We start from the raw sequence: 72,089 nt of genomic DNA, 5'->3' as shown, positions 1-72,089 counted from the left end.
ACGATGAAAATAAATTCCCTTTTGATTCTAAAATAGTGTGGGTTAAGGAATTGAACAAAATATTTATCACTACCTAGTTTTTTTAATTTTAAAAAAATTAATAGAATTAATGATTTTGAGTTAAGAAGAAGTAAAAAAGCTAGAGTAGAAAAATATTTTAGTCCTGATTTTTATGTGTTTAATGTTGAATATGACTCACTCACTTTGAAGGAAATATTATCTTCACATTATTTTATTTTATGGAAAGAGGTTATAAATGATGAAATGATACCATCGATTTCTAATAAAACATGGAAGTTAGATTATTTACCACCTGTTGTAAAACATTAGTTGCAAATGGGTCTTACGAAAAAGTTGAAATTGGATGGATCTATTAATAAATATAAGGCTAGACTAGTTGAAAATGTTTTAAACAACTACAAGACCTAGAATTACTTTTTACTTTTTCACCAATGACAAAAATACATCCATAAGACTTTTAATTGCTACGACTGAATTTTTTAATTTGCAAATTCATCAAATGGATGTAAAAACTATTTTTTTTAAATGGATACCTAAATGAGAAAATTTATATGAAACAACTCGAGTCTTTTGTTGAAGCATGCCAAGAAAGTAAAGTGTATAAACTTACTAAATTCCTATATGGCTTGAAACAGGCACCTAAGCAATGCTAAGAAATTTTTTATTCTTGCATGATTGAAAATGGTTTTAAAACAAATGAATGTGATAAGTGCATATAACATAAGTTTTGAAATAATTCACATGTGATCATTTGCCTATATGTTGATGATTTATTGATCTTTTACTCTAACATGAAAGTTATTGATGAAGATAAATATATTTTTAAAAGTCATTTTGATATGAAAGATCATGGTGAGGAAAATTTTATTCTTTTGAATAAAATAACAAGAACATGTGAGGAAATTTTTCTTGACCAGTTACATTCTGTTGAGAAATTTTTGAAAAATATAAATTTCATGATTCCAAGCATTTTGTAACTCCTTTTGATTCAAGTGTTCACTTATTCCTTAGTGAAAGTGAAAAATGTAATGAATAAAAAGGAATACGCTAGCATAATCGAAAAATTTGAGATATGTGATTGATTGCAGTAGGCTTGATATTTCATATGCCGTAGGAGTACTTGGTAGGTTGACAAGCAAGTCAGGTAATGAACATTGACATGCTATAACAAGAGTTATGAAATATTTATTTAGAACAAAATATTGTGGTTTGTTCTATAAAAAATATCATATTGTACTTGAAGGCTTTTCTGATGCAGATTGGTACACTTTATCAGGTGCTCCATGTTCTACAGCAGGTTATATCCTTATTTTGGGTGTTGGTGTTATTTGTTGGAGATCAAAAAAGTAAACTAATTGCTCACTATACCTTGGAGGCTGAACTAACTGTTTTAGCTTCAGCTAGTGAGGAAGCGAATAGATTAAGAGATTTGTTGTTTCATATACCTTATTATGAAAAATCAATTCCTCTTATTTTAATTCATTGTGATAGCACCGCTTCCATTGGTAGAGCTCAAAACCGTAATAATTGTGAAAAATGCACTATTATTTCATTCTCTCCCTATGATGTGAGTGCATTGTTTTCTCTAGTAATTTGTGAAGGTTGAGTTGATAAAAATCTTAATGAATATTTGTAGACCGTATGGCTGAAGTGTTAAACTTACAGGAACACTCTCGACAGATTTCACCTTTGTGAGTGTGGAAGTAGGTTTTTTCCGAGGAGAATTAGGTTTAAATTCAAAAGCACTCGTGAAACAGGGATAGCACAAGGCCATAGCATGATGTCTTTAAAGCTCATGCCAATATTTTGATTATAATGTGTGAGCAGTGATATTTTATTTTCCTTAAGCAGCCATAGTTCAAGTATGAGACTACTATGCCTCTAGAGTACTAAAAGTTATTGTTTCACTAAATAAAGGTTCAATGCAGAGCACACTTTCATTGTGTATAGTAGTCTTTCAATGCAGAGCACACTTTCATTATGCATAGTAATCTTCCATCATATGATATACTCGCTTGACAAATATTAAAATGAGTGGTGGAGTTGTAAGTCAGTATTTTAATATTAATATTTTATATGTTAGTATTTTAATATTAATATTTTAATATTAATATTTTATAGTGTGGCCCTTGTTGTAAGTAATCTGTTGGTTGACGTCTCATATATGTTACAAAAGTAAGGTGAAATTTACAGTTGTTTGCAGCCTCATAATTGCTTCATTACTAAATTTCATTACTCCATTTGGAGTAAGTGAATATGTTACAAATTCTTGTGTAGCATCTAATGACAAGCCATTTGTAGCTTTGTGCCACATTATCTCACTCTTTATTCTTTATTCTTTATTCTTCATTATTTTTTGTAACCTATGTAACCTCTAGGTTATTTATTTTTACTATTTACCACCCCATTGTCATCCTATTTATTCTTAGGAAGATATCTTCAACTATAAATAATGATGGTCTTCATTTTGTTTAGGAACACAAGAAAAAATATCGAATGCATAAAGTTTGTCAAAAAAAAGAGAGTTCTTAATAGTTGAAGGGAGGTGTTTTTTTTTGTAGAGCTTTGGGCTCAACTCTTGTCCAGAGTTTGTTGATTTACACTTTGTGATTAGGTTGTTGTATCTTGGAGGGGACAAGTCAAGAGGACTACTGGTGGACCGGCTAAAAACATATGTTGCACTGGGCTTGAATCTTATTAAAGAGAGCGAGATATTCGCGCCTTAGCGGCCTGAAGAGATTTTTGTTTGATATTCGCGCCTCAGCAGCCTGAAGAGATTTTTGTTTCTTCATTTTATTTTTCAATTGTAATCTTGTAACTCTGTTATATTTTAATTTTCTCCTACATACACGCAAGTGTACGTGTTTACATGAGTAATAATGTGACTCTTGCAAGCCAAATTATCGAACCTAAAGGACTTTTTACTAGCAAATATCTAATTTATCTTTAAATTTTGATCATGTGCAAGTGTGCAGAAAACAAATGCAAATAATAACTAAGACAATTAAATAACAATTCAAAATAGGTTTTGATTGGTACTTAAAGAAGATACCAAGGCTATGACTGTCATACAAATTCAAGTAGAGTGTTATCAACCATAGTTTCTTCTTGGTTGTAAAGTTCCTAACTTACCAAGTTAATTATATAATTATAGTCCATCAAACCTATACCATTTACCAAAATTGGAAACATAAATGTATAATTGACCGGAGATAGCTTTAATTAACAATGCAGCATTATGTTATTCTCCTGTTTTCTTAGTCAAGTGGGACAAACTAGGTATATTCCTATTCTAGATGTAAATTGCCCTTCGATTAATATAGAATAATCTCGCCCCTTATGTTTCGCTATCTCTGCATCCCTCTCCAAAGTTGAAGAAAAGACAAGGTGTGGTGATCAAACATTAAAAGAAAGAAAATAAGAACATAACAATAGACGTAATGATAACCTAACTCCATCTAAAGTTTCATAGCGCTAAAATAATTTGTAGTTGTATAAGTAACCTGCCTATGATTCAATAAAGGATTTACGTGTTCATTGTGAAAAACTAAAGAATCTATCAATCTATTAAATCCTTTCATCCCAATTAAGTGAATATCACCCTGAGTCCTTTGACAACACTTGGATGCCAAATTAAATTATTCGTTCATCAAAAGTCAAGCTATCCTCTATCGAACTAAAGTTATTAGATGGTGGCTAGTTGCATCAAATCCCTTTGACACAACTCAAGGTATCCCCTAGACTTAACATGTCGTATAAGACCCCATAAAAGCCACTTAGCATTCATCGTACAAGATAATAGAATATAACATATCTAAAAGACAATTTTAACACATAAAAGTTTTATATAGGAAAACGAAAGTCTAAACATCGTCTCAAAGACATGTAGTACATAAGATTGATTAGGGTGTAGCTTGTACATCCCATTCCAAAACTAAAAGTAAAGACAAAAAAGGAAAATCAAGCTCGATTCTCGGAATACGAGGACTCACCAATCTCCAATATTCAATGTAAAATCCCTAGCCACAGAAGTGTGAATTTGTAAGGTCGGACCCTATATATAGGTAAAATGTAGGCAAGAGTATGTGTTAATACAAAAACTACACTAAGTATGATATTCATCCATAAAACATTTGAAAACAGGCTCAAAAGGGATATTTTTTATGGTATGCAATGACCAAGTTAAAAAATGACATAAAAGGGCTAGAATACACAAGTCATAAAACATGGTCAATGCAATAGACATCATCTTAAAGCACATGTGAGATACTTCTTGAAGACATGACACTCTTGGAGTGCAACAAACATACTTGACTTCTCGGGGGTCTTGTACAAGCTCTTCAGTATCGTTCATCGCATATGAAACATATGAAAAGTAGTGCGGAATTAAAAATTTTCACAAACATTCTATATGTCTTTAAAATATCTTACATATAAAACTCATAGGAAATACTAAGTCTCATTTAATCAAATCTTAGACACAAGAAATACTTTGGGACACGGCCGATACTCAATAGAAATAAGTACTACTAAGTCTTTACAATATTTTGATAAAGGAAACAAAAGATATCTATGCCATGAGGACATACTTCAACTTGCTTGAACGATCTTCTAATACAAGATTAGCTCTCCAAAAGCACCTTCACCTATGAATCACTTTAGAGATAGATAAAAGCATGGAATTAGTACAAACACATGTAGTAAGAATGGCATAAGGCATAAAATCATGAAAACCGACATTTATATGCATCTTTTTTATTCAAATATCATATCATAAGCATAAGAACAATATTTAACACCTTCGAAACACATAAGAAATCACCTAAGCATGTTATGACATTTTTAAGGAAACCTTACAGTGACCTATATCACTGTTACACTGAAGTTCCTTCACTGTACAGTGAAGTTTCTTAACTTCATCATAGACACTTTATAGCATGCAATTCCCTCACTAAAAGTTATCCTAAGACTCACTTAAGTAAGACAAAGAGAGACCGCTCATACACCCTCTCTAGGCAGACCTAAATGATCCTTAAGACCACCTATAATGAGATATACACATTTATAATACATCATACACATGAACATGAGATCCTCCTACCAAAGGTGATTCTAAGATTCACTTGAGTGGGTTGTGAAATGATCGCCCATACAATCCCTTAACCACAGACCAAAAAGATCCTATAGACTACCTAAGATAGAATCATTCTCACTTAATACAACAACATATAGATAATATGATATTCTCTTTCCAAAGGCTATCAAAAGACTTATTTAAGTAAATCAAGAATATAATGTTCATGATTGACCTCTTAAAGATTACCTAAATAATCCTTAATACTACCTAAGGCTTAGATTATGTCTACATAATCAACCATCTTCCCTAACTAGAGTCATTCCTAAGACTTATCTAGGTAAGATATGAAGTGACCATTCTTCTGCCCCCTTCACACCTTAAGTAGACAACCCTTAACTACTCTAGATAAGTACTTATTCATTTAATACACTTCCTTAATGTAAGTCATTACATTCATTAGTCCATTTAAGACTCATTCATCACATAAGGACATTCAAGTAATGGTTTTGGACAAGACCTAGGGACTCTCACTAACATCTTTAAAGCCTACTGTGCAAAGTCTAGATAGTGTCTCATACTTCTACCTAAACTTCATAGAAATTCTCTAATGCTAGTAGGTATCCCATATGATGAGAATAGAAAATAACCGACATAGACCATGATAGCTAAACATGGAATCCGAAATTCTAACCTACTCCGATGAGGGTATTCTACTTGCCAAGGGTAGATTTAGGACACATCCCATGTAGGCATATTGTTAAGGAATATGAAGGGATTTTATGTACGCTAGTCTCATTCTCAAGTAGAGATACATTGTACTCTAGTCTCCTCTCAAGTAGAGCTACTTTCCATAACATAATCACTCGGTTCCATCCTTTGTTCTCATAGAGTAATTGACATTAAAGGATCACATGAAGAGGTTCATTATCTAGTTCATAACCCAATCACGTTCACCCTACCAAAAAGGTCCACTAGGGCTACCTTTAAATGGCGACTAAGATAGCTCATCATGACTTCCCTAAGAATGATACGATGTCGTTCCAGACAATCAACCTTAAGTCCATCACTCATACAAGAAGGATACCATTACGACTCTCGAATCCAAGTTCATAACATAACCTTACCACTAGGTTTAAGGTTACACGTACATGACCCTCTTAACATCATTTAAGGTTTCACATATCATTAATTCATACATGAAAAGGATGCACTAAGCTTACCTAGTCAAGACATTTTATATTCACATATCATTCATACATGTATCAGATAAGAGACACAAGTCTACCAAAACAAGACACAACATACTTTACTTTATTACATATAGCATATCATTCTTTGGATCACTTAGGAATGACCCTTATCATCTTTATGTCATCCTATACATTACTATATCGTTATCAATATAACCATCATAAACTCACATAGTCAATTAGGAATTATCATGCATTAAATCTAAGGCTACACACAAGACATGGTCATAGTCTGACATGATTACCTAACAACATCAATAGAACACATACTTTCACTTAACCACATGTAGACATATATGCTCATGTTTCACATAAATAAACTACACAAATCATTATAATACTTCAAGTAGTGACAACAAGGCCATGATCATCATAGTACATAAAGTAACGCCGACAAAGCCACATCAACTGCAAGTAAATCACATAGCACCGCCACCATAAGTGGACCATACCAATTACAACATAATTAAAGTATAATTAACATAAAGATAAAGAGAATTAGGGCAGCGTACCACCACTCCATTCTCTCCACTTCAATCCATGTTAAAATCATCCAATTCAATACCATAAGGCCCTTAGTCATGACCATAACCAATAATTAAATACATAAACTATGATATTCAATGAAACTAGGTAAATTCAATAAATATTAAGATAACCTAGATATCAATTCAATATAATTATTACATCATTCAATAGCCCATAGAAAACTACACTATAATTCATAAGAATTAAGTCAATATCACTTAACCCATAAAGTAGTCAAAAACTAGGGTTCATCAATTACATGCGTTCATAGGTTAATTGAGTTAAAATAATCAAATTAATAAAAGTTTAATCAATATTCAATGCCTTAAAACCTATAATTCAAGAACCCATAGATAGATTTTTATTAAGAAAACTCATCCTTTAAGAACTCTTTGAAATCACTTTGAAAATTGGCTCCTTGATGAATAGAGTTTCAAGGATCAAAAATTATACCTCACTGATTTTAATCTGCCACTTTGATGAAGAATCACCACTCAATTCTCCAATCCAAGGTCTTCCTTGAGTTTTGGCTTCAACGGAGTTCTAGAGAATTTCTAGTATATTTTTGGATTTTGATTTTGAAGAATGAATTCTCCTAAGTGTTTAAGACTTATAAACACATTTAAAACACCCAAAAGACACTTAGCGAACCTCCCAAACTCTTATTTGGATGTGGGGTGAATTTACCAATTCACCCCTTGAACTTATAGTGAACTACGTAAGAACCAATACCATCGACGACTGGGTAGTCAACGAACCGTTTGTCCACAAACATACCGTCTTGTCCTCTCATCGTTTAGTTCAGAGACTTGACTTTGGTGTATTGAGCTCCCTAGGCTAAGTATTGACCCACGACGTCGACGAGGCTTCGAATGGCCCACGAGCCATCGTTTGCCTTAGTCGTTTGGGGCCTGGTCTAGACAGCCTTGGCTCAAAGATGGATCCTTCCTCAAGGGCTCTTGGTTGGTCCTTGGGGAATTTCACCCGGATGTTTCCAACCTGAATATGTTTGTATATGATTTTAGGACCTCTCACACCAATTTCATCCAAAATGAACACGTAAAACTCGAAGAAACATGCCAAGACACACAAGGTCGTTTCAAGGAAAACCTTTCGAACGTCATGGACGTTTGACCTTCAAACTTCATGAAACTTGACACACTGAAATACTATAATAACTCATATAATGACCTCAGTAACTCATGAAACACACATATAGGCACATAACCCAACATGAGGCACATAGGTGACTTAGTCGTCGAACGTCTTAGTCGTCCCTTGACGTTTCACTTCCAAATCACCTAAAAGTGTAGACACTACCTAAATACCACATTATAGACCAATTTAGGACCTTAGACCCTCATGAAAACCATGTCGGCCTCTAGCTTTACCTAAGTCAGTTTTGAGGTATTACACCTGCAACTATAATGTTATTGACACCAAGTACAATTTCTCGATAGTGCATTAACACACAGAGCCTTATGTATGTCAGCTTCAAAATCAGTCGTCACCTCAACGTCCTCCTCCTGTGGATCATCTAAGTGCAGAGTTAATTATTTAAAACTATCAAAAATACATTGTAATTGCTTTGTTCTACAGGTATGACCTGGGACATACCTTTCACCACACCTAAAACAGATGTGATTAGCCTTTCGATGTTCATGCACTTCACATCTGAGTATGAGAGGTGCAGGTTTCTGAGTAGTATGTGTTGATCCAGGTCTTGGTCAAGGCAACATAGGATTATTTGCATTAAGGACATTTCCCACCATTTTGGAAGGCACTCCATTCTACTGCAATGCAGCCTCAATTGCTTTTTCTTGCATCCTAGCCTGTTGAATAGCAAAAGTAAGGTAGTAGGCTTGAACATTTTGACAGCAAACTTGATCTCCTCTTTAGGCCTACAATAAAGCTAGACAAAAAGTGTGATTCATTTAATGGTGGGTTCCATATGATCATTTTGAGCCTTTAGAAATTAAATCTTTTTGTAAGAATTCCTCACGCCCCTAGTTTGGTTGAGCTTGTTGAAATCTTCTACCACATCTTCCATCAAAAAATCTCCAAACCTAACACAAATTTCCCTTTCTTAATTCGTCCCAAGTGACTGGACCTCTACTCAATACTAAGGAATTATACCAGGTCTCTGCATCCCCAGTCAAGTAAAGGGTTGCACCCTCGACCTTCTAGGTATCATCAATGTTGGGGAATGAGAAAACATGAAGTTTGTAGTTTTGATGGATGACAAAGAATTGAAGTTTTGATCACTAAAAAAGAGTCTTGATGTGTAACAAATCATTGGTTATCATAATCAAAAAGTGGGGGAAATGTTGGGAAGTAGGAGAACAAATAAAGTAGTTTTGATCATTGATAAAGTGGAGGCATGGTGTCGTATGTGTACAATTATGAGAGATTGTGGTGAAGAAGAAAAAGTATTGAGGCAAAGAAGAAAAAGTGCAGAATTTTAAAGAATGAAAAGAAGGAAACAAATATGGAAATAAATAAAGAAGGAAAGAAATAAAAAAGTAGCAATTCAAGTCAAAGAAGGAAAGAAATAAAAAAGTAGCAATCCAAGCCAAAGAAGGAAAGAAATAAAAAAGGAGCAATTCAAGTCAAAGAAGGAAAGAAATAAAAAAGTAGCAATCCAAGCAAAAGAAGGAAAGAAATAAAGAAATTACAATTCAAGTCAAATAAGGAAAGAAGTAAATATAGACAAGTTCAAGAAGGAAAAGGATTTGTAATTCCTTTCCTTGTAGAAGTTGAAGGCAAATCGAATCTATAAAAAGATCAAGAAGTTGAAGGAAAAAAATGTCTTTGCAATCACAAAAATCGAGAGAATTTTTCCAGCAAAGCCAAAACGATAGGTATTGCATATTCACGAAATATATCATCTTGAGAGTAGTATTTTCTGGAGAAAAAACGCAGGCCTTTGTTACAGAAACGCAAGGACCAGGTTCACCTTCATCACGGCAACATAAGGACCAGGTTCTCGAAACCTGTTCTACTCAGAACTATTGGATATTGAAGTTTGATCAATTAAAGTCTAGGGTTATTAGTCTTTGTTGATTTGTTCTAGGTTTATTATTGAGTTGTAATAATTCCAAAATTAGTAACAAGAAGTGGGTTTGACTTCTTGGGAGTTGAGTCTTGAGAGAATTGTAAACAAGAAGTGGGTTTGACTTCTTGGGTGATTAGGTTAACAAGAGTTGAGAGCTTGTGTAAACAAGAAGCGAGTTTGACTTCTTGTTGAGTGGAGAGTTTTCTATTATAGTTAGTCGAAAAGGGTAGAAGTTTAGAGTTAGATTCATTGATTAATTGAGTTGTAAATCTTGAATTAATAGAAAACTTCGGTGTGGTTTTTCCCTTCCTTCAGTTAGGAAGGTTTCCACGATAAATCTTTGTTTTATTGTGTTACGACAAAATTACAAGAACCTGGTTCTTGTTCTAGGGGTAAGGTTTCTTCAATCAATTTTATAGAGATTGAAGTAACGCTCACACTTACGAACCTATACCTTAGGATTTAAGCCTTCGAAGCTAGAAAGCTCTCATTTAGGGTAGGAAATATGCATCTGATTGGGTCGAGCCGGTTGAGCATCCTGAGAAGGAAGATGAAGGATCCATCACCTCTTGCCTGACCACGCTCCATGACATTAATACGCTTTAGTAAGAGCTCTAAGGTAACCTGGATTCTATGTTGAGTGGTCGTCAAAGTTTGTTGTGCATTCAGGAGTTCGAGCAGAAGCTCATCATGGTGGGCTAAATTCTCGTCCATACTTCACATTTGAATTCCTTCAGCCATAGTGACCAACAACAGTTGTGGAAACAGTGGCACTGATACTAATAGTTATGAATTTAACTTGAAATTCAATAGAACATTAGCTAAACTAGGAAAGAACCAATATTTATGGAACAATTTTTGCTTATGTGAAATTGAAACTAACAATGTTACAACAAACTGAGATAAATTAAAAAAATGAAACTAAACAAATAAAGGTATTATAGATGAAGCTCCTTGATCTCAATCTGAACTAAAAGAAGCAGTAGACATGATTAGAACGGAGTTGAAATGAAGAGAGAGGAGGCAAGGAAGAAGTTGAGGATTGTAGGATAACAGTTTCTTTTTCACATCTCCACTCTTTCCCTCAACATGTATATGATAACCTCTCGACTAATTTTTTTGATATTGAACTTCATTTAGCTACTTTTAATTCAAGCCCTTTATTATTTTCAATTGACTCCTTCTCCATCTCCTAAATTAACTAATAATCCTTCCACTACTAACTTCTATTGGAAAGTTAGATGAAGTTGTTATATTTTTTTTTTAATTTTTAGATTTTATTAATCTAGTGTTGTAATGAGTGGATATATGTTTATTGAAATTTTCTAGAAATTCTTTAGGGATGCAAAAGGATTGTCTAGTAGTGATTACAGGTTTAGATTTGAGGCTTAATTGATGGATTCAGTCATAAGTTTAGTGTATGATCTTTTATTCCATGGCCATTACTAATATGCATATGCAAGCTTTGAGGAATTGAATTCCGCTTAGGTTCATTGAAGTTATCAAATTTTATTTAAAAATATATATAGTACGATATAATGGTAGAATCTCTCGGATAGAGTTTAAAGATGATCAATTTGTCAAATATTAACAAATCCTCATTGATTCCAACACATGGAGAATTACTTTTTTATATGGGAATTTTACAATTGCTAAGTGTATCTCTGTATATCTTTTTCTTTGAAGTTTTCCAATGATATGTAACTGAATCACTTAACAAGATATTCTTCTTTGTCTATTGTCATTTTGTTACCTTTTTTCTGCAGAATATTCCAACCTATGATAAAAGATGTCTTCTAGGTAATTTGGTAGAAAATATTTATGCAATGGTGCATATGTTCTTAGTTTTATCTCGATTTTAAAGTATTTTTGAGTTTTAAGTTTGGAGAACTATCGAAAAAACATCCTATTATGATTCATTTATAGATAGGATGTGTATATCTATATTTGAAATTGTCTTTAAGGAGAAGTGGAGCACAAAACTTTTTGTCCTAATTACTAAGTTAAACTTGAATATATAAGACGCTTAGCCTTAGAAAAAGTAGTAGTCAGTGGAATTTCCTTGTAGACATCAAAATCTTGGTTGTCACAAAATATTAGCTTACTATGGAAAGCTCAAACACAAAAGAAGTTGCAAATTTAGGCCTTACCGTTGATCTTATACAGGATCATATTGCTCGATAAAAGGGAACATTAAAACACTTATATTGCATCTCAAAGAAGTATTACGAAGTGATATGCATACATGATGGGAATTTGTTTTAATGAAAACGATTTTCACTAAACTGAAAATGAGAAATTGTTATATTCTAGTGTTTGAATGATCCTTCCAAATACAAGGACCCGGTCGTTGGAAAAGTACCTTCGTCAAGATTCAAAGTGGTGCACAGCTATAAAGCTATCTTTACAGTTGTCTTGTCAGGTTGGTTAGTGATGTGTAGCGTACTTCACCATTAGGAAAGGCGGACGAAGTTGTTTGTTAAAGTGGTAAAAACCCATGTTGGTAACTAATATATACAACAATAAACAAACAACAATATTCATTTCAAGAAGAGATAAAACTAGCAAGTCTTTTTAAGAACTCAAATAGCAAAAAACATAGCAAGGGACCTGGTCCCGGAAAGTCTATGTCCGAGAAAAGGACGAAAAGATAAGTTGTCCAAAAGCTACCAACTCTAATGTGGTTTGTGCACAACTTTTCATGACAGCAGGCTCTCAGCCATTAGCCTTGTCCCAAGGGTTTGTGTCCATTTGAATATAGTCTCTTCTCCAACAACACAAATATTAGACTTCGGCAAACAAAATCACACAAGCTAAAAAGGAAAAAAGCCATCTTCAAGGGATAATAATACTCAACAAAAGGATCTGATTAAGTGCTAAAGCATTTTTGTTGAGATCGAGTTTTGTGACTACCATTTTATAAGTTTTTTCAACTTAAAAATTCTCAAGAACTCTTGCAAAGGCTATTACTCAAGTAAAGAATCATCCTCAAGATCAACTCGAACCTGATAGAGCTGCAAGCTTAGCGGTCTTACGATTATTTCTTCTGCACTTACATTGTAAATATGTTCCTCCATCTATAAAGGATTCAGATAGTTCGTTTGGTGAAAAATTCTAAATTAGTTGAGCCCAATTGATTTAGTGGGCAGTCGTGTGTGCTGTTTAGTAAAATTCTAAGTCATCCAGAGCATGGTGATTTAATGGGCAGTCGTGTGTGTTGCTTAGTAAAAGTCTAAGTCATCCGGAGTCTGGTGGTTTAGTGGGCAACCTGCGTACTACTTAGTCAAATTTTAAGTTGTCTAGTGGTGATAGCTTAGTGGGTAGAGGTACATCAGCTTATGCTCTTCAAGTAATAGAGTTATTACTTGGTCGTGAGATTAACTCTATCACATTTACATACATACATATATGCATACATATATAGATATATAGATATACACACACATATATAATGTGTGTATGTGTAATCTGTGGTAATAATTTTTAATCTTTAGTTTACAAATTAGTTAATTTTTTCATTTCGTCAACATTAAGAAGCTTTTAATTAATTAATATTAATTTGTATTATTTAAAGTTTATTTGAATTTGATAACTTAACTCAATTTGATTAAACTCCAAGATCTAACCCCTTTAACTTCACCTTAAATCCATTTCGAGACCCATTTTAAGCCTATTTAAATCAGGTCCATTATTCAGCAACCCAATTCCTTCAATTTAATTCCTAACCTAAGCCCATTCTTAAATTCCTATAACAATATCAGTCACCCAAACCCAGACCAAATACCCAACGCGAACAGCAAAAAACCACCGACAATGTGTTGTTCTTCCTCCTCACGATAATAACTCAGAAAACGCGTGCAAAATCCAGCAAAGAATCGCGACTCGAGCTCAACTCGAGCGTAACCATCTTCGCACATCCTCTCCCTAATCTATTCGTACAAAGCCTTTGAATTTTTCGAATGTCTCTATATCCTTTTGATTTCGTCCTTGGACCGAATTAGACGGCTCTACTTAAAAATCTGTTTAGGATTTGTACAAATGTCAGCCGTCCCAGCCTTACCCTCGAAGGACATTTGAATTCTGAATTTCTAATTTGAAATGTCACCCTAAATCTACCTGATTCCCCTCCCCCCACCCCCCACCCCTCACCCCCCACCCCCCAAAAAAAGTTTGACCTAATTCCCTCTATATAAACATTCTCTTCCTTTAGTGTTGGAGGTGAGAAAAACAGAGGAGAATACTTAGATAGAGTTGGGGAGACAAAAAATCTGAAAGAAATATAAATACAAGAATACATACATCAAAAAAAAAATTAGTAGTGAAGTTCCTCAAGCAAGAATCTATAAGAGAATTTCTTTTGTGCTCGCCTCTTGCAAAGCTCGTCGGAGTGTCGTTGGGGTAGTGAAGTTGCTGCTCCTTCTAGCTCGTCGTCTTCCCTACTTCACTGTCGGGAAAGGAAATCTCCTCCCTTGTAAGTTTTTTCTTTATTTCTTCCTTCTGTACTTAGTTATTTTCTTTTGAAACCTGATCGTGGTTCTTATTTCTATTGTCTCTTGGATTGAATCTTGTGGTAGCAGTGATTAGTAATTTTTTGCTTATTATTTGCTTCATTTGTCTGTCTCCTCTTCTCGTCAATCTACTAAACATGCTTTCTTTGTTCTTAATTGTCATACTAATTTTAAAATTTTGACTGATGACTTAGTGTTTAATTATAAGGATTGGTTATTTGTATAGTTCTCAAAAAACCAAGTTTAGAAACTACATTTTTTGGATAAATGTAGTCGTGCCACAAGATATGGTCATGTTTGAGTTCACCAGGACGCTGTATAGAATTCAATCTCTTTCTTTCCTGATTATTTACCTGTTTGAGAATCGATTATTATTGACATATTGGGTTATTTGAAGAGGTATTTCTCTATTTAGAGCACCAAAGCTCTTTGGGTAATTTCATGTTTATCATTTTATAAAACTAAGATTTTGGGTTCATGTTCTGTTAACCTTTTTGGTTCTACCTTTAGCCTTAGTCCTTATTAATCTTTAATTGAAGTAGCTTCCCTTTCATAAGTCAGAACCATATAGTATGTGGGTTTATTAAGTTTTGTTAAATGTGTGACACATCCCATTTTGATCTTATATTAGTTGGTTCAAATTTTAATTTTATTTTGCATTTACTGTTCCATTTTAAGTGCATGAATATCTACAAATCATGGTTCATATCTACCTATTCTTGTTTTGCTATTGGAAGTGTTTGACCATTCCTGTTGATATGAAAGTGGTATCCAATTTCGGTGTTGCATTTATGAAAATATACATAGTGTATTGCTCAAAGCATGCCTACATATCCCTTTGTCATGTTGCTTGTCATTAGTTTATTTTATTTGTATTTGGAGTCACTATTATTGTGTTACTTGTATAGGCTTTAGTGTTTGTTTTATTAACTCTTGTTATCGTTAAGTGGTCGGTTGATATATATTAGTTCATTCTGCTTTGTTTTGAGTCATCTTTTATGGTGATTGAATAGTGGTTTCAGTTTTCATTTTGGATCTTAAAAAATACTTGAATTACTTTGTTCACAATTAAGTTATGCCTCATTTGTTTTATTTGATTTATATGCTAATTTTATTTCTTTGCTTTCTTGTATGAATCCTCTTCGAGTCCATAATGGATATCTTTCCTTTACATTCCCAAATCGATCCATAGAGGCTAAAACCTCTTTTGTCACAGAGTCAGCTAGACCATGGGTGTAAAGGGAAGAATGTGAAATGCAAGGGGTTGGAAATTTAATTTCAGATTCCAAAATGGCCCAAAAGAAAGTTGTATGCGTGCAGTATACATTCTGTATACATGATATACAAGTCCAAAATATGGCAATAAAAGTTAAAAGTAGTTAAGCGCTTGAAAAGGAACAAATATACAGGGTGTTGAAAAGTTAAAGCTGATATGGAGCTTAAAAACACACCTATATGGTGATGTACACTTGGTATATGTCACATCTTGGGAGCACCCCTAGAAGTAACATGGCGTATTTGACCTCTCAAAGGTCTTATACAAGCTCATAGTTATCATTCATCGCATTGTTATAGTAAATTTTTGCGAAAATTTAAGACTTCCATAGCACTTCATATGCTAGAAACTTCACTTCATATATACTCAAAATATCATATTACATACTTAGACTCTAAGCCTCTTTGTCATATTAGACTCAACAAAATTAGAGTACATTAGCGACACGACTCTTAAAACATAATACATAACTATACAACATTTAAACACTTTACAGTAAAGACATTACATTAGGAAATCCTTGAACTTAAGGATTCCTTTCATTAAGCTTGGGAATCATCTATCAAGCTCTTCACATTTAGACATCCTTTAAGCATCCATAACCTACACTTTGTGTAAAAAGTAGAGAAAAATGGATTTAGTACAAGAATGCACTAAGTATGACAACCATGCAAAAATATGCATTAAAAGGGATATTTTCTTGAAATCATACTTCATACCTTTTTGAGTAAATCTTTATAAAACCTTTATGCAATTGCATTTATATAATTCACATACTTCATATAGACATATTCAAAGGTCAAGTATCATAGAAAATCACATATAGAATTTAAGTCGTTTTTGAGTTCACCCTACAGTGAGCTATCCTTTCTGTTATTCACTAACTTCCCAAGTAACCTTGTAGTGATACTTGGTGCAATGCATCATCTTAGGCCACAAAGAAAGAATATATACAACCTACACAAGTCATCACATATCATCATAGAAGTATAGCACATGATAGACACATTTAAGCCAAGACATAAGGACCTTACTAAAACTCTTATCATTATACATACATATATATATATATATTTATATACTTATTTTACTTCACATAGAACCTTATGAAACCTTACTCATAATCCTACTCTAAGTCTACTAGTGCAATGTATGTGTAAATCCCGATAACCTCACACATACTTAGTAAACCTATCATAACACCACAAGCTTAACATTCTATTTCATACATCAACAAGTAAGTGAAGACCACTCCATTCATGTTAACAATCTTCATCATATAATCGTTAAGACTCACATAGTGCATATAAGAATAAGACCACACCACATAGACTCATACCATGCACATCTTCATGATAAATAGACAAATACTATCATCCATGCATAAAGACATAATCATGATCATACACATTAGAAGACCTTCCTAGATCTTCCTAAGGAGATACTTGTGCAATGTCTAAAGGGGTTCATTACTTCCACCTATCCTAAGTAACCTCCCTTAGGTCATCCTAGTTAGGGTCTTAGTCATTTACTTCCATTGTTCATTTTACTTTAGGGAAACTATAGCCTTAACAGACATTAAGACCATGGGCGCTAAACATGGAATTTGGTGTTGTAGAGCCTTACACCAATGGAAGGTGTTCTTAACTAGCCAAGGTAGAACATTAACACATGCTAGCTTACTAAGTGAATTCACTTACTAGATCCTATGTGGCAAGTATAGTTACGGAACTAGGAGGTACATGTGAAAACCCTCTTTATGCCAAGATGGGGCGTTATGGTTATTCACTTATGGAAACCCTATTTATGCCTATTGAGGCACTGTGGTTATCCACCTCATGAGATTTATGGTAGACCTTCCTTCCCACATTGGAAAGAGCCACACACGCATATACAAGTTCACTCAGTGGTAAGCTAAGTTCTCTTTTATTGAAAAAGCCTTTATTATCATTTCTAAATAAAACATAGTCTTAGGAGAGTCATCCCCTCATATGCTTAGCTCATAGGTCATAGATGAAAGTTCATTAACCTACATCATGTGAGAAATCCTTTCACATGGACATAGCATATATTATTAGCACTATCTAGTTTAGGATACACTTGAGCACACCTTTCAAGGCCCCTTTATTGAATAGATCATCATTCATATGTGTGCGTATACATATATGTAAGCAAACCTTTCACATAACACATTAAGGTCACGCATGTTCATACATCCATATTCATGCACATAGAAATCAAAACTAGAAACTATTTTATCAAGGCACACATGTGCAATGAATAGGAAAGGTCCCATGAAACACATATCATACTTCCATAGACATCATCTTAACATGCATAGTAGTAGACACTAGTAAATATGAGAACTACCTTTCATTTAGACACCATGACCTATACTACTTTTAAGCATGAATAATGTGTGAGTGCGTGTGTACATTGGTCAACATGATCACATAATGGTTATCCATAACATCTTGAGGCAGGCAGACTCATAAGACCATAACGCACAACAAAGCATAGACCACACAACACCATTTAGCATGGAGGCAAGACAATCTTCACATTACATTCAAGACTCCTAACCTTAGCTATTCACACATTCACAATAGGGGTACATGGGTAGGGGTCATCAATCCTTAATACTTCATTAATGGCAGCGCCTACACATGATCCTAACATAAACATTCACATGCTCATGACAATAGTAACATAACCTAGATTCACAACTAAAGTAGAAGACTACGCACAGGTTACACATAAGGTGATCATCATAACCACTCATTCATATATTCATCAATTCTTCTTCAAGGGCATGTTCAACATATATATAATGACAATAAAGTAAACACCGCCACTACAAGTGGACCATACCATAAAATGCCATAAAAGGTTTCATCAACATTACTATAAAGAAGTAGAGAAGTAGAAGAATAGAGAAATTATTACCAATCCATTACTAATCTTTCATGAATAATTCAAGTATAGGAAAATATCTAAAGTACCATAATCATAAAAGAAACCATGTACAAGTCGCTACAAGATCATATTACAATCTAATACAATATATCACATATATATACTAGAAAGTAGAAGAACATAGATCTTTAACCCAATTCACTTGCATTGATAATCAATAACAATTTATCATCAATACAATGTACGACAGTAGCTAAAGAAATCATTACTCAAACGAAATCATGCTTCATCTACCCTAACATTTAGATCATGTCATATACACTACAACATTCACTTTGTAGGCTAGAAGAATCTAAATCAATCTTTACCAATTCAATTGTTATCCATTCATGTTAGATCAATTATACCTAATTATCATCACATTATACGTATAGGCAGTATCTAAGTACAATTAACCATGATCGAGTCATATAACAACCAACCTAACGTCAAGATCACAAGTTACCACTTGATAAACTAGAAGAACTTAGATAACCTCATATCTTCACCTTGATCATACATGATTTATACTTACAATTCAATCATTATATTAACCTTAGGAAGTATCTACAAGACTCTCAACATATTTGAGATCCACTTTTACACAATTAAGGACTAATGTTACAGTAAACACATAGAACATAAAGTAGTCATGTTAAATTCTTCATACATTGATCCACATGGACCACTCATCATCAATTCAAGTAAATAAAAGTATATTTATACAATATAACGTAAGAGAATCGCAATTCAACTATTAACAAGCTATGATCACAATGCCCATGCAAGGGCTAAATCAATTTTGGGAAGAGACATGGGTTCATAATGCAATTGGATAAAATTTCATGTTAAAAGCATTACATTACATCAATTCATCATTATTAAGACATTAAAAACATTTTTAGAAAGAACTCATGGCTATATTGAAAAAGAAGAAGTTTGATCGTGAAATCTCTTTTTGAAACTTTGAGATTAACTCTCTAGATGGAAGGATAACTAGTGATAAAGGATCACCATACTTTGTATAGTTGAAAACCTCTAAATATTGATGAATAAATCATAGAAATCCAACCTAATAGTTGTTCTTGAGTTTCACCTTCAAGGAGGTTTCTAGGGAGAATTAGTTTTGGAGGGAAAATCTATTTTGTGTGTATGGGATTGGGAATGGGTTGATCACATTTTTTATCACTTGTATACACCAAAAAATATCAAAATAAATCAAATAGGATCAGGTTAGTATGTAGGGTGAATTTACCATTCACCCCTTTAATGAGGCAGTCGCATGGCAGCAGTTGCAGGCTACCATCGACAGACAGCATCGACGGAGCGTCGACTGGACGACGGGGCGTCCTGCTGCTCCATCGTTAGTGACTGCAGCTTCCTCTTGGTTGATTCATCTCCTGTGGCTAAGTTTCAAAACACTCCCTAATCGATGGGGCGTCGATGGACTGACGAGGCATCACTTAGAGCTTGTCGATTGACACTGCCAAGGCAGTGTCTCGATAGCCCGTGAGTCCTTCTTGTAGGCCTTTTTGCGGGGCCCTTGGGAAGTGATACCCGGACTTTTCCAACGTAAATACGAACATTGAAAATTCATGTACCTTCCATGAAAGTTTCACCCAAAATGCACACATAAAACACGTCCAAACATGCTAGGCCCCATCAAGACATACTTGAACGTCTCAAGGGCTAACTTTTGAACGTCTTAGACGTTCTTGGACGTTTGACATCCAAACTTCATGAAACTCCATATAATGACTATAAATATAATTATAACTCATTTTAAGACTTCATAATCTCATGATGTACAAATATAAGGATGTATAAACACATGACGCACATAGGTGACTAGTTGTCGAACGTCTTGGTCGTCCCTTGACTTTTGACTTCCAAATTACCTCAAACCTTACACACTGCCTCAATACCATATTATAAGCCATTTTAGAACATTAGTCCCTTATGACAAACATGTTAGGCTCTAGACACCCTAACTCAGTTTTGGGGTCTTACAATATATATGCAGGTTTTTAAATGGAAAAGGGGTCCCAAACTCTTTTGTTCAAGCAGGTTCAGAAGAAAATGAGACCTAAGAGGCCCAATAGAGTGGTCCATCAACAGAAATTTAATCAAATAGGTCCACACTCATCTTTTGGGCATTTTTAGTTTTAGGACATGTTCATGGATTTTGGGCCAAGACCCAAATTTAACTCTCTCCTTTTCTTATTATTTATTTGTGATTATGTTGACTAACATTATTTTTATGATTTGCTTTTAATTTAATTAATTCCCAAAATATAGTCATATCGTCTATTATGTTCAAATTTAAATACTTATTTTTTAATTTATGACTTAGTTCTATTTTATTTTAATTGTCTTGCAATATATGAATTAATCACTTTAAAAACTCCCTTCAAGTTTATTTTCCCCTTAAATAAAAATGAGTTTTATTTCTTAACAAATATTTTAAAATATAATTGAAAAGTCATTTTAGTCAAATTGCCGGTCAACCGCGGGTTTTAGCGGGGGTTTCGAGGACCTAACACCTTCTCGGAATGTACATTAAACTTCAAACCTATTTTTTCAAATTGATTTTTATCGGTTTCAATCCTTTTGAAAATCTAAAGTTTTTTCTTGATTTTTATCAAAAAAATTAAGTGGTGAATCTGTCTTTTTGGAAATTCAATTTCTTTTCAATAATAAGTTTCATCAACTTTTGAAAAAAATCATTTTTATTTTTTTATTATTTTTTTCAAGTAAAACAACTGTGTAAAGGGACCTGGTCCATTGATGGTTAGTGGACGCACACCTTCCAACAAAAACTTAACTATTTGTTTGGCAAGAATGGCACTACCTTCAGAAAAGACAGCTAGCTAAAATTCATTTTTAGTTCAATAATGATCTCCAATAAGTTTTACCACTCCAAATAATGCAGCGGGTATTTAAGTGTAGCACAGCCTGGAAATGATGCTATAAGGCCATCAATGCTAGTGTGAATACCGATTCATTGACAAATATAGTGCAGTCAGAGTGTATTTACAAATCGGAGATACTGATTTTTCCTCTCTGACCCCTTTCAGTTTGTTAAGAGTTAGTCATCCATATACTGATACTTCCTCTATGTGCTAATTATTTTGCTGCAGCTATGCTAAAGCATAGAAGACTCCTATAATAACTCAACAGTAGATTAACAAACAACTGATTAGAACACATGTTAAAGAGAACAAGACCTTTGGGTGTATCAGATGAAGTATGATATGTGAGAGGATTGCTAACAGAAGTTTCAAGATTTGGGATCTCGGGTAATGTTTAATGGCCTTATAGGAATATGTGGAACCTGTTGATTGCATTGACAATCATTTATCATGTATGGATGAATTTTTTTGTAGTCTCAACTTAATAGACTTATCGCTGAAGTTGCTCATCGTGCAAGAGAAATATTAGGTTTCGCATCTTTTGGCTTATGGAAATTACCAACTAGTTTTATTCTTGAGGTATGTTTCTCTATTGCAATCTGACTAACATCACGATCACTTTTGACTGAAGTATTGAAACGTGTTAATTGCATTTTCGTGCCCCCTTTGAAATGTTGTGTCAAAATCAGTGTGAGGTTATATTTTGCAGGAGTTGTAAGAGAAGTTAAGGAAAAAATAGGAGTATGAAATTCACAAGCAACATATTCCTCTACCTAAATGAGCAAATATGTAATGAACAATTGTTATCTTAATGATTATTATTCTTTTCTTATTATTTTTTCCAGGATGATGCTCAATTTGAGAAGGTTATGGCTTTCAGGGAACAAACTCTTCATCTTATGGCTAATGATTATTTTGTGCCCTTCTATTGATTAGAAGAGTTACGTTACAAATCTTATAAGAACATGAAATGTTGATACAATAACTATCCACATGACTTGTCTTAGACACAGAGAATGTGAAATTCCTATTAGCTAGACTTTAATGATGTGTGATTAATAATAATTAGCTCTAAGTTAACTAGAACACTTGGTAAATAATTACCTTTTGAAGTTCTTTATCCCTTATTCACTATGTTAGTCATGTATTATAATTTCCAGTTTGTAGTTGCTCGCTTTTTTGTTATTTAGAATTAAAATAATGACTACAGAGTTCATCACTAAAGTGAAGTCTATATAACTTATTGTATGCACAAAGTAATCACATTTTTAGCAGTTTTAGCCTTTGCTTTTATATTGCTGCTATAATGCATTGGAGAGGAGAAAATGATTCATATCTAAAGTGACTTTTAGTTGTTTCTTATTATGTAGTTATGTTTTTCATGACATTTTAGCACCTCAATTGTTAGATCTCTCAAAATCAAATATTGATTTCATGTCACTTACTGCAGGTGTCTAGCTACGAAGATGGTATATGACCAATGTAAATTATGCGAGTTCTCATAGAGTATTAATTCTAGAATATGATATGGTCATTTCTTTTCAGATGGATGTAATATATTGCTCCTTAACATTTAAAGAATTTTGTTATGTAATTTTGAAATGCTTATATTTTTCATATATGATGGCTAATTTGTTTCAATAATCTTACTTGTATATTTGCGTCAATACTTATTGTATAGCAAATAAATAAGATTTGAGCAATTAAATTGGAGTAGAAATAGAATGAAATTATGAGAATAAAAAAATGGAATAACTGTTGATGCATTTAACACAATATGACAGTTTAAAAAATAGCCACTTGATCTCACATATAAATTATGACGGTGCTAAACTGTTGTATTAAACAATTATAATCGTCGTTCTATACGAATTACAGTTACAACAGTTTTGCCAAAACCGCCGCAATAATTTGTGACGACGTAATTACTATGCTTTTTAGAACTGCCACAAATGAACATAGTGCGGTTAAAACTGTCGCAATGCCCTTATAAAAATTGTCGCAATTCATCCGTTTTCTTGTAGTGTCTAGAGAGGGAAATATTTGCGAGGAAGATGTGTTCTTCTTTTAGGGATTTGAGAGAATGATATCAATTGGGTAAATTTAAGGTACAAGTACTTATATAGGGTTTTAGGTGAAGGTCAAAATAACATAGTATTAGACTTGAATAATTAGGAAAAGACTCAAAAGCCCTTAAAAAATAATCATTGAGTTCACCAAAGATGTAACACCTTGGGTTAAGAGAAGGAAAACATTCATTTCTCAGCCGATTCGGTGAAGTAAGTCGAGAATGCCGAACGAGAACTTCTCGCCTTTTTGGCTTGATTTTTGCATCCATTTGTTCTTGACCTTTAGGCGAGCTGTATTAAACTCGTTGTTCCATTCAGTGAGTCACCAAAATGAATTCCCCGTCGCCGAGTTAGCTTATTCCAAGAATAGACCCATTGGAACTTTCGTCGAGAGCTAAAGACTCACTCGGCGAATCGCGGAGTGGCTTTTGGCGAGCTCCAACATTTTTTTAAGGTTTAAGTTAGGATCTTCTGGGTCTTTATAGATTATTTTAATTCAGTACCATATCATTTTACCCTTCCCCTAAAGACCTATATATGTGTTTTTACCCCAAAACTTCCGCAATTTAAATCATTCTATCAGATTCCTAATAGAAGAGCAAGTCTTCTTCTCAAATATTTCTCTCTGTAGAAGTTGAAGAAGAAAGCTAGGGTTTTGCAAGAAAAGTCTTCAATCCACCATTGAAGTCAAGAGTTTGGCAATGATAGTTTTGATCCATGGAGCCCTTTCCTTCATGGAGTTCCCAAATTCTCCAATTTTGTAAAGTTAGATTCCCTAATCAAGTTAGGGTTTTGTTCAACTGTCATGGGTTCATTCCAATGTTGGTTCAATTGATTGTTTTACGTCTTTTTATGCATGAATTGATGTAATTGCATGTTTTTAAGATGAAAACCAACGAACCCATGCATAACCCATGTTTTTTAAGCTACGGTGATATAATGTGGGTCTTGAACTATGAAAGATGAATTTTATGAAAATATGCATGTCTTATAGATGTAAATGAATTTGAAGATGTATTGACTTTGAAAATATCATGAAGCTTATGAATTATTGAAAAGAATGCATGATCATAAAGGAAGTTTATGACTTGAGAGATATTATAGATGAGATTGTCTATATGTTCTATGAAGCTTGGCCACATGACATAAATGACATCTAGATTTGCCCTCAAAGATTTTAGGGCTATTTTCCTAAATTAGGTATTGATTAGTATGGTATCCGCTTATGCCATCAACGATTAGAGATCACAATTTCAAAACTATTTCCATTACTATTAGGGGCATCTCTAGCATGAAGTGAATGACTATGGACCTTAAAAACTATTAAAGAAGAACATCGATGGTGAAAGGTTTTATCACACATGGTCAAAAGATATATCCTATGATAAGGCATGTGTAGACTACCCATGTCTCTTAATGATAAGATAAGTCAATACTTAATTACTACTCCGTAGGATTTATGCTTAGTCGAGAGGATATGGAGATGAGAGATCTTTCGAGATGAGGTTGGGTTTCTAGTAGAAATATCCTCATCTCTTACGTATTTTCACCCAAAGGATTATTGTCTAGATAGACATTAGCTATTGTATCCACTTTAACTTAGATTCATGGCTCTACCTTGACAAGTAGGATAACCTTTTTCAGTGTGGGAGACACCGGGGATCCATGTTAGCTTACATGGTCTCTATGTCGGTTGACACTAATTTCCATAATAGTAACAAACTAAGGTTACTTCAAGAAGTATCTCACATATGTTCAAAGACGGTTTTACATGCATCGCTCATGATTTCATTTTATGTCTTCTAACCCTCTTATCTTATATTTTTACTTGGTCCTTGCATATCACGAAAAATATACTTTTTATCATGATTTCATATTTTAATACATGGCTATCATACCTAATAAACTTTTATACTAACACATACTCTTATCTATATTTCCCCAAATGTAGGGACCGACCTTACAAATTCGCACCTCCATGGCTAGGATCTCTTTATAGTTGAAGATTGAAGATTGGTGAAGCCTCATGTTTCGAGGACTGAGCCTTTATTTCATTATGCCTTTTCATATTTGATTTATGTACGGGTGACATCTCGATATTTTTTATGCACTAGAGGGTTGAGATCTTGTTAGACTTCCGCTCCATTTTATAAAATTCTATGTTTGAAATGTTCTTTTAAATCTTTTAATTTCTATTATTTTTTCTATGTATGTTAAGTGACTTGCATGGGGTCTCTCTAGGTCTTATACGTCATGTTATGTCTAGGGGCTATCTTGGGTCATGACAAACTTTGTATTTAGAGTACAAGGCTTAGAAAAGTCCTAGGATGTCTCATAAGCCACGTCGAGTAGAATCTTGTTCATGAGTGTGAAGCACGCCACATTTATGAATAAGAATCTATAAAATGTTTAGAAAGTTCCACTTCTTTCATTACTCTAAAGTTGTATGATAGAGTGTACCTCTAGGTGTCTTTCTCTCCTAACCCCCATTTATGTTTTTCATACCATGCCTCCACGAAGGAATCCCGTGAGAAGAAATAGAAATGTTTGTGAAAATGTAACACAAGAGGTTCCCCGAGTGTCGGTCAACCCTTTGGTCGAGCAAGTGAAAAATGATGATTTTTTGATCTGCATTTAATGCATTATCCCAAACTATGATGTTTCGAGCAAATAGAGAGGTTGTGGATCCCGTGACCCAAGGATGGGTACAACGGCAACAAGGATGGTGGAGTTTATTAGAATGAATCCTTCGGAATTTCACGGGTCTAACATTGAAGAATATTCTCTGGAGTTCATTGATGAGGTGTATAAGATGTTGATGATCATGGGAGTGAAGCCTGTAGAAAAAGAAGGAATTGGCCTCTTATCTAAGGGGGTGTTGCTCAAATTTGGTTCAACCAATGGAAGGAAGAGAGTGTGGTAGATGAAGTACCTCTTGATTGGGAGAAATTTAACGTTGCTTCTCTTGATAGGTTCTTTGCCATTGAGATGACATAGGCAAAAGTACTTGAGTTCATTAACATTTGCCAAGGAGATATGAGTATGAAGAGTATGCTTTGAAATTTACACAATTGTCTAAATAAGCTCCAACTATGGTTGTTGATCCAAGGAAAAGGATTAGTAAGTTTGTGTCGGGTGATTTCGACTTAGTGGTCAAGGAATGCCTAACCGCCATGATTGTTAAGGAAATGGATGTCTCCCGTTTGATGGTTCATGCACAACGAATAGAAGAAGAAAAGCTTAAAGAGAAACTAGGGATTCAAAGAGGTCAAGAAGGGATGATGATGATTCTTAACATTCAACCTCCGATAGAGGTAACAATTCCCAAGGTAAGGATAGTAGTGAGCAAATGTGGCCCGAGTGTCGAGGTGTAGAAGAATACATAACGAAGAGTGTCTAGTCAGTTCGAATGTGTGTTTTGGGTGTGGAAAAACAGAACACAAGATAAGGAACTACGCTACAATTGCTAGGGATAAGGGAGATAGTCTTCGACGGGCTCAATCCTACCTTTTCTCGGGTCTGGTGGAGATGGGAAACAAGATAGGTTTACATTCTCTTCAAACTCAAGAAGATCATGAGGGTTCTCTGGATGTGGCAATTGGTAAGTTAAGGTTTATGCTTTTCACCAATTGTGAAGTTTGTCTCCATACGATTACTTTTAGGGATGGTTGCACGTTTAGATATAGAATTACACCAAATAGATGTGAAGACTGCTTTTCTCGATGGAGAATTAAGTGAGGAATTCTACATGAAATAACCAATAGGTCTCATTGTTTAAGGCCAAGATAATAAAGTTTGTAAATTTAAAAAGATCAATTATGGCCTGAAGACATATTCAAGGAAGCGGTACCTGATATTTCATAAAAAGGTGATGTCATTTGATTTCACCATGAACGATGAAGACCATTAAATCTATGTGAAAAAGTTCAATGAGAAGATAGTAATTCTTTCTTTTTACGTAGATGACATTTTACTAGCTGAAATAAATTTGGATTATTTGAGAACTCTCAAGTCATAGCTTTCATAATCATTTGATATGAAAGATATGAGTGAATCGGACTATATATTGGGTGTTAAGATAAAAAAAAAGAAGATCATATCAAGAAATTTTTGAGTTGATCTAAAGAAACTCATAAAAAGAAAATATTGAAACACTTTCAAATGAATAGTTGAAAATTCATGGATACTCCTGTATTAGGAGTGCAACTTTAAGCCTTGAATGTGTCCAAAGACTGAAAAAGAAAAGAAAGACATGTTTCGAGTTTCATGTTCTAGTGTTGTCGGAAATTTAATGTAATCTATGATATGTACTCGCCTAGACATTTGTTATGTTGTAAGTCTTGTTAACATATGTCAATCCAATCCTAGAAGAGATCATTGGAAGGCAGTCAAGAGAATATTCTGAAACCTGAAGAGAACTGCAGATCATTGACTATGTTATAGTGGATCTGATTTATTCATAAGACGTTATACAAATGTTGATTGGCTGGGAGACGGGTGTGATAGAAAATCAATCTCCGATTAAGCTTTCTTACTTAATAGTGGTGTTGGTTCATGGAAAAGTAAAAAAAACTTGCACAACTTTTTCAACCATGGAGTCTAAATTTGTGGCTTATGCGTCTGCAATATAAAAAATTTCTTGGTTAAAGAGATTTATTGAGAATTTGAACATTACAAAGAATTCTAAGGGTCCCATGATTTTATTTTGTGGCAGTCAAGCGGTTATCACATTCAGGATGGATCCTGAGTATCACAACAAGACCAAACACATTGACATCAAGTATAACTTTGTGAGAGACATAGTAACAAGTGGAGAAATAACTTTGCAGTAGATTCCTAAAAGTGAAATGATAGTTAATCCTTTTATAAAAGGTACAACTAGAGACGTGATTGAGAAACATTTTAAAGCTCTAGGTTTGTGTACGATATGATAATATTTATGTATTATAAAGTAACTTGGTTGTTATTATATTCTCATCACTATATGACTATTTTGAATTTATATTTATATCTCATATGCATATTTGATAATGATATTAGAAATAAAATGTGTCGGGCAAGTTGTGAGATTGAATCTCTCACACAAGCAATCGCCTTTTACGTCGGAGAACATGAATAGATGATTTTCACTACCATGCTATGACTTGTTTTATAAATTAGATGAGATTATATCTAAGAAGATGAGTTTGAGGATCACTAAGGAGAGAAACTTGGATTAGACATCTAAAGGTGTCTATACTAAAATTTGTACGATATTGGATAATTAAAAGAATAAGACACATGCACCAATATATGGTGAAAACAGCATAACACATGTTCCATGCCATGCATGTTAAGTGATCAATGTGTTAATGAAAGGATGATTCCCAACTTCTTTATTGTGGGAGACCCCAAAAAGTTAAATCAACTTTTCATTGGAATATCTTTTGACCTTTTAGTGTTTCTTAAAGATTCTATCGGTGTTACTACTTTATCATGTAACTAATAATAGCCATGAGTGATTCTAAAATGGAGTGCAATTCTAGGAAAGTACTTTATTTAGAACACATAGATTCATACCTGCTAAGAATCAGGAAATTTCACTATGTTTTTCCGGCTGTAAAAGACATACAAATTGGAGGCCTAACTTTGAGTAAAGCAAGTAGTGCTGATGGAAGAATCCATAATCCATCACCACAAATAAATCCTGAAGCCACTGCAAGAACCATCAAATCTGCCTTCTTGCTGTTGAGTTTATGCCATACGTATACGATAAAACTCCCCGCAACCATATCAATTGCAAAGGAAGACCCAACAAGGAAAGGCACAGCTATAGCCATTGGGAGAGGAACCAATTTCCCGACTCTCTCTGGGGCCATGTCTCTCACCAAGTTGGCAAGTACGGCAAAGGCGAAGAAACCATAACAGAGCTGCAAGCAATAGCAATGGCGAGGCAGAGCTGAGAATCCTTCAACACCTAAGATTGCCATGTTATAAATGAATTTTGATTAAAATGAATAATTTAACTTATATACACAAGTCGGTTATTACACTCGAGTGTAATTTTTTGTATTTAAAGATAAACATAAACTCGAGTCCACCTATTTAAGAGGATGAGGAATCATATAAGTAACTATCGAAGTAGTGAATGAAGTCTAGGATATTGTGAGTAATTGTATTCTAATAAAGTTAGTAAATTCTTTCCACATGTGACTGGATTCCTACGTAGGGCTTGTAAAACCTTAAAGGCAAGCTCTTGATGCTCACGATTCACACAAACTATTTGTCATATGAATTGTAGTTAATGTTGTGTTGGCTTAAGTCTTATCCATCATTTGAGAAATTAGAGATGTAAGTTTTGGGTCATGATTCACCTATATAGGCCAATCCAGTCTGATTTAACCCGACTCAATCCAAAGTTATTTTCTTAAAAAAGATAGATTAGTACAAATTTAAAAGAGGCAAGGACAGTCACATAATAACTGCTCCAATGTAAATATATTTCCTTTTTAAATTAGTTTTTCACGTTTCTCAGAAGAGGTAGAAAAATAAAAATAGGAAAAAAAGATGGTAAAATGCAAACAATTTTCTTTCTTCATGAACATCAACAAATTAAACAAATTAATATTTAGTTTGTGATTCGTAATCTTTGTTTTCTAATAACTCGAAGAGTGATGATAGAGCAATTTATTTTAGTAGCCAAATCAAGGACATCTGCTGCAAGTATAAGGTACACATGTAAGAATTATATAACAAGTACAAGGTTGTGTACATGTTAACAACAACAAAATGATAATAAATCTTGTGAAATAGTTGATCCACGTCTGACTTTGAGTCTCAAGAAATCAAAGTTATATTTCACAAACAAAGTGTCACTTTTATTTTGTTGATATCACTGAAGAAGATAGAACTCAAAGTTGTTTTAAAAGGAAAAGATAAGTACAAATTTAAAAGGGATGGGAACGGTTACATAAGAACTGCTCTAACATAAACATATTCTCTTGTTAAATTAGTTTTTCACTCTTCTCAGAAGAGGTAGAAAAATAAGAACAGAAAATAAAAGGGTGGTAAAAAGAAAACAAATATATTTCTTCTTAAGAACATCGACAAACAAATTGATATTTAGTTTGTGAATCATAATTTTTGTTTCCTAGTGACTCAAAAGTGACAATGGAACAATTTATTTTGGTAGCAAAGTCAAGGACTTTCCCTGCAAATATAAGATACATAATCCATCGATATTGCTCCCATTTCTAATATTGCTATGTAAAATTTCAGAGTAAAATCGATAGATTGCGTAAAATGGAAGTCCTTGATTTTGCTACCAAATGAATTGTTCCATAGTCACTCTTCGAAATACTAGGAAACAAAGATTACGCTTCACAAATGGGGTTACTATGATCTTATAAATATGACTTATGTCATCAATTAATAAGCTAAATAAAATTATTCTGTATTAATTGATAAAATGAATTCAAGGAAAAAAAGGTTATTTCCTACTTATTTATTAGCTAAGGTGAACTTAAAACAAAAAGAAACAAAATAGGATTTTTAAAAAGTACATACTTTTATAGGAATAAAATATGTTTAAAAAAAAAAATAATACATTTCTTAGAAAATGAACAGTTTTTATCCATTAAGTAACAATGACAATATTTTTTTTAATTAAACTATTGATGACATGAGCATTATTAGACCATACTATTAATTGATACACTTTTATTCAATTTTGCATAGTGGACATGTTAAATTTTTTTCACCTAATAAATTACTATACGTTTACTTAAATTAATAAATTGAACTGCAATAAAGTATATCCATTAAGTGTTCATTGATAGAGATCACATTAGATGTTGATTATATGTGGAATTTGATAAATTAATTTTTCTTTTACACCATTATTTGCTTCATTATTCACCATATTAAAATGGTGAAATACATTAAATTATGCTGTTGAAAATATTTGCTCAAAAAAAATAAGAAATAATATAGTAAATATAAATCTCACATTGCGAATGCAATTTATGCTTCATTTATTTGCACTTTATAGTGGTTTGAATTTTAATCATTTAGATTTATCCCATTAAGTACATTGTTTTTTAGGTTTGAATCTGAATCATTCAGATTCAACCCATTAAGTTCATTTGTTTTATTTTTTTAAAGGCCGCTGAAGATGAAGTCTGAATGAATCAGATCTGTAAGAGACTCTTAACAACATTCAGACTTATTTGATAAGTTATCAAATAATAATCATAGTTTCTCCGCTTTGGGCGTGACTTTTATTGCATAACTAAAAATTTTCTTTCTCGCTTTCTAATTCAAACACCATTTTATTCCCAACCGGTAAGTTTTTTCATAAATCCTTTCAAGTTTTTCTTTTTATATATTAATAATTTTTTTGTATTGTGTTTGTCAAGAACACTGGTTGCAATAATATTTTTGGTGTATTGTTGTTTATCGAGGTTTTTGAATGAAAAAATTGTACTCCAAATCATATGATTATTAAAACTTTTTTTTATCAAAAGTGATATATTTTGTTGAAATGAAAATTTTATAATATTTTATTAATATAATGTTCAATTTCACTTCCACATTCAGTTATTAAAAACAAACATTAATTATTTCGTGTTCACATTTAGAGACCACATCTTAATATTCAGATGTGTATTTCGATCAAAACACTCAAATCTTAATGCAAATTTTAAAATCTAGATGTGTATTCAGATTCAGACCTCTTAATCTTAATAGAAGCAAATGAGGCCTTACAAACCAGTAGAATTGTTGAGCCAAAAGTGAAGATTTGTTGGGGATCTGGATCTATACCCAACACAACACGTACAAGTTTTTTTTATATATATAATATGCTAAATAGAGCAAAACCATATATTATACTAATATTCGGTAAATTAATAATTCTTTAAGATAATATTTTTTTGATTCTAATTCGAGTCAATGGAAAAAATAATTCATTTCTATAAGATAATATGATAAATTTTTTATATGAATTCAATAAATATGATATATAAATTATTAAAATATATGATTTTGATGTAATCAAAGTTAACCTTCATTATATCTCAAACCACTTTTTAAATTAATAAATATTAATTCATCGATTAAATAATATATTTAAAAAATAGTACATGATTCATCAATTTAATTCAGTGAGGTTTTACTCTAAAAATAAAAAGTTTGTTTTTTATAAATATTTTCAACTTCAAAAATTTAATTTTTCACCCCTATCCTCAACTCTCCACCACCAACCCCTACCACCCCCCGTCCCCCCCAAAAAATTTAAGTTTGTTTTTTAAAAACATTTTCAACTTCAAAAATTCATTTTTTTTCACCCATACCCGCGACCCCCCCCCCCCCCAAAAAAAAAATATTTTAAGTTTGTTTTAAAAATATTTTAAACTTTAAAATTTCATTTTTTCACCCCTACCCTCGATCCCCCCACCCCCCCCCCACTAGCCACCTACCAGACCCCCAGGCCCCACAACATTTTTTTTATGTTTGTTTAAAATATTCAATTTCAAAAATTATTTTCTACCTTAGTAAAAAATAAAAGATATTTCTCAAAAATATTTTTCATTCAAAATTCAAACACTAAAATATTTTTCGAAAAATATTTTCTACTCATTAATTAAACATGAGAAAGTAAGTCAAATATCTACTTATTTTTAAGGAAAACATTTTCTAGGAAAATATTTTCCATGAAAATCATTTACCTTCATACCAAACACACCCTAAATTATGTAGTTGAAAATATTTGTTTAGGACATCTCCAACCCTATACTCTATCTTACTCTCAAAATATAGAGTTCTATATTTTTTCAGACAACCAACTCCAACCAAATTCTCTTTTTTACTCTCTAAAAAAGAATATTTTTCTCTCTCGTTAATATTATATTATTATTTCTATTTCATTCTTATTTTCTTATTTCTAATATAAATCATTTATTTTAATTTCCAATAATTACTTTATATAATTATCATGTGATACAAAATTTTATTTTTTCAAAATTTTTATTTAATATAAATTTTATTTTATTCTAAATTTGTAATTACCATAAATTGCACGAAAAATATTATATAATATATAAACTAATGAACAAATTCAAATAAAATTGAAATACGATTACACAAATATTACATAAACACTCAATTTTTTAAATTATTATGTTACTTTCATAAATGCTCAATTAATGTATTACGGAGTTCAAAATGAGCATTTTTATTCTTAATTTAATTATGGTTAGCTAAAAATTGTTCAAATTGGAGATTTTCATCTACCACTATTTTTATCGTTGGAGTTGGAGCCTCTACGACATCTTGAATTGATGCATTAAGATCACATTCATACTTAATTATCACGTTGTGTAGTATAATACACGTAGGTTATATCATGTAGCGCTTTCTTTCTCCAAAAACGTGATGGTTTTGCAATAATTGCAAAACTCCGAATGCACGTTTCACATCTTTTCAACATAATTCTTATTTCATTGCGAATTAATTATTATGTTAAGCGTTGTATTTTATTTTCTATATAAATTATTATGTTATGTATAGTATTGTTATCTTGTATTTAAATTAAAATTTTCATCTTAACATTTTAATTTTGTTATTCTTTATAATGGAAATTAATAATAAAATAAAATTTTATTATTGATGAAAATTATAAAAGAATGTATTAATTTGAGATTAAAGTAGTATATATTAAATAATATATTTTTAAAAATATTAAATTTCATTTAAAAAGAATCATGAATATTAGATATTTAATTAATCAAACTATATGTAAAATAATATGTTAACGATAAAGTAATGAAAATAATAATAAAATATTAAAAAAGTAAAATAGAGTGTGTGAATAGTAGTCTAAATATAGAGAATAGACAGCATACTAAAGGTGGTTTAGAGAAAGAAATAAGAAATAATACAATAAATATAAATCTCACCTTAGGTATCTCCAACACTATCCTCTATTTTACTCTCTTAGGGCCCGTTTGGCCATAAATTTTCCAAATAATATTTGGGAAAAATTTGGCAAATAATGTTTGTCCATACAATTTGCCATTATTTGGCAAATATTTTTGGCAAATATCCCAAATTTCCAAATACTAGTTTTTTCTAGTATTTGGGCCAAATTTCATTATTTGGGATATTTTAAAAATTAAAATTTTACCCCAATCTTTTATCTTTTACAAAAACACCCTCTCTAGTAGTTGCTTGCGTTGTATTACATCATTTTTTACGTGAACACCAAAATAGTGATGAAATATGTAGTGAATATTAAATAATGATATGATTGTTGATGAAAATTATTAAAAATTGGCTTTAGATAACAAAGTCATGTACTTTGTCTACTTCACGATGTATGGAATAATTCTTGTTGCACTCACTCCAAATTACCACATTGCTTTAGTGTCATGGACATTATTTGTTATTGTTGTAACGAACATTCATTGACTTGTAAATACAAACTTTTAGTTAATTTTGATATTTTTTAAAACTTGTGTGTATAAATCATATTTTCTAAAAAGGTGAAATATATTTTTCCCAAATTTTATGGCCAAACACATGGTGAAATTTCACCCAAATTTTCACTCAAATAATATTTACCAAGAATATTTGGAAATCTATGGTCAAACGCTAGCTTAATATAGAATTATCTATTTTTGAGACAATCATCTCCACCTTTATTCTCTATTTTACTCTCTAAAAAAATATTTTCTCTCTCCTTAATATTATATTATTATTTCTATTCCATTCTTATTTTTTTTTAATTTCATAGTATAAATCATTTCTTCTTTTTGAAAATAATCACTCTATAATCTTTATGCAATACAAAGTTTTATTTTTTTTTTTCAAATTCTTCATTTAATACAAAATTATATTTTATTTTAAATGACATAATTTTTTTTTTTATAAATATTATGTGTAATACATATTAACGAACAATTCAAATAAAAGTGAAATCATTGATGAAATATAATTGCATCATAAATATTGTATCATCATAAAATTTAATTTAAATCTTATATAAGTACTCAACTTTCAAAACTATTACATTAATCTCATGAATGTTCTATTAATGTATTACGGAGTTTAATAATTATCATTTTTTGTCCTTATTTTTTATGTTTAGCTAAATATTGTTTAATTTAACAATTTCATCTTGTATCCAATTATTTCGTATACTAATTTACTTTCCATATTCCATTTTGAACTATTGAATCAATATTTTCATCCTATTTAAAAAGTGCAATTTAATAATTTATCACTATAACATAAAAAGTAAATAGTTTAAATTATCATGTAAATTTTGTGCATACTTCATAATAAAAATAATTATAATCTAAATTACATATTTTGAATGATAAAAAAAAATTAAAAATCAATAATATGTTTTAGATATTATATTACTTAGAAAATAATTACAAATATAGGGACTTAATTAATAATCTTATATAATAATTAATATTAAAATAACTTTAATTTACACATTTAAAGTGACAAATTCTTTTAAAAAATAAAATAAAAAATGATTAATGTAGCAAATTGTTAAATGTTATATAACATTGAAAATAATTACTGTCACACCCCTTTTTTTTCCTCTCTTTCAATATTTTTTATTTTTTTTATTGTTTCGAAAAAAAAAGAGTTTTTCTTTTGAAAAGGGATAATTATTATTTAGAGTCGCCACTTGGAATTGAGTTTTGGTGTTCCAAGTCACCTTATTTAAATCCCTAATCAAAAGAAAATTTGACTCTATTTTATTGATCTGCGAACTAAAAATTCGGGTAAGGAATTCTGTTGACCGAGGGGAAGGTGTTAGGCACCCCTCGAGTCCCGTGGTTCTAGCACGGTCGCTTTATTGATTTTAGTATGACTTAACTTAATTTTTAGACACTGTATTATTTAACTTAATAATAAAATTGTTATTTATTTTCAGATTTATTTTAAACTGGTTTATTTATTTTAAATATTCTTTATTTATTTTTATTTTTTTGGTTGTGCGTCCATTAATTTTAAAGTTGAACATTCGTATATCTTTTTCTGCTTATATTTGTATGTTTTTAATTTTTTAATGTTATTATAAGTAGAATATATCTGGTTCTTAAGAATTAGAGTTTGTGTAGGAATAAATATTCAGAGTTCAAGTTAATTTAGGATTATATATTTATTTATTTATTTTAAATTAAAAATAGGAAAATAAAATTTTATAAGATTTGAAGTTGGTTTTTATCAAGAAATCCCAAATAGATTAGGAATGTTATTTTTTTTATCTTTTTTTTTCTACACGTTTTTTTTTTTTGGATTTTGTATATATTTGTTTTTTTTTTGTTTTGTTTTCTGTAAATTTGTTTCTCTCTCTCTTTTCTTTTAAATTTTATTTTATCATTATTTTTGTTTTATTATTATTTTATAGATTTTGTCTTCTCCTTTATAAAAAATAATAATTTTTTGTTAATTTTTTTTTTACGTTCTTCTTCATTTTTTTTATATCTACTTTTAGTTTTTATTAGTTTTATATTTTATTTTTTTATTTTTCATTCTACTTTTCTCTTCTTCTTTTTTTTCTTTTGATTTTCACGCTTTTTTTTTTCTCTTATTACTTTCTGTTTCTTTATATATATAAAAGTTTCTGTTATTTCTTTTATTTTATTTTTTATTAACTTTCTGTTTTATTTTTTTTTATTTTAAATTTGTCTTCTTCTCTTTTTTTTTGTTACTCTTTTTCTTTTACGTTCTTTTTTTTTTATTCTTGTGGTTTTTGTTACTTCTTTTTTATTTTACGTATTTTTTTTAGTTTCTACTTTTTATTTTATTAGTTTTACTTTTTTATTTTTTATTTTTCATTCTCCTTTCCTCTTTTTATTTTTATTTTTTTTATTTTCTGTTTCTGTTTTTTTTTTCAAATTCTGTTATTTTTTTTTATTCATTGTTTTTTTTTCTTTTATGTTTTAGGCTTTTTTGTTTTTATTTTTTTATTTTTTACTCTTTTGTTCTCTTTATACAATTTCTCAAAAAAAAAGATATTATAATTATTAATAGTAATTATCATTATTTTATCATGAATCTCTAGATGAAATTACAATTCTACTTAGATAAAAAAAATTTACCAATTATTTATATATCCTAATCTAACAAGTTTATAAATTTATTTACTTGTTTTTTTTTTTAGTGAAAAACTAGGCTCCAGAAAAAAATATTTTCTATTAAATATCACAAAATAAATTTTAATATAAATTGCATCAAAAAAAAATAACAAACACTAATAATAATGCAAAAAAATAAAATAATGTATAATACATTTTTTATTTTATATTATTTTTGTTAGCAGATTAACACTAGAAAAAAATAATTAAAAAAATCATAACACATGCATTACGGATTGATATTATATAATAATAACATACTATTTAAAGAACTTCATATTATTAGATTCAAATCTTCATACAACATTACATTTAAATAATGCGAGAGTTTAGAATTACCTCGCTGCGAAGATGGATATCACGAAAACTAACTTCTATGATCTACTGATTTGAGCCACGAATTTGGAACCACGACAAAAAAACTCTAACTCTGACCTAATTCTCAAAAGAATGACTCACTTTTCTTCTCTTTGTGTTTGCTCTATATATTTCTCTCTGTAATTCTGTTTTTCTCTCTATATCTCCGTTTTCCTCTCTGTATTTCTTTTTATCTGTGTATCTGTGTCTTTGTGTATTTTTACATCTCTCTGTATTTTTTTTCCTTCTCAACTGAACATGTTTTTATAATAATTTGGCTGAGAGTTTGATGCTAATTAAATGGATAGTAATAGAGTTGGATTAGGATTTAGTTTGAAATATTGTTGAGGGAATTGGGGTTGAGATAAGGATTTAAAATAAATAGATAATAATAATAGAAAATTAACAAAAAAAATGTTTAAAAAAATCAAAAGGAACGTCCAAAAGAAGAAGAAAAAATCAAAATTAATGGGATGAGACTTTTTAGTAAAATAAGTTAGAAAGTTGGGAATAATTAGGATAAGGTAAACAAATTTGAAATCTTTAGGACTCCTCTTTTCTTTTCTTTTTCTATACATTTTCATAATATTTTCTATCTTATTATTATTTTTAAACTAGATAATTAACAAATAACTTAAATTCCCAGCTTCTATTTATCAATTTTTTTAATTATTAAACTATAATTGATCTTATTAGTTTTATTAATTTACAATTTATTATTATTATTTTATTTTATTTTAAATATAACCCTTTTTTAAAAAAAAAATTGGTGTTTGACTCTTTATATTTTGGTAAAAAATTAGGTGTTCACAGTATGCCCCTCTTTGCTTGAAAACATGAAGAGTTTTCATGCAAAGACGTGAACAATGTGACTAATTTTTTACTAAAATATTTATGCGAAAAATTTATAGAAGAGAAGAGGTTTGATTGTGTCCTAACTTTTAAAAACTACCTATCCTATGTTGAGATGATAAGGAGTCAGGCGTAGTTCCAATGAGTTAGGTAGTCGAGTGAGGTTTTGTCGAGATTCCGGTTCGTAGCTCCAGCTATTACATAAAAAAAAACAAGATGCAGAAGGAAAGATATGAAATCCTATCTATTTCGATAGTGCTAAGTCTTCATTTTGGATTCTCAGATATCGCTTCACCCTCTTTGGGTAGATTCATCTATTCCGAACTTTGCTCTGGACTTCTGAGTTTAAGACTTGAAACTTCATGACTTGACTTCAGCTACTGACGTTCTTCCGCATGATATTCTTGAAAACTTATTTTCTTGAAAAGATGAATTCTATTATTTTTGAACTGCAAATTTGTGTACTATGTAGAAATCTGCACACAAAACAAAAATTTTTACCTAGTTTGCACTAGGAAATTTTGTGAGTTATTGATGAAAGCTATGAAAGTCTATACTAATAATAAAATAATATTTTTGTAGCCTATTACAAAATGTAAAAAAAAAAAAGACGAAAGTGAGTTTTGTACCCAAATTGCAATCAGGGGTTATTGTGCCCTGTGAAGACATAAAAAATAAAATAGGGGTTATTGTGCCCTATATGCAACTCAGGGGTTATTGTGCCCTGTGAGACATGAAAAATAAAATAGGGGTTATTGTGCCCTGTGAAGATATGAAAAATAAAATAGGGATTATTGTGCCCTATATGCAACCAGGGGTTATTGTGCCCTGTGAAGACATAAAAAAAAATGATAGGGGTTATTGTGCCCTATATGCAATCCAGAGGTTATTGTGCCCTGTGAAGAAATGAAAAATAGGATAGGGATTATTGTGCCCTATATGCAACCAGGGGTTATTGTGCCCTGTGAAGACATAAAAATGATAATAGGGGTTATTGTGCCCTATATGCAATCAGGGGTTATTGTGCCTTGTGAAGAAAAATGATAGGGGTTATTGTGCCCTATATGCAATCCAGGGGTTATTGTGCCCTGTGAAGACATGAAAAAATAGGATAGGGGTTATTGTGCCCTATATGCAACCAGGGGTTATTGTGCCCTGTGAAGACATGAAAAATCGAAAAGGGGTTATTGTGCCCTATATGCAACCAGGGGTTATTGTGCCCTGTGAAGACATGAAAAATAGAAAAGGGGTTATTTGTGCCCTATATGCAACCAGGGGTTATTGTGCCCTGTGAAGACATGAAAAATAAATAGGGGTTATTGTGCCCTATATGCAACCAGAAGTTATTGTGCCCTGTGAAGACAAAAAAAAATGATAGGGGTTATTGTGCCATATATGCAATCCAGGGGTTATTGTGCCCTGTGAAGACATGAAAAATAGAATAGGGTTATTTCTTTTTTTTTACTTTTATTATCATTATTATTTAACATTAGTTTATTTTATTTTATTTTTATTGGTACATTGACCGATTTAAAAATAAAATAAAATGCCCCAGATTTTATTAAGAAAAAAAATAATTCTTTTTTTTTTTTGCATATCAATGAGAGACAAGGATTCAAAAACTTACCATCGCGGCGTTTGTCTCTTGCGAATTACTTGCATGGTTTGTCTTTATAGCTCTTTTAGACTCTAACTTTATTTCTATCTTTATTGTGCTCATGCTGAGACGGAATGTCATCATTTGATAAATGGTGTCACTCGTGATTTTTTACCAAGTAGACATTCTTATTTTTTTTACCGTCGTCTTATATTTCTCTCGAGAGTTTTCACTCATAAGACCCTCTTATTTTTTTTTAATTTTTTAATTTTTTAATTTTTATTTTTTTCTGTAACATACCATAGACTACAATGTCATGTTTCAACCCTTATAGATTTTAAATAGCATGATCATTATTTTATTGAGTGATTAGACCGAATCTCAATGAAGGGCAGCCTACGTATCCTCTTAGAAATCAGATCGAACGTAGTTCAATAAAAAATATTTTTCTTTTTTTTTAAATTTATTTTTAAAAATATAATGAAAAAATTGGAAAAAGAATTAGTTCATGTTTGATAATGCTTTGACTTTAGTTGGTATCAACAATTAGTATTATGCATATGAACTACATTCACAACTTTTAAATAAATTTGAGGTCAACTTTGAGTAATTTATATAGTTTCAAATTGTATCTCAAATATATTTAAGTAATTACAAGATCAATTTATCTTGCCAAAATTAAGGGATAGAATTATTCGTATCCTCATGTTTCAAATGCACTCTCAATATATGAAAGTCCTACTTCACACAATATAATAATTTAGATCGTAGGACATTTTTGAAAGTCACTCACACTCAAAAAGATATTCAATGCATGAGATTAAGATACCATATGATTGGCCCTCATGTAAGCATCCACTAATATGAGAACATAAAAAATGAGATCAAATAGGACTTGTCATTGGCTTGTAATGTAGTATTAGGGAACGGTAGGATATTCATTTGGGATATAGTGACTATTTCCTCCTTAGAATTTGCACAATGCTTTCAATATTTTTTTTATTCTTGCATTTGACCTTTGTTTTCTTGTAAGGTCTTTTTTCATTTTTTTCTCTTTATTTTTTTATTTCATCTCCTTTTTTTGGAGATTTTTTTTTTCATTTTTCATTCTATCTTTTTTTTTTTTGACATATTTGGTCTTTTTCACATTGTCACCCAACTTAGGTCTTTGATGTTATGTAGATATTTCATAGTGCGCTCAAGGAGGTAAGACAAAGGAATCAGTGCATTTGTACACTCAAAATGTATATGCTAAGATGTGGCTATTTAAATAAAAACATCAAGGCTCAAAATGGAAATTCTATGGATAACATGTCATTTGGTAGGCTTGAAAGGCACAATCGATTCAAAGAAAACCTATAATCATTTCTCAAGTTAAATGTTGCTCAAAATTTCGTCTCAACCAACATTTGGGCCAAGTTCTAGATTAGCAAAATCATGACTTTGAATTTTACGTCTAAAGCTCACCCACCACACAATGCATTTGAAACAATGAGGTCAAATTTATTTTATCCATAAACTTTATACAAGATAATTTCTCAAGTATGACATAAATGTATTGAGAGATGCCAATAGAAGTCTATAGGTCACAACAAAGTTGATCTGTCTTACCAAATAGTTTAACACTTTATTTTTTTTTTCTTATGCATAATCCTAAGCATGTTGTTACTGTCACACCCCTTTTTTTCCTCTCTCTCAATATTTTTTATTTTTTTTATTGTTTCAAAAAAAAAAGAGTTTTTCCAATTAAAGTGACGTTTTGAAAAGGGATAATTATTATTTAGAGTCGCCACTTGGAATTGAGTTTTGGTGTTCCAAGTCACCTTATTTAAATCCCTAATCAAAAGAAAATTTGACTCTATTTTATTGATCTGCGAACTAAAAATTCGGGTAAGGAATTCTGTTGACCGAGGGGAAGGTGTTAGGCACCCCTCGAGTCCCGTGGTTCTAGCACGGTCGCTTTATTGATTTTAGTATGACTTAACTTAATTTTTAGACACTGTATTATTTAACTTAATAATAAAATTGTTATTTATTTTCAGATTTATTTTAAACTGGTTTATTTATTTTAAATATTCTTTATTTATTTTTATTTTTTTGGTTGTGCGTCCATTAATTTTAAAGTTGAACATTCGTATATCTTTTTCTGCTTATATTTGTATGTTTTTAATTTTTTAATGTTATTATAAGTAGAATATATCTGGTTCTTAAGAATTAGAGTTTGTGTAGGAATAAATATTCAGAGTTCAAGTTAATTTAGGATTATATATTTATTTATTTATTTTAAATTAAAAATAGGAAAATAAAATTTTATAAGATTTGAAGTTGGTTTTTATCAAGAAATCCCAAATAGATTAGGAATGTTATTTTTTTTATCTTTTTTTTTCTACACGTTTTTTTTTTTTGGATTTTGTATATATTTGTTTTTTTTTTGTTTTGTTTTCTGTAAATTTGTTTCTCTCTCTCTTTTCTTTTAAATTTTATTTTATCATTATTTTTGTTTTATTATTATTTTATAGATTTTGTCTTCTCCTTTATAAAAAATAATAATTTTTTGTTAATTTTTTTTTACGTTCTTCTTCATTTTTTTTATATCTACTTTTAGTTTTTATTAGTTTTATATTTTATTTTTTTATTTTTCATTCTACTTTTCTCTTCTTCTTTTTTTTTCTTTTGATTTTCACGCTTTTTTTTTCTCTTATTACTTTCTGTTTCTTTATATATATAAAAGTTTCTGTTATTTCTTTTATTTTATTTTTTATTAACTTTCTGTTTTATTTTTTTTAATTTTAAATTTGTCTTCTTCTCTTTTTTTTTTTAAAATAATTTTTGTTACTCTTTTTCTTTTACGTTCTTTTCTTTTTTTTTTTATTCTTGTGGTTTTTGTTACTTCTTTTTTATTTTACGTATTTTTTTTAGTTTCTACTTTTTATTTTATTAGTTTTATTTTTTTATTTTTTATTTTTCATTCTCCTTTCCTCTTTTTATTTTTATTTTCTGTTTCTATTTTTTTTTCAAATTCTGTTATTTTTTTTATTCATTGTTTTTTTTCTTTTATGTTTTAGGCTTTTTTGTTTTTATTTTTTTATTTTTTACTCTTTTGTTCTCTTTATACAATTTCTCAAAAAAAAATATTATAGTTATTAATAGTAATTATCATTATTTTATCATGAATCTCTAGATGAAATTACAATTCTACTTAGATAAAAAAAATTTACCAATTATTTATATATCTTAATCTAACAAGTTTATAAATTTATTTACTTGTTTTTTTTAGTGAAAAACTAGGCTCCAGAAAAAAATATTTTCTATTAAATATCACAAAATAAATTTTAATATAAATTGCATCAAAAAAAAAATAACAGATACTAATAATAATGCAAAAAAATAAAATAATGTATAATACATTTTTTATTTTATATTATTTTTGTTAGCAGATTAACACTAGAAAAAAATAATAAAAAAAATCATAACACATGCATTACGGATTGATATTATATAATAATAACATACTATTTAAAGAACTTCATATTATTAGATTCAAATCTTCATAGAACATTACATTTAAATAATGCGAGAGTTTAGAATTACCTCGCTGCGAAGATGGATATCACGAAAACTAACTTCTATGATCTACTGATTTGAGCCACGAATTTGGAACCACGACAAAAAAAACTCTAACTCTGACCTAAATCTCAAAAGAATGACTCACTTTTCTTCTCTTTGTGTTTGCTCTATATATTTCTCTCTGTATTTCTGTTTTTCTCTCTATATCTCCGTTTTCCTCTCGTATTTCTTTTTATCTGTGTATCTGTGTCTTTGTGTATTTTTACATCTCTTTATTTTTTTTCCTTCTCAAACGTGTTTTTACAATAATTTGGCTGAGAGTTTGATGTTAATTAAATGGATAGTAATAGAGTTGGATTAGGATTTAGTTTGAAATATTGTTGAGGGAATTGAGGTTGAGATAAGGATTTAAAATAAATAGATAATAATAATAGAAAATTAACAAAAAAAAATGTTAAAAAAAATCAAAAGGAACGTCGAAAAAAAAATCAAAATTAATGGGATGAGACTTTTTAGTAAAATAAGTTAGAAAGTTGGGAATAATTAGGATAAGGTAAACAAATTTGAAATCTTTAGGACTCCTCTTTTCTTTTCTTTTTCTATACATTTTCATAATATTTTCTATCTTATTATTATTTTTAAACTAGATAATTAACAAATAACTTAAATTCCAACTTCTATTTATCAATTTTTTTAATTATTAAACTATAATTGATCTTATTAGTTTTATTAATTTACAATTTATTATTATTATTTTATTTTATTTTAAATATAACCCTTTTTTTTAAAAAAAAATTGGTGTTTGACTCTTTATATTTTGGTAAAAAATTAGGTGTTCACAATTACAAAGGATAAAGATTAAATTAATAATATAATAGAAATAGTATTATAATATTGAAAAAGTAAATCAAAGAGGTGAATTGGAGAACTACTATTCATTTCTCTATAATTAAAGAATAGAGAGTTAAATAGATAGTGATTGAAGAACTCATTCACTATTTTACTCTTCAAATATAGATAATAAAAAGTAAAACATAGATGAATTGGAGATGATCTTACAAATACAACTTACAAACCAGTAAAATTGTTGAGCCAAAAGGGAAGACTTGTTGGGGATCTTGATTTAACCCATCACCTACAAGTTTTTATAGAATATGCTAAAAGCAGAAAACCACACTAAACTAATATTCAATAAATTAATAATTTCTTTAAGGTAATATTTTTTCAATTCTGATTCGAGCCAATGAAAAAAATCACTCATTTCTATAAGATAAATGATAATTTTTTTTATATGAACTTAATAAATATGATACATAAAGTAATAAAATATATGATTTTAATGTAATCAAAATTAACCTTCATTATATTTCAAATCATTCTTTAAATTAATAAATATTAACTTATCAATTTAATAATATATTTATAAAATAATACATGATTCACCTAAGAAGATAAAAAATGTAAAGAGTAGAAGCGGTATGAAGAATTGAATTTGAAAAGGGGCGGGCTTGCAGCTTTCAGTATTCAGACCCCACGAGGCCACCACTGAATGGGCGAATGGTGAATGTCCTCTCTTCCCATCTCCGATAACTCCATGATTCAAATTCTCCAGTAAAAACCCCTACTAGTTTAGTCAGTCCAATTTGATATTGACAAGAGTTGAGGAAAATGTCGAAAGACGCTTCTTCTTCTTCTTCTGCTACATCTCTTAGATCTGCTTCTCGAACCAATCTCAAACCAGTCGAGTCCAATGAGAACGACTTCCATAACCTCTTTACCAAGTTTCCTTTCCCTCCTCCTCGCACACCTCTTAATTCCATTCCCGATCCATCTCAAGACCTCCAATCTGAAACTTTAAGAGCTTCCCATCGAAAATACGACACCCCCGATACTCATATCGGGAATGGAGTTAGAGGGAAAGCACATTCTGAACCTAATTCAGCTCAAACTACTCCAGTCAGGAGAATTTCTAATGTGTTTACACCGGGGACTTGCTCTGGGGTTAGGCATACAGGACCCAAAGGGGCAGCTTTATCTTCTAGGACTTCTAAAGGAACTTCAGTTATCAACTCCCAGATTTCTGTACAAGTTCCGCACTTTGAGCTGGCTGAGGATCCTTCTTTTTGGAAAGATCACAACGTGCAGGTTCTTTTTATGACTTTTTCAATTTGAATTTTTTTGACTGTCTCATTGACTACCATTATTGGATAGTCAGCGAACTAGGTTTCGAATTGAGCTTGGCTCAAGGTCAATCTTTATTCTACACAATAATGACAAAAGTCACTACTTTTATTCAAGTAGGTATTGATCCGTGTAAGACCATTAAATAACACAGAGAAAGTGTCACAAGGATATTCTAGATGTTTAAGGCAAGAGAGTACACAGACTCTGGTTTGGCTTGGACATCCTGAAACCAGATTCACCTTTGATCATGTTGCTTGTGAAACTATATCACAGGTTCGTAATACTATAGTCTGTATCTGCATGCTTTTGCATTCACCGAAGCATGAACTGGCCATGTATGGCGCAGGATGAGATAACTCAAGGTTAATAAAAATTTTGATATGAACTTTTTCTTGAGCTTTGAGCAGGAAAAGCTTTTCAGAGTTGCAGGGTTTCCCATGGTGGATAACTGCATGTCCGGTTATAATAGCTGCATGTTTGCATATGGTCAGGTGCACAACAATGCTAATTCTTGGTCTTTGATGTAATTTACAATAGCCAATTGTTGATTTAAACGTTTTGGGTTTATTCCATTCTTGCAGACTGGAAGTGGAAAGACTTACACAATGATGGGTGACATAGGTGAAATGAGTGGAAAGCTAAGCGAACAATGTGGGATCACTCCTCGAATATTTGAGTACTTATTTACTAGAATTAGAGAGGTTAGATATGAAAAAAAGGATCATTTAGCTGTACTCACTACTCCGCCTGACTAGTTTTAATGCCTTTTGGTATTCTAATGCCTTTAGGAAGAGGACATGCGAAAGAATGAGAAGCTGAAGTATAGTTGCAAATGTTCTTTCTTAGAGATATATAATGAACAGATAACCGACCTCCTTGAGCCTTCATCAACTAATTTGCTGGTTAGTGTAATTTTATTTTATGACAATTGCTGTTGTGTTTTACATTCATACAGAATCAGTCACTACATATGCTAAAATATGATAGCTAAGAGAAGACTCGAAGAAAGGTGTATATGTTGAAAACCTCACTGAAGTTAGTGTCAGTTCTGTTGATGACGTTCTCAGAATTTTGTTACAGGTGAAACCTAATGCTGAACCTTCATCTCTAAGCTATGTTGCTCAGATCCTCCAAAATGGCTGGTGCACCCGTGTTGGATCCTACAAAAATGCTGGTGCACCCGTGTTGGATCCTCCAAAAATTTGTTACTTTTGGAGGATTTGGAACATACCTGATCTTACTTTTGGAGGCTATTAGCAACATAGTCTCTAAGCATTTCTCATAGTAGAATTGTTTTGATGATTTTGTCTTCCACAGGGAGCTGCAAATAGAAAAATGGCAGCTACGCATATGAATACTGAGAGCAGTCGATCTCATAGTGTTTTCACTTGCAACATTGAGAGTTGCTGGGAGAAAGAATTGATGAAACACTTTAGGTTTGGAAGGTTAAACCTAGTAGATCTAGCTGGTTCTGAAAGGTAAGCTTTAACTCCAATAGCGTTTAATCTTAGTCAGTTGTGTTTTCAGGCTTACACAATTTCCCGTTATCTAGGCAGAAAAGCTCTGGTGCAGAAGGAGACCGTTTGAAAGAAGCTGCAAATATAAACAAGTCTTTATCAACTCTTGGGTAATGATAATCAATACCATAATCTCGAGTAAATTGGGGACTAAAATAACTATGCCATGTCTATTTTTTTTCATGATTATTTTTAAATCCTCTCCCTTTCCCCATAGCGGATTAGATTATTACTTAGGATTATCCATCGCATGATTTGATTTACTCATTCAAGATCATGCATTCTTAACTCTCACCATTATACTATTCTCAATACCAAAGATTAGGCAGAAGAAGATCTAGAACAAGATTTTTTCGCCCTTCCCGTTGTACCAAGAAGCAAGTTTAGAAAAAAGGATATATAATAAGTCCTTTACCTTTATCTTAAATGTAGGAAGTGTAATATGTATCTTTATTGGGACATTAGCAACCGATTAAGCAAAGTATATTTAGGAACGCACTTGCACAACAAAAAGGCTGTGGATTACATTGAGTGACTGAAATTGGTGGATACATATCTGTCCAAAATTGGCAACAATTTGAAGGGAAAGAATTATGCCCTGAATTTAACATGACATGCACAATGAGTTTCTTAATAGTGGCACATTGCACTCATAAATTCTGAGGAGTTGCTAATCCAAGAAATATATGAAAGAAGATAAACATTGTCCAATTAGTCATCGTCGTTGATATACTAATTTTCATCTTGCTATGATCTACGATAAACCCTACATCAGATGTATACATATATCAATCAATCAATTGCACTATAATCCCTAAATAGTTGAGGTTGGCTATATAATTGTCTTTATAGTTGAATTGATGTAAGATATTAAATTCTGATTAGCAACATAACCTATTTCTATAATGAAATTTGCTCCTTTATTAAATTGGTTATCACAAAAATGCAAAATCTTAGACATCATAACAACGAATGACATGAATCATTTGAGTTTTTGTTAAAATAAGGTTCACATATCTAGGTCAAATGCTTCATTCATTGTCATCCCGAAGCAGAGGGAGCAACAAACTTAAAGAGTATAGACCTATTAGTCTAGTGGGAAGCATCTCTAAGATTATTTCTAAGGTGCTTTTTAATAAACTTAAGAAGGTCTTAAATGAGATAATGTCTAATACACAAACTACTTCGTGGAGGGTGGACATCTAGATAGAGCTTTGGTGGTAAATGAAATAGTTGACTTTAGCAGAAGGAAAAACGATCATGATATTTTATTCAAAGATCTTGAGAAAGCCATACTTGAGGAAGTTGGAAGTCCTAGATTTCATTATGTTGAAGATGAGTTTCAGAGGAAGATGGAGAAAGTGGAACGAGTATTATATCTTGAAGGTTAGGTACTCAGTTCTTGTAAATGGCAATCCTTGAGGCTATTTTCAGTAGTTTGGGAGAATTGCCTAAAGGGGACACATTATTTCCCATGTTTTTATATGGTTATGGAGGTTTTGAGTATGATGATGGATATAGCACTGACCAGGGAATATCTGAGGGGCTCCCCTACAATAGCACAATATTGTGAGGATTCACTATTACTATTTCCTAAGGATATTTTGTTTTATTTTATGATGTTGATATGACTCAATTGAAATATTTTAGGTATGTACTTATTTGGACTCAAACGTCGGGCCTTAAGATCAACCTCAGTAAGTATGAGATTATCCCAATCGGAGAGGTAGTGGATATTGTGACACAAGAATTGAATTTTAAGGTTAAGTCTCTTCCTACCACCCACCTTTTTTCCTGTATGAGCTTCAAATGAAGATAACACGGAATGTAGTGTGAGAAATGGTTGAAAAGAGGTTTGCAAGAGCCAAAATGATATTTGTCCAAATGAGGAAATGAAGTACTTATTAAGCGCTATTTTTTCAGTATCTTGATGTTGTTGCTCGGGCTCTCCAAAAATATTGTCGTACCTGTGTTGGGTTCTCCAAAAATGTACTACTTTTGAAGAGTCCAACATGCACCCGTCGACATTTTCAAAGAGTATGAGCTACAAAGTCGCCACTTTGATCATTACTACAAGCACCAATTAGTAAAACAACAACATACATAGTAAAATTTCACAAGTGGGGTTTGGGGAGGGTGGAGAATATGCAAACCTTACCCTATCTTGTGGAGGTAGAGAGACTGTTTTCAAAAGACCTTGACTCAAGTGCAACAATTGCAAATATAAAGAAGAAGAAAGCAATGACGAAAACATAAGAGAAGTTGTATAAAGTCTAAAAGAAAGAATGCGAACAACATAAAATAGTGCATTAGTTGAAACCTAGTAAACAAAGATGATAGATATCGAGAACTAGAACTACAAGAATATAGCTAGTACAATGACAAACAAAAACAAGCAAGGCAACAATCCACTACTTACTGATCTTCTACCTTGATATTGACCTACACACCCTCCTATCTAAGGTCATCTTCTCGGTAATCTGAAGTTGCACCATGTCTTGTCTAATCACCTCGCCCAAATGCTTTTCAGCCTACCTCTACCTCTCCTCATGCCTAACTTAAACCTTCCAAAATCATTTGATGCCTCAAACCTTCCAAACGGTTCAACTCCATTCATAAGAATAATTATTGGCGTCAAATAAATCCATTGTTATCTATCTAATAATTAAATACGCGGTCTAGGTCAAAGTCAAATGAAAGTCAACCCCGATCACACAGTCAACCTCGAAACATAATACATTTTTGGGTTACCCATAACCCTATGAGTTTAAATCTATAATCAGATTTCCTTTTGAGTTTATTTACTTGATCAAATCACCATTTTACCAATTCTAGGGCTTAGACAAAAAACCCCAATCTCTACCTTTAAATTCATACATTTAATGGCTAAATCTTAAAAATACATGCATAATCAACATGGGTAAGTGTTGAATCATTAACTTGGAGCTATGTGATGAACCCAATTAAAATTCCCCAAATCCCGTGACTATTTCGTTCCAATAATGATGATAAGATGTCAAAAATCCCGAAAATGAGCCTCTTATTCTACATGTAATGATGGCAATGTGATTACCCTTTTGCACATGCGGGACCACAATTGCGGTTAATGAGCCCACAAAAGTGACTAGCCAACCCAGGGCTCCATCACAAATGTGGCTAGGTCTTCGCAATTGTGACCACTACAAAAACAAACAAACAGCCGCAAATGAAAATACCTAGTCATCACCTTTGGTCTGCAAATGTGAACCTGGTGTCCACATTTGTGACCCACCAGGTTCAGAAATACACCAACTATAACTTTCTAAAATATGCCAAAACACTTCCTAAATGTGAACATACTAACAAGTCCAAACACATAATATGAACCTATAAGAGGTCTGGAAACATGAAATGGGGAGCTAAAACTCAAAAAGAGGGGTTAAGTTGTTACAACTTGTGATTTCCTTAGGATGTTTGTCCGTTCATAGTCAAATCTCCCTCTCTCTATCTCTCACTTTCTTTTTAAACTTTAAGGGACAAATATGGAATTGTCTTTTGGCATTGATTAATGTGATTGACAATGTTTATGTTTGAGCATTCTTATGCTCTAAATACCCTTTCACAGAGAATTATGCAAAAAACATATCAGCATGTATTTGTTATTTAGACGATTAAGCATATGGTTTAATTTCTTGTCTTTTTTTTAGCATAATTCTTATGTGGAAGAGTTATTCAGCAAGTACTATGAGTTTATTTAAACAGCAAGAAGTTAACAAGTAGGAGGAGCTGGTTTAAATTTCAAAAGGAAATTTGTAGACTGCAGGGTCTCATTATCCAGTCTGTAGAATGCTCTTATGCTTTGTGTCACTTATCTCGCTTCTACTGTTCTACAAAATTCTGAAGTGATCTTCAAGCCAACCTTATGTGTCCTACTTGGCTATGTTTTGTTCTGAATTGTGCCTTGTCAATGCATGCAGGCTTGTCATCATGTCTTTGGTGGATTTGGCACATGGAAAACATAGACATGTTCCGTACAGAGACTCTAGGCTAACTTTTCTCCTTCAGGTGAGAAACATGTTAAGACTATTATACTGAAGTATTAAATTATTATTGAATTTCTCAAAATAGAAGGCTATCTTTTCTTCTTTGATGTAGGATTCTCTAGGTGGGAACTCAAAAACTGCAGTAATCGCCACCATCAGCCCATCCCTTTGGTATAAGGATAATCTCTGCTATCATTCTGTCATTTTGAAAAGACAATTGCAGTGTTGTAATGACTAGTTTTTATTCTCTGCAGTTCTGCCAGTGAGACACTGAGCACTCTAAAGTTTGCTCAGCGTGCAAAACTTATTCAGAACAATGTATGAACTTCCAGATATATGCTTACTTTTGTTTGGAAAGACTAAAATTCTTTAAATTATTTAACTTCTGAGCTATATTTTCTCGGCCATGCTAACTTTGTTTGGAAACCAAAATCTTTAGTTTTTAAAGTATTGGCCTATAATTTTCTAGGCTAAAATAAACGAAGATGCTTCAGGTGATGTTTCAGCATTGCAGCAGCAAATTCAACTACTGAAGGCATGTAACATGCTCTATTAAAGGTGTATTATATTATGTTGTATATGTAGCATGTAAAATATTCAACGCTCTCAAGTATACTTGAAAACTTGTTGAACAGGGTCAGTTGTCCTTTCTACTGAAGCATCAGGGATCTGAGAATTATTTTGCAGAAAGTGTCCCACATTTAGATCAATTCAGCTTGGGTGATTGTCCTGAGAGCTTCGACCTGTCTGAGGAATTGGATATGCACACTGATCGTGGTCCACAACATGGAGGAAAAAACTCGGTAGTCTTCTACTCCTTCAATTGTCTCTTTTTAGCATCAAGATCAAGTGTAATATTGTCCCATGAATCAATGACAGTTCCATTATCTGAAAACGACTTTGTTCAATGCCGAGAGGAGAGCGAAATTGGCTGAGATGGAAGTGAGGAGATTAGAGGCTGAAATTGAAAAGATGAAATATTTGGTACGAATAATTATGATATCTCTTATGTTCCTTGTGAGTTGTGAGCTGAAGTTGATATTTAAATATAGTACCATGTTTGTTAAAAGTGAAGTGTTGGTTTACAGGTTCATCAGCAACAGGAAGAGGTTCAACTTAGTAAAGAGATAATGAAGCTCAGAGATGAAAAACTTGACCGTCTGGGATCACTTGGAAATGGAATGATTTCTGCAGACAACTTTGTCCTGGAAGAAAATAATGCTTTAAAAGAAGAGATTCAGATACTTCAGGCCAGAAATGAACGAAATCCAGAATCGACTCAACTTGCATCTGAGAATGTTAGCCTCCTTAAGCGAATCAGATGGTAATAACTACGATGATCGGTCTTGCCAAAGATTGATGCTCCCTGTTCAATAGAAATTTAATCTTGCATCTGTCTTTTCAGGTTTGAGAACTTCTATGAGAACCAGGAGACAGAAGAATTGCTTGCTGAAATGTCAGAATTACGTGAACAGGTTCAAAGTTACTCTCATGGCTCTATTTTTTGGGTTCAATACATCCATTGTTATTCATGAAATTTCCTCTAGGTCAAGTTTTTGGAATTTGTCATGCTTTCCTGGGAACCTGTGCCTTCTTAAGAGAAGAACATCAGGTTACTGATAAGGTGACTGTTGTGTATCATCTGACATGTGCAAGTGGCATCCCAAATGCAGGAAAGAGTTGCTGCAAGAGAGTTCAAAGAATGTGGAGAAATGAATTCAAAAATAATCAGGTAAAGTCTCTGTAAGTGAAAATCCGATAAGCATATAAAGGTCTACACTACTAAATCTTCAGCTCAGCCTGCAATCACCCCTTACATGTATGCAAACTTGCAATGGACAATTTAATATTGCTTTTGTATTTAAACAGTATAGTCTTTGTAGTTTCCTATATTTTGTGAATTTTATTGGTACAACATACCTAGTGAAATCCCAAAAGTGAGGCCTGGGGGGGGGGGGGGAATTAGAATGTATGCACATCTTACCATTACCTCATGGAGGTAGAGAGGTTATTATTGAAAGACCTTTGGGATAAACAAAACTAAGTGTTACCTCTCTCTACAGTTAATGCTTTTAACCTGAGGTGTTCACCAGTATTGAGCATGGAATTAGAGCAAACAAAGGTTTTATCTTCAAGTCTCATCACCACCTAAAAACTAAATTATTTTCACGTGCTCGACCCATGAAAAAGAATCAGGGCTGGCATGCGAGGGGTGTGCAATAGATAAACAAATAAAAAATAAATAAGTGTTCATCTCTAATTCTTAACTTTTAGATGAGGAAGCTAATTGTATTCAACAAATTTAATTTCTTTCGGAGAATAAAGACCTTTTATATCGCTTCCCAAATCAGTGGAACTTATGTATGATATATATAGGGATAATTACAGTCCAATGCCTTTGGGTGATCTAGTTTACAAAAATAGTCAACAGATGTATAGGCCAAACACATAAACAAACCTCTAAACTTGTTAGGGTTTTACCCTCAAGTACCTCAACTACATCATTTCCTATTGAATCCTTGAATCACCCATATTTGTTCCTTTAAAACACTGTGGGCTATGTGGCACAAAATTTCCGCAAATATTTTTTGTTGATAGTGTGCGTGAGATCCATCTTTCCCACGTGGAAATTGCAACCAATCAAACTTCAATGCATTTACACGTCAGCGCCACAATCATTTCCCAAACCTAAAAACCTAAAGCCCCTTCATTTCCCCCCCAAAACACTTCTGACTTGAAGAAGAAGAATCGATAAACATGATAAATTCGACATTGGAGCTTGATGATTAAGAATAAATGAATGAAGAGGAGATATATTCTAATGAGCAACTCCAACTTAATGAAGAGAAAGAAAAGAGGAGAAATAAGAGAAAAAGGGGAGAAATTAGGTTTAAAAGGAGAAGAAGAGCGTTTGTAGGTGGTATCCACATCAGCACCTTCAAAATGTCTTCACGCGCTCAAGCAACGTGAGATCACATTTTTTGCCACATCAGTCCTCAATGTTTAAAAGGAACAAACTGTGTGTGGTTCAAGGATTCAATAGGAAGGCGTAGTTGAGGTACCTAAGGGGGAAAACCCAACAAGTTTAGGGATTAATCAATGTATAAATTTTGTATATTTCAGTCATATTGGTAAATTAGTTTGATCGAATTGTACTAATTAGTCTGTTCAGTTTTACTTGTCCATTACTCAAAATTAAGGTTTTCACTTTTACTTGTTACTACATACTCACTCTGTCCCTAATTACTTGTCCTTTTTTTCTTTTTTAGTTGTTCTTAATTACTTGTCCATTTTGACAAATTAAGAAAGGACAATATTTTTCTATCATTGTTTTCTTATTAGGTGTCTCAGTTCAAGAAAAGACAAGTTTTCTCCCCATGCTTTACCAATTACTTATTTTCCAAAACCTATACTAAACATCAATCAATACGGGTAGTTTGGTAAATCAAGCATGTCAATTATTATTTTCTTAATGGGTGTGCCAAGTCTGAGTGTGCCAAGTAAAAGTGAACAGAGGGAGTATCATAAGAAAAATGAGAAATTCTTAAGTGCAATGTTGGATTAATATTTTACTTCTACAGTAAATCAAAATACTATAAGATATCTAATTAATTAAATATTAAATAGTAATCATATCATAATATACTAAATTCTAGAAGTGAGAAGGCGTTAAGTCAAACATCGAAAGACAAAGTTATCTATAGAAAGTTGGCGGATATTTTACCCTTTTAAAAACTAAATTAGTTAGATTTCTTTTTTTTTTTTATTTATTTTCGCGTTTCTCCTTCAATTTACTTAACACAAACCCAATGAAGTAGCAAAGGAAAAAAAGTCAAATCCGTTTTCTTAACCTCAGATAACTTCAACACTTGAATATCATTTGGCCTTCCTCTCCTTTATTTATTTATTATTTTTCTCATTTATTTGCTTCAAATATATTTGACTGGATGAAGAAGGTTCTTGAATTTTGATTGGTTATGGGAGAAGGTGTCGACAAGAACTCGAAAAATTATGTACTGATTCTATATTTCTTTTTCCATCTATCTATATTCTTACGATTAGGTTCTTAAGAATGAAGGATGTGTATGCTACATTTTTCTTCTCTGTTTATTTTTTTGTGTTTTCTCTTTGTTAGACTTCTTTAATTTAACTTTCTATGTATTTTTGATTGTCGCAAGTCTTTATTTTCATTTGGGCTCAAAATAGTCATTTGTGACTCCATTGGAAGTTTGCTTACTACTAAACAAAGTTTAGAATTTATGTTGGTTGCTTAAAAGGAATTAATTTTGAACATTACAATTCATCCCTCATTTGTTGTTTCTTGTCACACTTCAAAGATTTATTTGTAAGTGTTGCATATATTACACACACACACAAAGATACATATACATATATATATATATATATATATATACATATATATATATATATATATACATATATATATATATATATATATATATATATGCGCGCAAGAGCAACACACCTATATCAATTTTACCTATCTGATATCTGGTCTACAATTGGTGTGACAAGATTGATGCTTTCTTCCTTGACACCCAAATAGCATGCCAAACTTCTCTCTTAGTATTAGCTCAATGAAGTGATAGTTCAAAAGCATAATTTTCATATTCAAAAGCTTTGGTTTTCGTGTCTGATCTGTCATTTGCTTTGCAGGGAAGTTGATGAATTGCAAGGAGAATTGAGCAAACATGTGAACTATAACCAAGCTGCATTTGATTCTGTAAGAATGATCCTGGACTTCCTTTTATCTGTTTGAGGGACTAGATTTCCTCCTTGACATATCTACTGTTCCTTTCTGCTGTTGACTAACTGGTACTTCAACAGGTGGACACCATGCCAACTGAAGCTGATAAAGCAAACAGGACACCACATGATCTGCCAGCAGGTGGAGAATCCAAAAATAAAGAAGTTCAGGATGTTGATGGGGCTTCCATTTTGCAGCATAAAGATATCATGGAACAGTTGATTGAAGCGAGATATTTGATGGAAGCAATGGAACAGGAACAAGTTCAGCTAATAGAAGAGCTTGAATTCACGAGGGAAGAAAATCAAAGGCTGTCTAAGCAGATGCGTGCCTCTGAAAGGTCTGGGATGCAACACATGCCTATACCTGAGAGCCATGAATCAAGAGGCTCTCTTTTTGAAACTCAAGATGGTAATGGAGACCTCTGCATGGTTACTTTGCAAGATAAGTTGGAGAAAATGGCCAAGGACCTTGAGGAGGCTCACTTGCTTAATAGCCAATATCTGGAGGATCATGCATTAAAGTTGTCGCAGGAACACCAAACTGATTTAGTGCGTGAGGAGGTTGAAATGGAAACAACTAAAACGATTCTTCATATGCAGGAAGAGATTGTTGCAATGAAGTCAGAATTACAGGAGAAAATATGCTTAATGGCTGATGAAAACATGAGTTTGAAGAACAGTCTGGCAGCAAAAGAGGAAGAAATAAAGGTGCTGTGCATGGAATGGGAAAGAGCAACTTTGGAGCTAACGACCTTTCTCATAGACGGTTCTAAGTCCATGCGAGATGCTTCCTCCCAGATAGAAAATATAGCTTGCTCATTTCCAGACGTCAATGCTTGCATTGGCGAACATGTAGAGAAAGCCGCTAAAATTTGTGTTGAGAAGGAAGAAACCATTCTTTTGTTAAAAAGGAGCTTGGAAGAAGCACAACGGGGCATATGGCAAATGGATGAGAAATTGAATTCTCTGAGAGGTGCAACAATGGCTTTTACACAAGCTCAGCAGTTAGATAATGAGGCAAGCAGCAAGGAAGCAATCCAGCTAGTTTCTTCTCTAGATGATCAAATCAGTAGGTTGGAAATTTTAGAAAAAAATCTACTGTACAAGGGGAACCACATTTCTGAAGTTCATGCTGGCTCGTCTTCTGCAAATGATGGATCTGATAGTATTGATAACCTCAAAAAAGGAGACAGTTCAAGCGAAAATTCATTTGCATTGGTAGCTCATGAAAATAATATTGAGTTGGCAAGGCTAGAGCTACTGGAGGTGGAGAATGCTGTTAATGCTCTCTGCTTTGATGCACAAAACTACCTTTCAGGCCTCCAGTCAGACGCCCATAAAATGATTTGTTCATGCAAGGATTTCAATCAAGAATTTCTGGAGCGTGTCCATCTTTTGCAGAATAAGTTCTATAATCTGATACAAAATGGCAATTCTCAGTACCATGCAGTTGGATTTCCATCATGTGATTCCAGTAAGCTCCATGACCATGATAAACAGCAGAAACTGCTGCATCAGATTAACTATGAACTTGTTGAAACGAACGAGAAATTGAATCAGATCACCACAAATATAAACAGAATTTTGAATTCATATCTGTGTCCTGATACAACTGAGGATCCAAGTGAATCAGATGAATGGACAACTGAGTGTTTAGCTTCGTGTTCTAATCTTTTAGCTGAAACTGTTGCTTCAGGAAAAAGGTCAAATACATCTTCTCTCAGTGGTAGTTCACAAAGCATAAGAAAGAAGTTGAATCTAGAAGACACATCACTATTGCATTTGAGGAGGGATTTTAATATGGCATATGGTGCTTTTTCCAAAATAAATGCTCAGTTCAATTTGGTTTTCAATGAGAAAGGAGAGGGCGATTGCTCAACCCCAGTGCTGTATCTCTCTAATTCAGCTGAACTTGCAAAACAGAACGACCAGCACCCAATCAGGAATCAACAAAGTGAAATAATTTGGGGTCATAAAATGATGATGCATGGAGCTGAAGTTAGCTGCAACTACAGTAGAGAGGTAATACTGATGTCATATAGGTTTTTTCATAATCTTAAATTGAATTTGAAACATCATATCCTTTATCATTTGAGGTAAGAAAAGAGGCCAAAATGCTGGTTTATAGATCTTTGTATTACTAGATAAAAGAAATGCCCTGCCCTTATCCATTTCATTTAATTTGAGTTCTGGATATTCACATCATTTCCTTGAGTTCATTCTGGGCATGCAGGAAGAAGTTGGTGACAACATCACTGAAGAGAAAGTCTTCTTCAAGAAGTTTGAGCAAGCCTTCTCAACCATCAAAGAAGTAGATTACACGTTAAATGCTCTGGTGGAAGTGAATAAGAATGAAAAACACTTGACTTCTATGTTGAGACAAGCAGAAGAGGAATTACTGGCACAGAAAGCAAGCTTAGTTGAAGATGTCAAACACCTTAAGTCCTCCATTCGGCACAGTGATGAAGAAAAAGGATTACTACAAGATGAGGCCTGTCACAGCTTGATAGAAATTTCAAATGGAATGTCCTTGCTTGAAGGGTCATTTGTTGATATGCAAAGAGATGTGGAGGGATTGTTGAAAACATTGTTTGCTGATGCTTCTAGAATGGCAGAAGAAACACTAGGTCACATCAGCATCTCAAAATCAATACTAGAAGGTATATTTTCTGCCACTATGAAGAACGGGGTATCCTCTTCTGTGCTACACCATTGTCAAACTATTGATTCTATACATGAATTGGGGAGAAGTTGTAAAATTGGCATGATCATGGATAAAGATAAGCTGGATGGAATGACAAGCTTCAGAAGAATGGAGGGTAAAGATTTGTGTCTAGACCAGATTGACAGCAAAAATGAAACTTTGGAGCTCAGAAAAGAATTGGAACGAAAAGAAGTTTTGCTGAAAGGTTTGCTATTTGACTTTAGTTTGTTGCAAGAATCAGCTTCTAACAGAAAGGATTTCAGAGATGAAGTTGGAAAGTTAATTGCAGCTTTGAATCGAGTTCAAAATGAGTTATCTACTAAAGAATATCAACTAAATGAAATGCTCATTCAGCAGAAAACTCTTGAAAACCAGCTACAACAGATGGAGAGTGCACTATTTTCCTCAAAAGCCGATCTTGAAGAGACTAGAAGAGCATCAGATAATTTCTCAAAGCAAAACTCTGAGCTCAGAGCTCTCTTAGAGGATCTTTGTGTGAAGAAGTCCCAAACAGAGGATGAGTTGAAAGAACAAAGGGAGATTGTGAAAAGCCTTGAAAATGAAATTCTTCGGCTGACCTCCTCAACAGAGAAACAACTGATATTGTTGAATAAAGATAAAGATACTGAAGATGATTTCATGAGGGTGACTGGAGAAAAGAACCATCTTCTTGAACAACTTCGGTTCTTGCAAGACAGGCTTGATATGGCATATTCACTAGCTGATGAGAATGAAGCTATTGCTGTACAAGCTCGCCAGGTATGTATTTTTCTGAAAAATATTTTACTGGCCAAACTTTGATGGGCATGCTCTGTGCTGATGTTATATCACTTGAGTTAACCAGGCATCAGAAGCCAGTAAAATGTATGCTGAAGAAAAGGATGAGGAGGTTAAGATTTTAGAACACTCCGTTGAGGAACTTGAGGGAACCATAAATGTACTGGAGAGTAAGGTAAGCCTTTCCACATGAATTTTCTGTCTTAAGAGTTGGTGGTCATTATTAATTTGTCCCTATTCATCAAAAAGAAGTCATTGGTCCCTGACAAAATCAGGCGTAGTATAACTTTTTAATTCAACTTTAGCTATTCTTTACTTGTGGAATGGCCTTTTAAAACAAAACAATATTTAACATGCAAGCTTTATTCTCTTGGTTTAATGTTAAGAAATTCAAGTCCTTTCCATTTGTTCTATTTTCAAGGTACATGAAATGGAAGAAGAGGTAGAAAGAGATAGCATGATTAGAGATTCATTAGAACTTGAACTTCAGGCACTAAGAAAAAGATTAATAATGGTTGAGAACTCTCAAAGTATGGACATGATCTCAGGTGAACTATACACAAAGGATCAATTTTTGAGGTCAGAAAGTTCATGTGGTTTATTTTATACAGAATCATTTATACATAACCATGACATGATATATGATGTGATATTGATCCAAAAAAACTGTATGGAAGGTTGGCGGAACCTACAAAGGCTTATTACCAAATAGGAGTTCTTGAAGAAGAAAAAGCAGAGCTAACTAAAGAGGTAGGTTCTTGTGTCACAAGTTGATTTCTTTCATTATAAGATTCTCTGTCCAGCCGGATTCTACATGTTTGAGCTTTGTTTTCTATGTTGTAGGTAAAACAATGCAAGGAATACATTTCAGAAATCTTATTGCACGCTCAAGCCCAGGCATCACAGTATCAACAAAAGGTATTGTAAAGCACAGAAAGTCCATTTAACCTATCATTGAGTGCAAGTAAATAAGAAAATCAAGTAGTAAAACCTTTATACCTCTAATTCATTTTCCAGGGCAAGGTTTCAGAGTCCCCATTATAAGCCTAGTGCTTGGCAGTGCATGCATAGCTGAAACTTATGCAGTGTGTTTCAACTTAGTAGACTTATGGAAGTTCTTTAATAATGCTCATATTCTAAGAATTAGAAGTGTCTGAACTCATAAACTTTTATGCAAAAGGAATTTTATAACTACACTAGGAAAGGAAAACTATTTGCAAGCTTCTAATGTAAGTGCCACACTAGAGACTGCTCAGTCTGCTTGGAGCTTTAGCCAAATCTCTATGCAGTAGTTTTTTTTTTGGTGGTACGATCAATGATGCTTATGTAAAGTAACCTGACCTTATTCGCTGTATATGATACAGTACAAGGAGTTGGAGGCAGTGGTGCATGGACTTGAAACCCACTCATCAAACACAATAAATGGAGGACCAACTTCAGAGAAGTGCTCAACCAGGCCAAGAGGTTCAAGCTCACCTTTCAGATGCATTTCCAGTTTGGTTCAGCAGATGAATAGTGAGAAAGACCAGGAATTGTCAGCAGCTAAATTTCAAATAGAAGAGCTAGAGGTGTTACTGGCTCAAAAGCAGAAGGAGGTATGTACAATGAAAACCTTATCTAAAAAAAAAGAAAGAGCAGGAGGTATGCATTTTTAGATAATTTTTTTTTTTCATACAAGAGTCTTATTTTAGAAATGGTAGCTGTGGAAAGCTAATTCATTTGCTCGAGGGGTGGTTCCTAATGATGACACTAAGCAACTTTTAGGGTAACATAAATTTAGTAATCCAAATTTCACCCCTTATTCTGAGATTTATTACAAAGTCATTTATAAGCATGAACACAATGTGTTTCTTTGATATGTTCAAATTCCATCGGAGGTGACAGTATTCAAAATTTTCTCATTTCCCTTAGCCTTGGTGAATGGTGATAGTAGTTGTGCTGATGGAAGGCTGCAAGTACCATGTGGATTCATCAAGGTGCATCCTGACTAGATCAGACACCATCATTAATGAAAAAAATGACCATTTTATTGCTAAGCTCTACAAAAAAAGGAAATTCAGTCAGTGTACATATTTTATTTGTAAATCCTCCTTAATAGGAGTAAAAGCTATTGACATAAACAAGAATTTGTAAAGTATATTAGTAAAGGCCTAATAGAGGCAATCTATCACAACCTCAAAACAGGTAACACGATTTAAGACAATCACGGAGCTACATGTGAAGTTTAAAATATCAATATCTATCTCCATCACTTTTGTACTGATATATCTACTTCTCATTTCTAACAACCAACAACGTTACTCTTTGGCTATCGTCTCAGTAGTGCTATTATTATCCCTTCATCTTCTGTACTGCCATGTTTTCAAGACATATCCTGCCGCTTTCATATAGATAGTTACTCTTCTTACACATATTAATTTTCATATATGTTGTCAGATTTGTATGCTGAACAGTAGACTTGCTGCAACAGAAAGCATGACACATGATGTTATTCGGGATTTGCTTGGTGTCAAGCTGGACATGACTAGTTATGCTGTAAGTACCCCACTAATCCCTCTTTATTTTCTTGTGTATTTCCGTTTCTGAGTTATAATGACTTTTTTCTTTCTGTATGTTCTAGAATTTGATGAACCAGTTTCAACTACAAAAGTTTGTAGAGGAGGCTCAGCAGCAATCAGAAGAGCGCATTGTAATGGTATGCTTAATAGGAAATCATATGCTAAAATTTTAGTTCCTTACAAGTGGTTTATGTTATTACAGGAGAGAGAACTTTCCGATCTAAGGAGACAAATTGATGATCTAGTTGAAGAAAGAGAGAGGTGAGTTACTTTGTCTTCCTCATCTTTGAATTTAACCAGTGTTGAGTAGACAAGGAATGATGTGTTACATTAGAAGTATGGTTGGCAGTAGAGTAAATCTCTTTTTGAAAGAGAAATATCAACGCAATAGTGTTTCGCTGGAGCAACATAATATCATGCACGTTCTTCCATAAAATGCATAGGATTGATAGATATTCCAGTATTTAAGAAAAGCCAGTATAATATTCTACTTAGATTCTATTTGTAGGATGTATGATGGGTTCTGACTATTTAACAATTTTTAGATACACTTTGGAAGGAAAAAAAAGAGAGGCAGATGTGCTATCATCCCAGATGTGCATGGAACAACTCCGAGAGCGTGATCAGATGCTGATTGCTCAAAATGAAATGCTAAAAGTATGAAGGTTTTACTGTCTCATATTAGGAGATAAATGTAATATTGGTACATTAGTTGTTAATTAATGATATTGCTGTTGGATTTGACACCAGATGGATAAGACTAACTTACAGAGGAAAATTGTGGAACTGGATGATATGGTAAAAAGGCTGTTGGGAAAACAGAGTCAAACAGAAATGGGTGCCTTAGCTAGATTGAAAGAAATTGATGTTAGCCAAAAGCTGGGTCACCCTCAGAAGTTAGTTTTGGTTGCAAGAGACAGTTTTTCGCTCTCGTGAGGCTGAAGACCTGAACGGTTGTGGTAAGGACACAAGATTCAGGTGAGTTTGACATCATAAACTTAGAGAGCAAAACGACTATCAATCACAGGAAGTCTGTGGAGAATGAAAATTCCAAATGCAAATACCAGTAATAGGAGTTGCAGATAATTGATTAGTAATATTTTGTTGGAATGTAACTATCAGGTGTATCATATATTGTATGTATGTAATGTAATATTGGTTTGTGGAGAGATGAGCAACCTGAATAAGCGGTAATAGGGACACAACTCAGAGTTAGTAATTCTTCTAATTCAATGTAAAAGGCATTATATGCCAGTTCCAACTACTTTGGAATTGTTGTATGTATATTAATGGGAGTGTTCACCACCTGTGATCAAATAGCCCCTTGCGAATGAACCACTTGATGCACTATCTCCCTTTGACCACCACCACCATGCAGTCAGAAGATACTAAAATCGATTCTCCAACTGAATCTGAGGTGTTGGAATTTTGAATAGACTATAATACAAGTTTTTGCACTTACTGATCTTATCATGTGGTCTTCAATTTTTGCTGAATGTTACTTTTTTAACAAAAAAGTTGTGGGCTAAATTCATTGGGCACAGCTAATATTGAAGCAAAACTTTTTAGGGAAAATCACTCGAGTATTCCATATTTGAAAAATATTACTATCTATAGCAACATAGTTTTTTTAACCGTACACAAACAATTTTTTTAAATAAAAATCATTACATTACCTTCCACAAAAATCAGGTTATAAAAATTTAGGATTGTTGTTCATATACTCAAGTAAGTGATTTTGTCCCTAGAAAAATTGTTGTTCATATGGTGAAAACAATTATTTTTTTTTAAAAAATGACGTGGAGAAGAATATAACAACCCAATTTTGGTACAAAATTGTGTGGTAAGCAGAGGTTCCGTATCACTAAAACTACATTAACAAATTCATCGTTAATGGCCATTAAAAAGCTTTTAGGCTTTGCATTCATTAGTTGGAGTTTATGAATATGTGATTAGTTTGAGTGGGTTCTGAAAAAAATTATTGAAAATAATGTTTGAAGTATATACCTCAATTTTAAGGGGATTGGTAGAGTTCAGAATAAAATTTAGGAGAAATATTAAGCTAAAATTGTGTCACATTTATATTAAAATTGAATTAGATTTATTTCATAATTGTATTAAAATCATATTAAAATCATGAACAAAATATTTATAATATATATTTCAAACTCATTCATAATACATTCACAATAATTTTAAATGCATAATATTACTCATTTTCTTAGTGATATAAATCAAATCATTTATACGAAATAAACTTAGTGATACCAACCAAATGATTGCACACTACATTTTAATACATATTACAAACATCACTCATGTTGTTAGTGATACAAATCAAAGCAATTTATAAGACACATACAATACATGTTTTGTTCATGTATAATACAAATTTAACTCAGTCTATAGATCATTGTCTTGTCTTTTGTTAGTTACGTTTTTCATTCATTCTTAATTCTTTTTTCTAATTCAACTTTAATATTGTGTAATACACTTTTAATGCTAATTTAGTTCATTTTATAGTTTATTTGGTTGATTTGCTACTATTGGATTAATTGTTTGATTCATTATTAATACAAGTTTAATTAACTCTATAGATAATGTATGTTCTTTCATTAGTTGCATTTTTCGTTCATTCTTGTTCCTCTCTTCTAATTTAATTTTAATATAGTGTAATATACTTTTAATGCAAATTTAATTCATTTTGCAAATTATTGGGTTGATTTGTTACGATTGAATTACTTATTTAATTCATTATTGATACAAGTTTAATGCACTCTATATTGATGTAGGTTCTTTCATAAGTTACGTTTTTTTATTCATACTTAATTCTTTCTTCTAATTCAACTTTAATATTTGTGCTATATACTTTTAATACAAGTTTAATTCATTTGGTAGTTTATTAGTTGATTTGTTACGATTGGATTACTTGTTTAGTTCATTATTGATGCAAGTTTTATTTAGTTTACAGATCATAAAATGTTCTATCATTTGTTACATTTTGCATTCATGTTTAATTCTCTTCTAATTCAACTTTAATATGTGCGCAATACATTTTTAATTTTGATTTAATTCATTTACAGTTTATTAAGTCTCTTTATTTGTTACGTTTACAATAATTGTCTAATTAATTACTGATACAACTTTTATTCAGTCTACAAATCATTGACTACTCTACGAAAGAAAGTAGAGATAAAGAAAGAAAAAAAGAGCAAGCAAAAGAGAAAAAAATATTCAAAAACAAGGGAGAAAGAACAATAGAAAGAAAACAATGGTGCAAGAGAATAAAAGGAAAACAAGGGAGAGAAAACAATAATAATAAAGAAAAGGAGAAAGAATGAAAAAAGGTGAGAGAAAAAGGATAAAGAGACGAGAGACAAAGATAACTAAGAAAATATATAGTATCATATATTTATATAAAAGAGAACTCTAGGTATGCCTACTTGGCGTCACACAAGATAAAATTTCCTTTTAAATCTATTTATTTTCAAAACTAGTCTTCCTCTTTCATGAAAAGATGTGACTTTTATGAAAAATTGCGACGTTTATTAAAAGTTGCGACTTTAATGAAAAGTTGCAACTTTTATCAAAAGTTGTGACTTTTATAAAGTTGTAATTTAATGAAGAATTGTGATTTCTTTCAAAAGTTGTGATTTTTATGAAAAGTTGTGACTTTATACAAAGTTGCGACTTTTATGAAAGGTTGTGAACTTTTCAAAGTGTTGCAACTTTTCCAAATAGTTGTAACCTTTCTGATAAGGCACAATAAAGATTTGTTCACACTATCCTTTGATGTCTATAAATAGAGAGATTTCTTCTCATTTTAAAACAATAAAAATTCTGATCTACTTCTTCTACTTCCGCAAAATTAAGTTTTCGCATGCTTTGTTCATTTTGAGTGACCTACTGACACCACTATTTTTGTATCAATAAGTTGGTGGATAAAATTTTTTCATCATGGGAGGATGTTATTCTTTAAACCTTTGATATTGCGGGGAAATAATTTTCTTAAGAGGACATTGTACATTTAGTGGACTCAATTTTTTCCTTTCTATTTCATTCTATTTTTACATATCCTGGTATATTTTTTTACACTCAATAATTTATGCGTATGCTATTAATTATTTTTTTAATACACGTTTTAATCTCTATTATTTATGTTTTTGCAAAGTTATTGTCTCCGGTTATATTGGACATATACACATATAGTACGTATATTCATTGTGCAGAAAATAATTATTATACTCAGTTTTAAGAATTAAGTTTTGATATTATATATCAAATTCTATAACTTAAAAGTACTATATATAAGCTTGCATGTTATCTATTTTTAAAGATATGAAATTTCTCACTTATCAATTGAAAAAATTCATTATACAAGTTTAAAAGTTATAATTACATTCATGTTCAAGCGTAATTTTTTTTTTTTGAATATGTTAACAATTTTTTAATTTTTTTTGATATCACAATTGTATAATCTATGCAACTTAAATATTTCTTTTTATTACGAAATGCCTTTGTATCACAATCTAAGAATTTTGTTCATTATTTATCATTACACACAATTTCATAAGTGGAAAAAGTAACAATCTTTTTTTCCTTATATCTTATTTCATTTAAATTCGAATAGTTTAATGTGTGTATCTGGGACAGAGAGTGTAGAGAAAGAGAAATTAGTTGGAAGTAGCACTGGTTTTTGGCCACTAAACCTACCACCCTAATAATGATTAAACTAATAAACTGTATCTTTCAAAAACTTTAATTAGAACAATTTACTTAGTTACTATTATTTCATATTTTCTTCTTTATTTTCTTTTAATGTTGATTAAAGAATCAATAATTTATTATTTCGTGAATAATTCATTCATTAGAGGTTCTTGAATTATGCTATAATAACAAATAGTCAAATTCATGTTAGAATATTGCTAATTTTTTTTTAAGAACCAATTTTTTCAATATTTTCAATGTATGGATATTGGTAAAAAATTATTTGCAAGACCAATGCAATTATTATTTATGACCGCGCGGGTAAATTACCTAGTTGTTGTATTTTATAATAATGAAAGAGTATATTTAAAATAAATAATTATTTTTTAAAAGGAATCTACTCATGTAATTAATCCTACTTTTTAAGCCATTACTTCTGCCTTAAGCATAACTTAAGATTTGCAGGACAAAACTTAAAGGAACTTTTTCCTTTAAGGCACAACCTTTTATTAAAATCATTCGCATAGAAGTGTTCACCACCCATATGACCCCTACTGTTAGACTCGTAAATGACTTGATCTAACTATGTGCAGGCATGACAAAGGTTAGGGCATTGGTCTTGGCATGTATGTGGTCAAAACAGTGCAGTTGTGCAACTAAGAGTTAGTGAGCAGCGAAGAGTTCAAGATGCTTGAGTATGACAGGGCATCTTAGACGCATAGGGCTTACGTATGGGCAGAATTGTCGGCAATACAAGGCCGTGTGTTAGCTTGACAAGGCAAGGTTCTGCACTTGACGTTGGCTAGACAAAAGCTGATATAAAACAAAGTGTTGGAAGCATGCTAAAATATTCCAAGTGTTGGAATAAGCTGAAATACTCTAGTGTTGGAATAGGCTGAAATATTCTAAGTGTTAGAATGATTAATTTCAGTTATGTGTTAGAATGTATTTTGATTTCGAAAATATTCTATCTCTTAGAATATTAAGTGCTGGAATTTAGTGTGAATTTTGTGAGGACAAGTGTTATACACATGTCAGATTTAATCGCCGATGTAACTGTTGTAATTGCCTTGTGCAGAACATCTATATATGGTGGAAATTCGTCTAAGGCAAAGGAGAAGGATTCTGGCCTTAGATTAATTTGTGAAGCCTTATCCTTTGTTGATTTGATATTAATAAAAGGTTGGAAAGAGTTCTTGTATGTTGGTTGTGTTGTTACTTTGATTATTGCCTAAGAAAAACTAAGTTAAGTATTTCTATACTTAGCCAAATTTGTGTGAGTGTAAGACTGAAGTTTGTAAGAGTTGTAGACTGCCTAGGAGTGATGTTAGATAAAAAACCAACTCTCCTTCAATTAGTATTAGAGCGCAGTTGAACGATGGTGACGAATGCAGAACTTTGGGAAATAGTACACAAGGTTGAAGCCTTCATTGGGATTACTGATGAAATAATGAAAGACCCAACTTTGGTGGATCTTTTGACTATCAATTTGAGACTAGATGCTGATAAAATTTGAGGGGACGTTAGTGTGTTTTAGAGAGCTGTCGACGAACATATGGCTGAATCTTTAAATTTTTGTGAGGCTACGAAGGTACAATTGGAGCGACTGCAAAAGGATAATGAAAACCTTCTCGCAGATATCGTTGTACAGTGTCGGGCTGTGGCAGCGTTAAGTTCAAATCGTGAGAAATCGTCTAAGGTTAAAATTGTGTAACCTAAAACCTTTGGTGGCACAAAGAGTGCTAAGGAACTAGAAAACTTCATCTGGGATATGAAGCAGTATATTAGTGCTGCAAGGGTGCCTGAAACGGACAATTTAAACATAACTACAATGTATTTGAAGGGTGATGCATAACTTTGGTGGAGGACTCGAAATACAGATAATGTAAGTGCTGAACGATCCAGAATTTATTCATGGGATAAATTGATGAATGAAATGCGTGATCAATTTCTTCTTAGCAATGACTCTTAGCTTGCAAGGGATAAGTTGAAAATACTAAGGCAGACAAGTTCAGTGCGAGATTATATTAAGGAATTCACTTCTGTGATGTTAGACATTCAAAACAAACTGATGAGGATAAATTACATAACTTTATTTCGGGTATGCAAGACTGGGCTCAAACGAACTTCAAAGGTAAAATGTCAAGAATTTACCAGGGGCAATTGTTGCTGCTGATTCTTTAGTAGATTTCAGAACGGCTTGACCTACTACTGATGTCCCTTCTACTTTGAAATCCAAGAAAACGGTTTAGAAGAAAGGGACTGGAAAAGGGAGAATTGTAAAGACTATGCTAATGATCAGGGGAATGCACCAATGAAGGAAGGAAATAAGGAAAACAAGTCAAAGAACAAGGATGGAAATTCGAAAGGCTGTAAGACTTGTGGTGGTCCTCATTTGAATAAGTCTTGTCCGAATAAGGAAAGAGTGAATGCTTTGCTTGCTGGAAAAATGAATCTGGAGGAAGAAGGAGAGGAAGTTGTGGCTGCTATGGCCAATCCGTTAGGTTTGTCTTTCAATGATATTATATTGGTTAATAATGTTGAGGGGGCGTCTAAGACTTTAAATCCACATGCTTCATTGATTCATTTGGAAATGAAGATAAAAGAAAAATGTGTGATGGCTAGGGTTGATATGAGGGTTACTTATACGTTTATTGATGTTAATAGTGCTGCGAAATCAGGGCTTAATTTGACTAAAAACCCTTTTTACGTCAAAACAGTGAATGCGAAGGCACAAGCCATTGTGGACATGGCTTATGGAGTGTCTATGTCAGCTATAAATTAGGTTGGAGAACATAACTTAATGGTGATGCCGTTAGGAGATTTTGAGATGATACTTGGTATTGATTTTCTTAGAAAATTTCAGTTTTTTCCTTCTTCACATTTGGATGGAATCATGATTATGAATTTCGGCAATGCTGAGTTTGTGAAATCTGTTCATCCATTTTGGAAAGTCAGTAATATTGAAAAGAACAAGGATAAAAGAATGATGTTGTCTGCTATGTCAATTAACAAAGGGCTGAAGAAGGGTAATGAAACTATAATTGTTGTCTTAGTCGAATTGAAACCTAATGTAACAGTAGAAGTTCCTGATTGTGTGGCCGAGTTTCTGAAAAAGGTTACCAATGTGATGCCGCCTGAATTGCCAAATACTTTGACGCCAAGGAGGGATATTGATCATAAAATTGAGTTGCTACCAGGTGCGGTAGTTCCTGCACAGGATCCTTATCGTATGACTCCTAAGGATTTATCTGAATTGTGTAAGCAATTGAATGATTTGTTGGATGCTGGTCTGATTCAACCATCTAAGGCTTCTTATGGTGCTCCTATTTTGTTCTAAAAGAAGCAAGATGGGGCGTGATAATGTGTGTAGACTATAGGGCACTGAACAAGGCAACTGTGAAGAATAAGTATCCGGTTCCATTAGTGCAAGATTTGATAGACAGGTTGAGCAAGACATGCTGATTCATAAAACTTGATCTTAGGGTAGGCTATTGGCAGGTTTGAATAGTAGAAGCTGATGAACCTAAGACAACATGTGTAACTAGATATGGTTCTTATGCATTCCTTGTAATGCCATTCGATTTAACCAATGCCCCGGCTACCTTTTGCAACTTAATGAAAAATGTGTTGTTTGACTATCTTGATGATTTTGTAGTCGTATATCTTGATGTTATTGTTAACTATAGTCGAGCATTAGATGAACATGTCAATCACTTGAGTATGGTGTTGTCTCAATTGATAAAATACACACTTTATGTTAAGATGGAAAAGTGTGAATTTGCTCAACAGGAATTAAATTTATGGGGAATCTTGTTAGTAAAAACTAAGTTCGAATGGATAATAAGAAAGTGCAGGCTGTTGTTGATTTGCAAGCACCACATAATGTTAAGGATTTGCGGTCGTTTCTTGGGCTGACTAACTATTACACAAAGTTTATTGATGGTTTATCGAAAAGGGCAGCAACTTTGACTGATTTGTTGAAGAAGATGTTAAATAGGTATGGTTTGTATTATATGAAGAAACTTTTCAAAATTGGAAGGAAGCTATTGCATCTGAACCTATACTGAAGCTTCCTGATTTTGAGTTGCCATTTGAAGTACACACTGATGTGTCTGATAAAGCTATTGGAGGCGTGTTAGTGCATTTGAAAGTTGAAAATCGAATGATGCTGATCAGTGATATTCAACACATGAAAAAAATGGTTGTTGTTATGCATTCCCTGCAAGTTTGAAGAGTTTATCTCTTAGGTACTCCATTTGTACTGAGAACTGATAATGTAGCCAATATATTTTTCATGACACAAAAGAAGTTAAGTCCAAAATAGGCAAGATGGCAGGAGTTTCTGGCAGAATGTGATTTTATGTGGGAACATAAGCCAGGGAAGCATAATCAAGTTGCTGATGCATTGAGTCGAAAAGAGGTATTTGCTGCAGTATATTTAATTTCAAAACTTGAAACTAATTTGTTTGATAGAATCAAGTTGTGTGCTGCAAATGATTCATTGTATGTTAAATGGATGAGTCAAGTACAAGATGGAACAATGAGACGGTATTGGATCGAGGACAATCTGCTCTATTTTAAAGAAGGGAGAATCGTTATACCAAATTAGGGTGGACAACACAAAGATTTGATGAATGAAGCGCATGATTCTAATTGGGCTGGACATCTAGGTGTTGAAAGGG

At 32.3% G+C, this 72,089-nt stretch overlaps 2 protein-coding genes and 2 long non-coding RNA genes across 7 annotated transcripts; 3 read left to right on the top strand and 1 right to left on the bottom strand.

The window, feature by feature from the left end:
* Positions 1-14,114: 14,114 nt before the first annotated feature.
* Positions 14,115-23,226, top strand: LOC101251809 (uncharacterized). 3 transcript variants are annotated; one of them, XR_011221115.1, is made up of 5 exons: positions 14,115-14,402; positions 21,811-21,969; positions 22,057-22,161; positions 22,428-22,522; positions 23,033-23,226. It is a non-coding gene; the product is annotated as an uncharacterized lncRNA (long non-coding RNA). The 3 variants fall into 3 exon arrangements; XR_011221114.1 differs by lacking the exon at positions 22,428-22,522; XR_011221113.1 differs by lacking the exon at positions 23,033-23,226 and having other exon boundaries at positions 22,428-22,751.
* A 22,285-nt stretch (positions 23,227-45,511) lies between these two features.
* LOC101249485 (kinesin-like protein KIN-12C) lies at positions 45,512-64,014 on the top strand. 2 transcript variants are annotated; one of them, XM_010321112.4, is made up of 30 exons: positions 45,512-46,310; positions 46,467-46,622; positions 46,757-46,840; positions 46,931-47,050; positions 47,138-47,251; positions 47,337-47,429; positions 47,667-47,827; positions 47,902-47,976; positions 51,823-51,910; positions 52,001-52,059; positions 52,143-52,206; positions 52,358-52,423; positions 52,524-52,691; positions 52,768-52,872; positions 52,977-53,212; positions 53,294-53,363; positions 53,562-53,620; positions 56,566-56,632; positions 56,737-58,680; positions 58,892-60,121; positions 60,207-60,314; positions 60,561-60,718; positions 60,817-60,889; positions 60,983-61,057; positions 61,504-61,734; positions 62,576-62,674; positions 62,760-62,828; positions 62,900-62,958; positions 63,243-63,354; positions 63,448-64,014. In XM_010321112.4, exons 1-30 carry the CDS (start codon positions 45,834-45,836, stop codon positions 63,631-63,633), a joined length of 6,606 nt encoding a protein of 2,201 aa, XP_010319414.1. In that variant the 5' UTR covers positions 45,512-45,833; the 3' UTR covers positions 63,634-64,014. The 2 variants fall into 2 exon arrangements, with proteins under 2 accessions (XP_010319414.1, XP_004229119.1); XM_004229071.5 differs by having other exon boundaries at positions 62,760-62,834.
* LOC104646734 (uncharacterized) lies at positions 61,788-64,138 on the bottom strand. The gene is made up of 2 exons (XR_740931.4): positions 64,004-64,138; positions 61,788-62,178 (listed from the first exon to the last, which is right to left on the bottom strand). It is a non-coding gene; the product is annotated as an uncharacterized lncRNA (long non-coding RNA).
* A 6,075-nt stretch (positions 64,139-70,213) lies between these two features.
* LOC138343121 (uncharacterized) lies at positions 70,214-70,744 on the top strand. Its single transcript, XM_069294685.1, has one exon. The coding sequence runs from the start codon at positions 70,214-70,216 to the stop codon at positions 70,742-70,744; it is 531 nt and encodes a 176-aa protein (XP_069150786.1).
* The last annotated feature ends 1,345 nt before the right edge of the window (positions 70,745-72,089 follow it).

The sequence above is a fragment of the Solanum lycopersicum genome, chromosome 1 (assembly GCF_036512215.1).
Source record: "Solanum lycopersicum chromosome 1, SLM_r2.1".
Lineage (NCBI taxonomy): Eukaryota > Viridiplantae > Streptophyta > Magnoliopsida > Solanales > Solanaceae > Solanum > Solanum lycopersicum.
This window is presented reverse-complemented; position numbering and strand designations above follow the sequence as displayed.

Excerpts from the sequence above, each read along its gene's own strand:
- LOC101249485 (XM_004229071.5), top strand. The coding sequence starts at position 45,834 with ATGTCGAAAGACGCTTCTTCTTCTTCTTCTGCTACATCTCTTAGATCT. Across the intron at positions 46,841-46,930 it reads GCATGTTTGCATATGGTCAG|ACTGGAAGTGGAAAGACTTA; the intron begins GTGCACAACAAT and ends CCATTCTTGCAG. Across the intron at positions 47,430-47,666 it reads TTCTCAGAATTTTGTTACAG|GGAGCTGCAAATAGAAAAAT; the intron begins GTGAAACCTAAT and ends TGTCTTCCACAG.
- LOC138343121 (XM_069294685.1), top strand. The coding sequence starts at position 70,214 with ATGCCGTTAGGAGATTTTGAGATGATACTTGGTATTGATTTTCTTAGA.